The following is a 72,089-nucleotide window of genomic DNA, read 5'->3' on the forward strand; positions in this document are numbered from 1 at the left end:
AACAACAGAAGTCATCCGTCCAATTGTGGTTACAGCAGCAATTGACCTTACCACGTATGAGATTATAGCTACCTGCGTGACATTCGAGTCCAAGAAAATCGACAATGTGAAATGACTAACTTGAATAATTGTTCATTAAACGAAAAAAAAGGGAATATGAACAATCCCTTATACCCAAGTGGTTTTCTTAGACACGTGTGTCAAGCTTTCGTCCCTCTGCAATACGATGAAAAGAGTTAGAATAAGAAACATTGGAGGAAATAACAAACAAGTGAGATCAACAACAGAAGTCATCCGTCCAATTGTGGTCACAGCAGCAATTGACCTTACCACGTGGGAGGAAATCAACAATGTGGAATGGCTTACTTGAACAATTTTTCATTGAACAAATAAAAAGGGAATAAAAACAGTCCCTTATACCAAGGTGGTTCCCTTAGACAAGTGTGTCAAGCTTTCGTCTCTCTGCAATACGATAAAAAGTGTTAGAGTAAGAAACATTGAAGGAAATAACAAACAAATGAAATCAACAACAGAAATCAGCCGTCCAATTGTGGTTACAGCAGCAATTGACCTTACCACGTGGAAGGAAATCAACAATGTGGAATGGCTTACTTGAACAATTTTTCATTAAAACAAAAAAAAAAGGAATAAGAACAGTCCCTTATACCAATGTGGTTCCCTCAGACAAGTGTGTCAAGCTTTCGTCTCTCTGCAATACGATAAAAAGTGTTAGAGTAAGAAAAATTGAAGGAAATAACAAACAAATGAAATCAACAACAGAAGTCACCTTACCACGTGGGAGATTATAGCAACCTGCGTGACATCCGAGTCCAAGAATATCAACAATGTGGAATGGCTTACTTGAATAACTGTTTATCAAACAAAAAAAAGGGAATGCGAACAGTCCCTCATACCAAAGTGGTTTTCTTAGACACGTGTGTCAAGCTTTCGTCGCTCTGCAATACAATGAAAAGAGTTAGAATGAGAAACTTCGGAGGAAATAAAAAACAAATGAAATCGACAACAGAAGTCAGCCGTCCAATTGTAGTTACAGCAGCAATTGACCTTACCACTTGGGAGATTATAGCTACCTGCGTGACATCCGAGTCCAAGAAAATCAACAATGTGGAATGACTTACTTGAATAACTGTTTATCAAACAAAAAAAGGGAATGCGAACAGTCCCTCATACCAAAATGGTTTTCTTAGACACGTGTTTCAAGCTTTCGTCCCTCTGCAATACGATGAAAAGAGTTAGAATAAGAAACTTCGGAGGAAATAAAAAACAAATGAAATCGACAACAGAAGTCAGCCGTCCAATTGTGGTTACAGCAGCAATTGACCTTACCACGTGGGTGATTATAGCAACCTGCTTGACATCCGAGTCCAAGAAAATCAACAATGTGGAATGGCTTAATTGAATAACTGTTTATCAAACAAAAAAAAGGGAATGCGAACAGTCCCTCATACCAAAATGGTTTTCTTAGACACGTGTTTCAAGCTTTCGTCCCTCTGCAATACGATGAAAAGAGTTAGAATAAGAAACTTCGGAGGAAATAAAAAACAAATGAAATCGACAACAGAAGTCAGCCGTCCAATTGTGGTTACAGCAGCAATTGACCTTACCACGTATGAGATTATCGCTACCTGCGTGACATCCGAGTCCAAGAAAATCAACAGTGTGATTTGACTTACTTGAATAATTGTTCATTAAACGAAAAAAAAAGGAATAAGAACAGTCCCTTATACCAGAGTGGTTTTCTTAGACACGTGTGTCAAGCTTTCGTCCCCCTGCAATACGATGAAAAGAGTTAGAATGAGAAACATTGGAGGAAATAAAAAACAAATGAAATCGACAACAGAAGTCAGCCGTCCAATTGTGGTTACAGCAGCAATTGACCTTACCACGTGGGAGATTATAGCTACCTGCGTGACATCCGAATCCAAGAAAATCAACAATGTGGAATGGCTTACTTGAATAACTGTTTATTAAACAAAAAAAAGTGAATGCGAACAGTCTCTTATACCAATGTGGTTTCGTTAGACACTTGTGTCAAGCTGCCGTCCCTGTGCAATACGATGAAAAGTGTTAGAATGAGAAACATTGAAAGAAATAAAAAACAAATGAAATCGATAACAGAAGTCAGCCGTCCAATTGTGGTTACAGCAGCAATTGACCTTACCTCGTGGAAAGTTATAGCTACCTGCGTGACATCTCAGTCCAAGAAAATCAACAATATGAAATGGCTTACTTGAAAATTGTTCATCAAACGAAAAGAAAAGGAATAAGAACAGTTTCTCATACCAAAGTGGTTTTCTCAGACACGTGTGTCAAGCTTTCGTCCCTCTGCAATACGATGACAAGAGTTAGAATAGGAAACATTGGGGAAAATAACGCACATATGAAACCAACAAGTGAAGTCAGCCTTCCATTTGTGGTTACAGCAGCAATTGACCCTACCACGTATGAGATTATAGCTACCTGCGTGACATCCGAGGCCAAGAAAATCAACAATGTGGAATGGCTTAATTGAACAATTGTTCATTAAACAATAAAAAAGGGAATAAGAACAGTCCCTTATACCAAAGTGGTTTCTTTAGACACGTGCGTCAAGCTTTCGTTCCTCTGCAATACGATGAAAAGAGTTAGAATAAGAAACATTGGAGGAAATAACAAACAAATGAAATCAACAACAGAAGTCAGCCGTCCATTTGTGGTAACAGCAGCAATTGACCCTACCAAGTATGAGATTATAGCTACCTGCGTGACATCCGAGTCCAAGAAAATCAACAATGTGGAATGGCTTACTTGAACAATTGTTCATTAAACAATAAAAAAGGGAATAAGAACAGTCCCTTATACCAAAATGGTTTCCTTAGACACGTGTGTCAAGCTTTCGTCCGTCAGCAATACGACAAAAACTGTTAGAGAAAGGAACATTGAAGGAAATAACAAACAAATGAAATCAACAACAGAAGTCAGCCGTCCAATTGTGGTTACAGCAGCAAATGACCTTATCACGTGGGAGGAAATCAACAATATAGAATGGCTTACTTGAACAATTTTTCATTAAACAAAAAAAAAGGGAATAAGAGCAGTCCCTTATACCATAGTGGTTTCCTTAGACACGTGTGTCAAGCTTTCGTCCCTCTGCAATACGATAAAAAATGTTAGAGTAAGAAACATTGAAGGAAATAACAAACAAATGAAATCAACAACAGAATTCAGCCCTCCATTTGTGGTTACAGCAGCAATTGACCTTACCACGTATGAGATTATAGCTACCTGCGTGACATTCGAGTCCAAGAAAATCGACAATGTGAAATGACTTACTTGAATAATTGTTCATTAAACGAAAAAGAAGGGAATATGAACAATCCCTTATACCCAAGTGGTTTTCTTAGACACGTGTGTCAAGCTTTCGTCCCTCTGCAATACGATGAAAAGAGTTAGAATAAGAAACATTGGAGGAAATAACAAACAAGTGAGATCAACAACAGAAGTCATCCGTCCAATTGTGGTTACAGCAGCAATTGACCTTACCACGTATGAGATTATAGCTACCTGCGTGACATTCGAGTCCAAGAAAATCGACAATGTGAAATGACTAACTTGAATAATTGTTCATTAAACGAAAAAAAAGGGAATATGAACAATCCCTTATACCCAAGTGGTTTTCTTAGACACGTGTGTCAAGCTTTCGTCCCTCTGCAATACGATGAAAAGAGTTAGAATAAGAAACATTGGAGGAAATAACAAACAAGTGAGATCAACAACAGAAGTCATCCGTCCAATTGTGGTTACAGCAGCAATTGACCTTACCACGTATGAGATTATAGCTACCTGCGTGACATTCGAGTCCAAGAAAATCGACAATGTGAAATGACTAACTTGAATAATTGTTCATTAAACGAAAAAAAAGGGAATATGAACAATCCCTTATACCCAAGTGGTTTTCTTAGACACGTGTGTCAAGCTTTCGTCCCTCTGCAATACGATGAAAAGAGTTAGAATAAGAAACATTGGAGGAAATAACAAACAAGTGAGATCAACAACAGAAGTCATCCGTCCAATTGTGGTCACAGCAGCAATTGACCTTACCACGTGGGAGATTATAGCTACCTGCGTGACATCCGAGTCCAAGAAAATCAACAATGTGGAATGGCTTACTTGAACAATTGTTCATTAAACAATAAAAAAGAGAATAAGAACAGTCCCTTATACCAGAATGGTTACCTCAGACACGTGTGTCAAGCATTCGTCCGTCAGCAATACGACAAAAAGTGTTAGAGTAAGAAACATTGAAGGAAATAACAAACAAATGGAATCAACAACAGAAGTCAGCCGTCCATTTGTTGTTACAGCAGCAATTGACCTTACCACGTATGAGATTATAGCTACCTGTGTGACATTCGAATCCAAGAAAATCAACAATGTGGAATGTCTTACTTGAATAACTGTTCATTAAACAAAAAAAAAGGGAATGCGAACAGTCCCTTATACCTAAGTGGTTTTCTTAGACACGTGTGTCAAGCTTTCGTCCCTGTGCAATACGATGAAAATAGTTAGAATGTGAAACATTGAAAGAAATAAAAAACAAATGAAATCAACAACAGAAGTCAGCCGTCCATTTGTTGTTACAGCAGCAATTGACCTTACCACGTATGAGATTATAGCTACCTGTGTGACATTCGAGTCCAAGAAAATCAACAATGTGGAATGTCTTACTTGAATAACTGTTCATTAAACAAAAAAAAAAGGGAATGCGAACAGTCCCTTATACCTAAGTGGTTTTCTTAGACACGTGTGTCAAGCTTTCGTCCCTGTGCAATACGATGAAAATAGTTAGAATGAGAAACATTGAAAGAAATAAAAAAAAATGAAATCAACAACAGAAGTCAGCCGTCCATTTGTTGTTACAGCAGCAATTGACCTTACCACGTATGAGATTATAGCTACCTGTGTGACATTCGAGTCCAAGAAAATCAACAATGTGGAATGTCTTACTTGGATAATTGTTCATTAAACAAAAAGAAGAGAATAAGGAGAGTCCCTTATATTAATGTGGTTTCCTTAGACACGTGTGTCAAGCTTTCGTCTCTGTGCAATACGATGAAAAGTGTTAGAATGAGGAAGATTGAAGGAAATAACAAACGAATGAAATCAACAACAGAAGTCAGTCGTGCATTCGTGGTTACAGCAGCAATTGACCTTACCAATTGAGAGATTATAGCTACCTGCGTGACATCCGAGACCAAGGAAAACAACAATGTGAAATGGCTTACTTGGATAATTGTTCGTCTAACAGAAAAAAAGGGAATAAGAACAGTCCCTCTTACCAATGTGGTTTCCTTAGACACGTGTGTCAAGCTTTCGTCCCTGGGCAATACGATGAAAATAGTTACAATGAGAAACATTGAAAGAAATAAAAAACAAATGAAATCGACAACAGAAGTCAGCCGTCCAATTGTGGTTACAGCAGCAATTGACCTTACCACGTGGGAGATTATAGCTACCTGCGTGACATCCGAGTCCAAAAAAATCAACAATGTGGAATGGCTTACTTGAATAACTGTTTATTAAACAAAAAAAAGGGAATGCGAACAGTCCCTTATACCAAAGTGGTTTCCTTAGACACGTGTGTCAAGCTTTCGTCCCTCTGCAATACGATAAAAAATGTTAGAGTAAGAATCTTTGAAGGAAATAACAAACAAATGTCATCTGTCATCAACAGAATTCAGCCGTCCAGTTTTGGTTACAGCAGCAATTGACTTTACCACGTGTGAGAAAATCAACAATGTGGAATGGCTTACTTGAACAATTGTTCATCAAACAATAAAAAAGGGGATAAGAACAGTCCCTTATACCAGAATGGTTTCCTTAGACAGTTGTGTCAAGCTTTCGTCCGTCAGCAATACGACAAAAACTGTTAGAGTAAGAAACATTGAAGGAAATAACAATCAAATGAAATCAACAACAGAAGTCAGCCGTCCAATTGTGGTTACAGCAGCAATTGACCTTACCACGTGGGAGGAAATCAACAATGTGGAATGGCTTACTTGAACAATTTTTCATTAAACAAAAAAAAAAGGGAATAAGAACAGTCCCTTATAACAAAGTGGTTTCCTTAGACAAGTGTGTCAAGCTTTCGTCTCTCTGCAATACGATAAAAAGTGTTAGAGTAAGAAACATTGAAGGAAATAACAAACAAATGAAATCAACAACAGAAGTCAGCCGTCCAATTGTGGTTACAGCAGCAATTGACCTTACCACGTGGGAGATTATAGTAACCTGCGTGAACTCCGAGTTCAAGAAAATCAACAATGTGGAATGGCTTACTTGAACAATTGTTCATTAAACAATAAAAAAGAGAATAAGAACAGTCCCTTATACCAGAATGGTTTCCTTAGACACGTGTGTCAAGCTTTCGTCTGCAATACTATGAAAAGTGTTAGAATGAGGAAGATTGAAGGAAATAACAAACAAATGAAATCAACAACAGAAGTCAGTCGTGCATTTGTGGTTACAGCAGCAATTGACCTTACCAATTGAGAGATTATAGCTACCTGCGTGACACTCGAGACCAAGAAAAACAACAATGTGGAATGGCTTACTTGAATAACTGTTTATTGAACAAAAAGAAGGGAATAAGAACAGTCCATTATATCAATGTGGTTTCCTTAGACACGTTTGTCAAGCTTTCGTTTCTGTGCAATACGATGAAAAGTGTTAGAATGAGAAACATTGAATTAAATAACAAACAAATGAAATCAACAACAGAAGTCAGCCGTCCATTTATTTATTGTTGAAGCAGCAATTGACCTTACCACGTGGGAGATTATAGCTACCTGCGTGACATCCGAGTCCAAGAAAATCAACAATGTGAAATGGCTTATCTGGATAATTGTTCATCTAACAGAAAAAAAGGAATAAGAACAGTCCCTCATACCAATGTGGATTCCTTAGACACGTGTGTCAAGCTTTCGTCCGTGTGCAATACGATGAAAAGTGTTAGAATGAGAAACATTGAAGGAAATATCAAACAAATGAAATCAACAACAGAAGTCAGCCGTTCATTTATAGTTAAAGCAGCAATTGACCTTACCAATTGAGAGATTATAGCTACCTGCGTGACATCCGAGACCAAGAAAAACAACAATGTGAAATGGCTTACTTGGATAATTGTTCATTAAACAAAAAGAAGAATATAGAATAGAATAGAATAAAATAGAGTTTATTCAAATATTACATTGATTGTTTAAACTCTAGGAAAAACTGTGAGTTATTTATAATAGCTGTTTACAGTTGTTTAAAATAAATTTCACTCTAACTAAAACAAATTTATAAAATACTAAAATAAAAATCTTGTTCTGTCCCAGCTTCCTCTCCTCGTCACGCCGTTTTATATATTTCGTCTTCATCGGGTTCACAGTCACGTTCGGGAATATCTGTCACAATCGGGATATTTTCATTTTTCTTAATTCATATTTAATTTTTTTTTTTCATTATCATATTATTATAGTTATTCTTTATGTTGAATTTATTATTCTATGTATCATGGATCTATCTTCTGAAGTCAACCAGTTCTTTATTTCCTTCTTGAATTTCTTTATGTTTCTTAGTTCTCTTATTTCCGTAGGCACGTTTGGGTACAATCTAGAAGCTAGGTATGTGCAACTTCTCTGTCCTATTCTTTTTTCTGCCCTCTGTCTTTTATAGTTATCGTTTCTTGTTCTGGTCAGGTAGTTGTGTTCTTTGATGACTAATTTTATCTTCTTCTGTTTGATATTTACTATAATTTTATTGGCATAGATTTGCCTTATATCCAATGCTTTTGATAATTCGTATATCTGTCTACTAGGGAATGTGAACTTCTTTCCATACATTATTTTTAAAATATGTTTTTGCAAGACATCTATGCTTCTTTTATGACAATCCAAGACACCTCCCCATCCTATGATCCCATATGAGAGTTGTGATTGTACTAGGGCGTCATAAAGTATTTGGAGATGTCTTGTGGATTGGATATCTCTTCGTATTAATCTGAATCTGTATGCAATTCCTCTAAGCTTTCTAGTCAAATAATGCATATGTTGATCCCACTTCAAATGTTGGTCTATATAAACACCAAGATATTTCGTTGCATTTGTATTCACTATTTCCAACCTATCGTCGACTCGAAGGGTGCCCAAATTTGGAAGTCCAACTTTATTAGATGAAAAGGTTAGATATTGGGTCTTCTGTTGGTTTAAGGTGAGTTTACTTTGTTCGAACCATTTCTTTAGCATCCTCAAATCTTTTATTGCTTTCTGTTTCAGATTTTCCCAAGATGTATCTTCGTACATTACAATCATATCGTCGGCAAAACTTATAATTTCTCCAGCAGATTTTTGTTGAAATATATCATTTAGATAAATCAGGAAAAAGAGAGGCCCGAGTACTGTTCCTTGCGGAACCCCATATTTAGGTATCTTTGTTCTACTAAATTTCCCATTTATTTTTGTAATCTGTTTTCTGCCTGAGAATAAGAACAGTCCCTTATATCAATGTGGTTTCCTTAGACACGTGTGTCAAGCTTTCGTCTCTGTGCAATACGATGAAAATTGTTAGAATGAGGAAGATTGAAGGAAATTACAAACAAATGAAATCAACAATAGAAGTCAGTCGTGCATTTGTGGTTACAGCAGCAATTGACCTTACCAATTGAGAGATTATAGCTACCTGCGTGACATCCGAGACCAAGAAAAACAACAATGTGAAATGGCTTTCTTGGATAATTGTTCATTAAACAAAAAGAAGAGAATAAGAAGAGTCCCTTATATTAATGTGGTTTCCTTAGACACGTGTGTCAAGCTTTCGTCTCTGTGCAATACGATGAAAAGTGTTAGAATGAGGAAGATTGAAGGAAACCACATTGATATAAGGGACTGTTCTTATTCTCTTTTTTTTGTTTAATGAACAATTATCCAAGTAAGCCATTTAACATTGTTGTTTTTCTTGGTCTCGGATGTCACGCAGGTAGCTATAATCTCTCAATTGGTAAGGTCAATTGCTGCTGTAAACACAAATGCACGACTGACTTCTGTTGTTGATTTCATTTGTTTGTTATTTCCTTCAATCTTCCTCATTCTAACACTTTCCATCGTATTGCAGAGACAAAAGCTTGACACACGTGTCTAAGGAAACCATTCTGGTATAAGGTACTGTTCTTATTCCCTTTTTTTTTGTTTAATGAAAAATTGTTCAAGTAAGCCATTCCACATTGTTGATTTCCTCCCACGTGGTAAGGTCAATTGCTGCTGTAACCACAATTGGACGGCTGACTTCTGTTGTTGATTTCATTTGTTTGTTATTTCCTTCGATGTTTCTTACTCTAACACTTTTTGTCGTATTGCTGACGGACGAAAGCTTGACACACGTGTCTAAGGAAACCATTCTGGTATAAGGGACTGTTCTTATTTCCTTTTTTATTGTTTAATGAACAATTGTTCAAGTATGCCATTCCGCATTGTTGATTTTCTCACACGTGGTAAAGTCAATTGCTGCTGTAACCAAAACTGGACGGCTGAATTCTGTTGTTGATTTCATTTGTTTGTTATTTCCTTCAAAGTTTCTTACTCTAACATTTATTATCGTATTGCAGAGGGACGAAAGCTTGACACACGTGTCTAAAGAAACCACTTTGGTATGAGGGACTGTTCTTATTCCCTTTTTTCTGTTAGATGAACAATTATCCTGATAAGCCATTTCACATTGTTGATTTTCTTGGACTCGAATGTCAAGCAGGTAGCTATAATCTCCCACGTGGTAAGGTCAATTGCTGCTTTAACAATAAATGGACGGCTGACATCTGTTGTTGATTTCATTTGTTTGTTATTTAATTCAATGTTTCTCATTCTTACACTTTTCATCGTATTGCAGAGGGACGAAAGCTTGACACACGTGTCTAAGGAAACCAGTTTAACTATTGTTTAATGAACAATTGTTCAAGTAAGCCATTCCACATTGTTGATTTTCTCACACGTGGTAAGGTCAATTGCTGCTGTAACCACAATTGGACGGCTGACTTCTGTTGTTGATTTCATTTGTTTGTTATTTCCTTCAATTTTTCTCATTCTAACACTTTTCATTGTATTGGTGAGGGACGCAAGCTTGACACACGTGTCTAAAGAAACCACTTTGGTATAAGGGACTGTTCTTATTCCCTTCTGTATTGTTTAATGAACAATTGTTCAAGTAAGCCATTCCACATTGTTGATTTTCTCACACGTGTTAAGGTCAATTGCTGCTGTAACCAAAACTGGACGGCTGACTTCTGTTGTTGATTTCATTTGTTTGTGATTTAATTCAATGTTTCTCATTCTAACACTTTTCATCGTATTGAACAGGGACGAAAGCTTGACACGTGTCTAAGGAAACCACATTGGTATGAGGGACTGTTCTTATTTCCTTTTTTCTGTTAGATGAACAATTATCCAGATAAGCCATTTCACATTGTTGATTTTCTTGGATTCGGAAGTCACGCAGTTAGCTATAATCTCCCAATTGGTAAGGTCAATTGCTGCTGTAACCACAAATGAACGCCTGACTCCTGTTGTTGATTTCATTCGTTTGTTATTTCCCTCAATGTTTCTCATTCTAACACTTTTCATCGTATTGCACAGGGACGAAAGCTTGACACACGTGTCTAAGGAAACCACATTGGTATGAGGGACTGTTCTTATTTCCTTTTTTCTGTTAGATGAACAATTATCCAGATAAGCCATTTCACATTGTTGATTTTCTTGGATTCGGAAGTCACGCAGGTAGCTATAATCTCTCAATTGGTAAGGTCAATTGCTGCTTCAACAATAAATGGACGGCTGACTTCTGTTGTTGATTTCATATGTTTGTTATTTAATTCAATGTTTCTCATTCTAACACTTTTCATCGTATTGCACAGGGACGGAAGCTTGACACACGTGTCTAGGGAAACCACATTGGTATGAGGGACTGTTCTTATTCCCTTTTTTCTGTTAGATGAACAATTATCCAAGTAAGCCATTTCACATTGTTGTTTTTCTTGGTCTCGGATGTCACGCAGGTAGCTATAATCTCTCAATTGGTAAGGTCAATTGCTGCTTTAACAATAAATGGACGGCTGACATCTGTTGTTGATTTCATGTGTTTGTTATTTAATTCAATGTTTCTCATTCTTACACTTTTCATCGTATTGCAGAGGGACGAAAGCTTGACACACGTGTCTAAGGAAACCACTTTGGTATGAGGGACTGTTCTTATTCCCTTTTTTCTGTTAGATGAACAATTATCCTGATAAGCCATTTCACATTGTTGATTTTCTTGGACTCGAATGTCAAGCAGGTAGCTATAATCTCCCACGTGGTAAGGTCAATTGCTGCTTTAACAATAAATGGACGGCTGACATCTGTTGTTGATTTCATTTGTTTGTTATTTAATTCAATGTTTCTCATTCTTACACTTTTCATCGTATTGCAGAGGGACGAAAGCTTGACACACGTGTCTAAGGAAACCAGTTTAACTATTGTTTAATGAACAATTGTTCAAGTAAGCCATTCCACATTGTTGATTTTCTCACACGTGGTAAGGTCGATTGCTGCTGTAACCACAATTGGACGGCTGACTTCTGTTGTTGATTTCATTTGTTTGTTATTTCCTTCAATTTTTCTCATTCTAACACTTTTCATTGTATTGGTGAGGGACGCAAGCTTGACACACGTGTCTAAAGAAACCACTTTGGTATAAGGGACTGTTCTTATTCCCTTCTGTATTGTTTAATGAACAATTGTTCAAGTAAGCCATTCCACATTGTTGATTTTCTCACACGTGTTAAGGTCAATTGCTGCTGTAACCAAAACTGGACGGCTGACTTCTGTTGTTGATTTCATTTGTTTGTAATTTAATTCAATGTTTCTCATTCTAACACTTTTCATCGTATTGAACAGGGACGAAAGCTTGACACGTGTCTAAGGAAACCACATTGGTATGAGGGACTGTTCTTATTTCCTTTTTTCTGTTAGATGAACAATTATCCAGATAAGCCATTTCACATTGTTGATTTTCTTGGATTCGGAAGTCACGCAGGTAGCTATAATCTCCCAATTGGTAAGGTCAATTGCTGCTGTAACCACAAATGAACGACTGACTTCTATTGTTGATTTCATTTGTTTGTTATTTCCTTCAATCTTCCTCATTCTAACAATTTTCATCGTATTGCACAGAGACGAAAGCTTGACACACGTGTCTAAGAAAACCACATTGATATAAGGGACTGTTCTTATTCTCTTCTCTTTGTTTAATGAACAATTATCCAAGTAAGCCATTTCACATTGTTGTTTTTCTTGGTCTCGGATGTCACGCAGGTAGCTATAATCTCCCACGTGGTAAGGTCAATTGCTGCTGTAACCACAATTGGACGGCTGACTTCTGTTGTTGATTTCATTTGTTTGTTATTTCCTTCATCGTTTCTCATTCTAACACTTTTCATCGTATTGCTGAGGGACGAAAGCTTGACACACGTGTCTAAGGGAACCACAATTGCTGCTGTAACCACAATTGGACGGCTGACTTCTGTTGTTGATTTCATTTGTTTGTTATTTCCATCAATGTTTCTCATTCTAACACTTTTCATCGTATTGGTGAGGGACGCAAGCTTGACACACGTGTCTAAAGAAACCACTTTGGTATAAGGGACTGTTCTTATTCCCTTTTGTTTTGTTTAATGAACAATTGTTCAAGTAAGCCATTCCACATTGTTGATTTTCTCACACGTGGTAAGGTCAATTGCTCCTGTAACCAAAACTTGACGGCTGACTTCTGTTGTTGATTTCATTTGTTTGTAATTTAATTCAATGTTTCTCATTCTAACACTTTTCATCGTATTGAACAGGGACGAAAGCTTGACACACGTGTCTAAGGAAACCACATTGGTATGAGGGACTGTTCTTATTCCCTTTTTTCTGTTAGATGATCAATTATCCAAGTAAGCCATTTCACATTGTTGTTTTTCTTGGTCTCGGATGTCACGCAGGTTGCTATAATCTCCCAATTGGTAAGGTCAATTGCTGCTGTAACCACAAATGAACGACTGACTCCTGTTGTTGATTTCATTCGTTTGTTATTTCCTTCAATGTTTCTCATTCTAACACTTTTCATCGTATTGCACAGGGACGAAAGTTTGACACACGTGTCTAAGGAAACCACATTGGTATGAGGGACTGTTTTCATTTCCTTTTTTCTGTTAGATGAACAATTATCCAGATAAGCCATTTCACATTGTTGATTTTCTTGGACTCGGAAGTCACGCAGGTAGCTATAATCTCCCACGTGCTAAGGTCAATTGCTGCTTCAACAATAAATGGCCGGCTGACTTCTGTTGTTGATTTCATATGTTTGTTATTTAATTCAATGTTTCTCATTCTAACACTTCTCATCGTATTGCACAGGGACGAAAGCTTGACACACGTGTCTAAAGAAACCACATTGGTATGGGGGACTGTTCTTATTCCCTTTTTTCTGCTAGATGAACAATTATCCAAGTAAGCCATTTCACATTGTTGTTTTTCTTGGTCTCGGATGTCACGCAGGTAGCTATAATCTCTCAATTGGTAAGGTCAATTGCTGCTGTAACCACAAATGCACGACTGACTTCTGTTGTTGATTCCATTCGTTTGTTATTTCCTTCAATGTTTCTCACTCTAACACTTTTTGTCGTATTGCTGAGGGACGAAAGCTTGACACACGTGTCTAAGGGAACCACATTGGTAGGAGGGACTGTTCTTATTCTCTTCTTTTTGTTTAATGAACAATTATCCAAGTAAGCCATTTCTCATTGTTGTTTTTATGGGTCTCGGATGTCACTCAGGTAGCTATAATCTCCCACGTGGTAAGGTCAATTGCTGCTTTAACTATAAATGAACGGCTGACTTCTGTTGTTGATTTCATTTGTTTGATATTTCCTTCAATGTTTCTCATTCTAACACTTTTCATCGTATTGCACACGGACGAAAGCTTGACACACGTGTCTAAGGAATCCACATTGGTATGAGGGACTGTTCTTATTCCTTTTTTTCTGTTAGATGAACAATTATCCAGATAAGCCATTTCACATTGTTGATTTTCTTGGACTCGGATGTCACGCAGGTAGCTATAATCTCCCACGTGGTAAGGTCAATTGCTGCTTCAACAATAAATGGACGGCTGACTTCTGTTGTTGATTTCATATGTTTGTTATTTAATTCAATGTTTCTCATTCTAACACTTTTCATCGTATTGCACAGGGACGAAAGCTTGACACACGTGTCTAAGGAAACCACATTTGTATGAGGGACTGTTCTCAATCCCTTTTTTCTGTTAGATGAACAATTATCCAAGTAAGCCATTTCACATTGTTGTTTTTCTTGGTCTCGGATGTCACGCAGGTATCCATAATCTCTCAATTGGTAAGGTCAGTTGCTGCTGTAACCACAAATGCACGACTGTCTTCTGTTGTTGATTTCATTCGTTTGTTATTTCCTTCAATGTTTCTCACTCTAACACTTTTTGTCGTATTGCTGAGGGACGAAAGCTTGACACACGTGTCTAAGGGAACCACAATTGCTGCTGTTACCACAATTGGACGGCTGACTTCTGTTGTTGATTTCATTTGTTTGTTATTTCCATCAATGTTTCTCATTCTAACACTTTTCATCGTATTGGTGAGGGACGCAAGCTTGACACACGTGTCTAAAGAAACCACTTTGGTATAAGGGACTGTTCTTATTCCCTTTTGTTTTGTTTAATGAACAATTGTTCAAGTAAGCCATTCCACATTGTTGATTTTCTCACACGTGGTAAGGTCAATTGCTCCTGTAACCAAAACTTGACGGCTGACTTCTGTTGTTGATTTCATTTGTTTGTAATTTAATTCAATGTTTCTCATTCTAACACTTTTCATCGTATTGAACAGGGACGAAAGTTTGACACACGTGTCTAAGGAAACCACATTGGTATGAGGGACTGTTCTTATTCCCTTTTTCCTGTTAGATGATCAATTATCCAAGTGAGCCATTTCACATTGTTGTTTTTCTTGGTCTCGGATGTCACGCAGGTTGCTATAATCTCCCAATTGGTAAGGTCAATTGCTGCTGTAACCACAAATGAACGACTGAATCCTGTTGTTGATTTCATTCGTTTGTTATTTCCTTAAATGTTTCTCATTCTAACACTTTTCATCGTATTGCACAGGGACGAAAGCTTGACACACGTGTCTAAGGAAACCACATTGGTATGAGGGACTGTTTTCATTTCCTTTTTTCTGTTAGATGAACAATTATCCAGATAAGCCATTTCACATTGTTGATTTTCTTGGACTCGGAAGTCACGCAGGTAGCTATAATCTCCCACGTGCTAAGGTCAATTGCTGCTTCAACAATAAATGGCCGGCTGACTTCTGTTGTTGATTTCATATGTTTGTTATTTAATTCAATGTTTCTCATTCTCACACTTCTCATCGTATTGCACAGGGACGAAAGCTTGACACACGTGTCTAAGGAAACCACATTGGTATGGGGGACTGTTCTTATTCCCTTTTTTCTGCTAGATGAACAATTATCCAAGTAAGCCATTTCACATTGTTGTTTTTCTTGGTCTCGGATGTCACGCAGGTAGCTATAATCTCTCAATTGGTAAGGTCAATTGCTGCTGTAACCACAAATGCACGTCTGACTTCTGTTGTTGATTTCATTCGTTTGTTATTTCCTTCAATCTTCCTCATTCTAACACTTTTCATCGTATTGCACAGAGACGAAAGCTTGACACACGTGTCTAAGGAAACCACATTAATATAAGGGACTCTTCTTATTCACTTCTTTTTGTTTAATGAACAAGTATCCAAGTAAGCCATTTCACATTGTTGTTTTTATTGGTCTCGGATGTCACTCAGGTAGCTATAATCTCCCACGTCGTAAGGTCAATTGCTGCTTTAACAATAAATGGACGGCTGACTTCTGTTGTTGATTTCATTTGTTTGTTATTCAATTCAATGTTTCTCATTCTAACACTTTTCATCGTATTGCACAGGGACGAAAGCTTGACACACGTGTCTAAGGAAACCACATTGATATAATGGACTGTTCTTATTCTCTTCTTTTTGTTAAATAAACAGTTATTCAAGTAAGCCATTCCACATTGTTGATTTTCTTGGACTCGGATGTCACGCAGATAGCTATAATCTCCCACGTGGTAAGGTCAATTGCTGCTGTGACCACAATTGGACGGCTGACTTCTGTTGTTGATCTCATTTGTTTGTTATTTCCTCCAACGTTTCTCATTCTGACACTTTTCATCTTATTGCTGAGGGACGAAAGCTTGACACACGTATCTAAAGAAACCACTTTGGTATAAGGGACTGTTCGCATTCCCTTTTTTTTTGTTTAATGAACACTTATTCAAGTAAGCCATTCCACTTTGTTGATTTTCTTGGACTCGAATGTCACGCAGGTAGCTATAATCTCCCACGTGGTAAGTTCAATTGCTGCTGTAATCACAATTGGACGGCTGACTTCTGTTGCCGATTTCATTTGTTTTTTATTTCTTTCAATGTTTCTCATTCTAACTATTTTCATCGTATTGCACAGGGACGAAAGCTTGACACACGTGTCTAAGAAAACCACTTTGGTATAAGGGACTGTTCGCATTCCCTTTTTTTTGTTTAATGAACAGTTATTCAAGTAAGACATTCCACATTGTTGATTTTCTTGGACTCGAATGTCACGCAGGTAGCTGTAATGTCATATGTGGTGAGGTCAATTGCTGCTGTAACCAAAACTGGACGGTTGACTTCTGTTGTTGATTTCATTCGTTTGTTATTTCCTTCAATGTTTTTTACTCTAACACTTTTTGTCGTATTGCTGAGGGACGAAAGCTTGACACACGTGTCTAAGGAATCCATTTTGGTATAAGGGACTGTTCTTATTCTCTTTTTTATTGTTTAATGAACAATTGTTCAAGTAAGCCATTCCACTTTGTTGATTTTTTTGGACTCGGATGTCACGCAGGTAGCTATAATCTCCCACGTGGTAAGGTCAATTGCTGCTGTGACCACAATTGGACGGCTGACTTCTGTTGTTGATCTCACTTGTTTGTTATTTCCTTCTAACACTTTTCATCTTATTGCTGAGGGACGAAAGCTTGACACACGTGTCTAAGGAAACCACTTTGGTATGAGGTACTGTTCTTATTCCTTTTTTTCTGTTAGATGATCAATTATCCAAGTAAGCCATTTCACATTGTTGTTTTTCTTGGTCTCGGATGTCACGCAGGTAGCTAGGGACTGTTCTTTTTCTCTTTTTCATTGTTTAATGAACAATTGTTCAAGTAAGCCATTCCACATTGTTGATTTCCTCCCACGTGGTAAGGTCAATTGCTGCTGTAACAATAAATGGACAGCTGAATTCTGTTGTTGATTTCATATGTTTGTTATTTAATTCAATGTTTCTCATTCTAACACTCTTCATCGTATTACACAGGGACGAAAGCTTGACACACGTGTCTAAGAAAACCACATTGGTATGAGGGACTGTTCTTATTTCCTTTTTTCTGTTAGATGAACAATTATCCAAGTAAGCCATTTCACATTGTTGTTTTTCTTGGTCTCGGATGTCACGCAGGTAGCTAGGGACTGTTCTTATTCTCTTTTTCATTGTTTAATGAACAATTGTTCAAGTAAGCCATTCCACATTGTTGATTTCCTCCCACGTGGTAAGGTCAATTGCTGCTGTAACCACAATTGGACGGCTGACTTCTGTTGTTGATTTTATTTGTTTGTTATTTCCTTCAATCTTACTCTAACACTTTTTATCGTATTGCAGAGAGATGAAAGCTTGACACACTTGTCTAAGGAAACCACTTTGGTATAAGGGACTGTTCTTATTCCCTTTTTCTTTGTATAATGAAAAATTGTTCAAGTAAGCCATTCCACATTGTTGATTTCCTCCCACGTGGTAAGGTCAATTGCTGCTGTAACCACAATTGGACGGCTGACTTCTGTTGTTGATTTCATTTGTTTGTTATTTCCTTCAATGTTTTTTACTCTCACACTTTTTATCGTAGTGCAGAGGGACGAAAGCTTGACACACGTGTCTAGAAAAACCACTTTGGTATGAGGGACTGTTCTCATTCCCTTTCGTTTGTTTAATGAACAATTATCCAATTGAGCCATTCCACATTGTTGATTTTCTTGGACTCGGATGTCTCGCAGGTAGCTATAATCTCATACGTGGTAAGGTCAATTGCTGCTGTAACCACAATTGGACGGCTGTCTTCTGTTGTCGATTTCATTTGTTTGTTATTTCCTTCATCGTTTCTCATTCTAACACTTTTCATCGTATTGCTGAGGGACGAAAGCTTGACACAAGTGTTTAAGGAAACCACTTTGGTATAAGGGACTGTTCGCATTCCTTTTTTTTTGTTTAATGAACAGTTATTCAAGTAAGCCATTCCACATTGGTGATTTTCTTGGACTCGGATGTCACGCAGGTAGCTATAATCTCCCACGTGGTAAGGTCAATTGCTGCTGTAACCACAATTGGACGGCTGACTTCTGTTGTCGATTATATTTGTTTATTATTTCCTCCAATGTTTCTTATTCTAACTCTCTTCATCGTATTGCAGAGCGACGAAAGCTTGACACACGTGTCTAAGAAAACCACTTTGGTATAAGGGACTGTTCATATTCCCTTTTTTTTCGTTTAATGAACAATTATTCAAGTAAGTCATTTCACATTGTTGATTTTCTTGGACTCGGATTTCACGCAGGTAGCTATAATCTCCCACGTGGTAAAATCAATTGCTGCTGTAACCACAATTGGACGGCTGACTTCTGTTGTTGATTTCATTTGTTTGTTATTTCCTTCATCGTTTCTCATTCTAAGGCGTTGTCCTAATAGAACGCGAATGCGCGATCATCGTAAGTTCGCGCGAATTTTACTCGTACGAACGCGCGATCAAACATATTGAACTCTAATAGGTGTCCTAACTGACAATCGCACGACGTGGTCGCGCGACTCAAATGTTTGAAATCCTATTCGCGCGAACTTAGTTCGTACGAACGCGCGATCAAACATATTGAATTTGAATAGGTGTCCTAATTGAAATTCGTGCGAAAACGTCGGAGTGGTACCGCGCCTGCGCCCCTCTCGCCTTGCCGGCCCAGCCATCCTGCCGGCCGCTATTTTGTAAACTTGACGTCAACGCAACGCACGTGTTTGATTGCGAGAATTGTTTAAAATGTCATTTGAAGATAAATTGATAATTGAGGTGCGTAATCGACCAATTCTTTGGGACAAACGCAAAGATGACTACAAAAACCGTCTAAAGAGTGACAGAGAGTGGAGTTTGGTTGCGAGAAGTCTAAATAAAACAAGTGAGTATATTTTTTATTTATTACTTATTTTCTTTAATACATTATTCACGACGAATTTGAGAAATAATTAGTAAAATTCTGTCTTGCAATAATCGCAGCTCTGGAAGTGTTATTATTACGCCTGGCTCTGTTTAATGTCGTCAATGTGTTGAGCCGTCGACGATATATAAGGTGTTGTCGATCGCTATCGCTATAATATGTTTTGTCTATATCTATTAAAATATTGTGCAAGAGACAGATTGACATTACAATTTTAATAGCGTTTTCAACCGAGGTCTCTATAGGTTTATAAAGTATTCGAAATTTCGAGGCCATCATTCCAAATGTGCATTCTACGCCAACTCTCGTAGCAGATAATCTTTTATTGAATCTTATTTTTGTGACATCTGTCGCTTGCCTTCTTGGATAAGGTCGCATTATAAATGTTTTTAGTGGGAATGCCTCGTCTCCTAAAAACACATAAGGTGCCATAATGTTAGAGTTCGGTAATGGTTCTGCGGGAGGAAGTTGAATATCTCCGTTTTCCAGCTTTTGATAGAAACTTGAATTACTGAGTACACCACCATCACTGTCTTTTCCATATGCACCTACGTCAATAATTATAAACTTATTTTTTGAATCTGTGACAGCTAACAGTACAATGGAGTTGTACATTTTATAATTGTAGTACATGCTGCCACACTTCGCCGGCTTGTTGACACGAATGTGTTTGCCGTCCAAATTGCCACAACAATGTGGGAATTTATTTTTCATTGAAAAAGATTCTGCTATAGTTTTAAATTCTTCAGTACTGGGAAATTTCATGTGTTTGTTATGCATATTTTTCCAAATAGCAGTACAAACTTCCAACACAATGCTTGCTATGGCTGTTTTTGAAATACGGAAAGGTACTGATAATTTCCGGAATGATGTTCCTGTTGTTAGGTACCTGTAAAAAGAGAAATATTTTTATTTTATTATAATGTAATATTTTAAAATTTATTTTGTATTCAACCTAGGTTGCTTATACTGGATGACTTTTTTTACCGTCTCGATAAAAAATGGGTATAATAGGTGAACGGAGTAGAAGCAAATGGCATACTTAGTTTTTTTTCTTTTTTTTCGAAAAAAAAAAAACTTCCAAATTAAAATCATTCGCGACTTGTGTATGATTTGAAATTTGATATGTTTTATCAATTGATATTTTTTTTTCAAAATTTCTCTTTCTTTGTTCTAATATGAACAGGTTTACTTTAAATTTATAGCGTTTTTTGATGATAGATCAATTTTTTTCTAAGCTTTGGAAAAAAGAAAAAAAAAATTAGGTATGGCATAAGCTTCTACTCCGTTCACATAATATACCCATTTTTTTTCGAGACGGTAAAAAAAGTCATCCGGTATAGAGAAAAATTATTTGTATATTCTTATCACATTAATATTTTTATGATTGTTATAGAAGCCGACGTCAAAAACAAGTGGAAAAATTTGAGAGACGTCTTCATGAAGGAAGCCAAGAAAGTACGTCGTCCTCGATCGGGTGACCCAGGCAGTCCTAATAGCGATGAGACTTATAAAGGCAAATGGTGTTTTTTTAAGGAACTATCTTTTTTAAAAGATATAGTGAAACCTAGGCACACCCAAAGCAACTTTCAGGATTTAAATGCGGGATCTGATAACAATGAAACTCAAAATTCAGACACGGTTGAGATTCCAGAAATAGATCAAGTTGAAACTTCAGCAATGGATCAAGTTGAGACTCCAGAAATGGATCAAATTGAAGAAGTGGTGGAAAATCAAGAACCTGTTTCGGAATCTGTTAACGCAAATTCTCTAGCTAGTGGTAATTTGATCCCCCGAAATAGATTCCCTACGACGACAGACGACAGCGAGTCTGGTTCATCTAGAGCAAGCGGGTTCAGGCAAAGGCAAAGACAGGCAAAAAAACCAGAACTGACGCTTTTTCAACAAAAAATGATTGAAGTGGAAAAACAAAAAATACAAGCTTTTAATGAGAAAAACAAAGAAAAAGACGATGAAGACATGTTGTTCTTAAAATCATTGGCGCCATATTTCAAGTATTTAACGCCAGTACAAAAACTAAGACTGAAAAGTAAAATTCAAACTTTTATTGCTGATGAAATTAGTCTCACTACCTCTTCAACATCATCTACGCCAATATCGCAATCTATATTACCCTCTCCGGTAAACGCGTCACATCATTCAATGTCTTCGGTGCGGAACTACTACGAAAAGGATCCCCTAGGTCTACACGAGTACGATACTGAGCTATCCGTAAATGATTACTAACTTTGCAGTTTGTTTGTTTTTTTTTACTTTGAACTTAAATAAACCTTCATTTTAATTTATACCTACGTAATTTGTTTTCCTTTCCTTCAATAAATTAAATTAGTCAGCGAAATTCAAATCCAAAAGACTTGAAATCTCAAATATAATTTATACAAAGTGCGTAGTTCCCAAATGTCCTGCAGAAATTGGCTGACTGATTTAATTAAAAAAAAAACAATAAAATCGAAAAGGTACATAGTCAACAGCACATCAAGCGTAACACATTGTGTGACTTTTATACGCATGATGTAGTGTTAACTGTTCAAGTTTTATCAACTTCATCAAATAAAGAGGATTGATTCACATACAATCACTCGATTTTTTTTTGTTTTGATTTAATTTTTTTTTCTTGGCTTTCTTTTTCCTTGATTCCTTTATCGATACTGAGTCTACCCCTAAGCTATTGCACGCAATTACTTTAACACCCTGTATATTTGAACAAGTACCTAGTAAATTATTATAGAAATTACACTCACCTAATCGTCAGCACCAATCTTTCCTCCACACTTATAGGTTTTCTGTAGTTGGTAACAACATGATTGCAATCGTCTCTGATCATATTACATAGGTAGTCAAATGCTTCTGGTGACATAGACATATAATCATAAAATGCAGACTCATTTTCTCGTAAGTCAAAATATTGATTGTGAAATTCACCACGATTTGGTCTCATTTTTAACAAAGCACTTTGCGTCCCACGTTGTTTTTTTTCATTTCCATCTGAATCCGCACAAAACGTCATCCAAATATTTCCCGACAGCAAATATTTTGCGTGTCTGACGTCCATGGTTGTTGGTATCGACCGTGCCACTGCCCGGTCACGCTCGCTCCCGTCGTCAAATCGCGCGAGCAAGATTCGCGTAATCGCTTATTCGCGTTCTATTACCCTATGTCCTACGTGAGCGACTAATGTTACGACGCGAGCGACGCCAATTTTATGTACTACGCGAGCGATGTGAGCAGCGCGACTTTTTTTGTCCTACGTTGAAATCTACAAACGCGACACGACGCGACATAAATATGGTTGGGTTGGGATTGTGCATTGCGGAAGATCAGTCCGTTGTCATACGCTTGTAGAGAAACAGTTATAATGAGGTGGTCAAGAAAACGTAAATTATTCATATGTAAAAATGTGGCTTTAAAAATGCTAATTGTAAGACGCAGAAAAATGGGAAGAAAGAGAAATCCAACAAATAAATTTTTTTTGGAACGAATGAATTTTGGAGAGTTTCACCACTTATATAAACAATTAAGGACTTCTTCAAATTTATTCCACAGTTATTATAGATTGCTTCCTACAACATTTGACTATATAGTGAACATTTGACTATATAGAAACAACAACAAAAAAAAAATCTAAGAAATACGTTAACCTTTACTGAATTGAAATATTGCATGGATACATATTACATATAAATAAGGTTTATTTATTATTACTCAATGATATATTAACCTCAACTATATTTATTTCCTTCAAATGGATATTTCTTCAGCATTCTCAATATAAGTTATGCGTAAATAAATGAAGTGTAATAATAAATGATGATTATTGGTGGGATTTCAAATAAATTATTTATTTCCATGAAACTAATATTTGTTTGACCATAGATCCAATAAATGATTCATTAACTATAATGCATTTTCGATAATATCAAATAAACACTTCTCCCAGTGTATATAATACTATAGTTAATTCGTCAATCTTACTTGTTTCCCCTAGTTCCTCGGCAATTCTACTCCATTCTCTATCCACCAACAGTCGATTATGATATATTTTATCAGTCTTGTCCCAGAGTATACTGGAATTTCTAATAGCCAGTATTAAAACTTCGTTTAAATCATTCATTGTAGAGCGGTCGAAGTAAACGTGCCTGCATCAACAAGAACTACTGAAGTTCGCGCGATTTCCGCTTGGAAATATCAAATAATTTGATCGCCGACAGAGCGCGAAATTCGGCTGAAACAGTTTTACGACCGATACGACTGCACGTAGGACATCGCTATTATATTCCAAGGTTTGATATATCGCGTTTGGTCGCGTCGCTCTAATCGCTCGCAATAATTCGCTCACGTAGGACACAGCGTTAGGACACCCAGTTTTTGACGTCGCGCGAACACGCGATGGTCGCATCGCCCGCATCGCGCATTCGCGTTCTATTAGGACAATGCCTAACACTTTTCATCTATTGCTGAGGGACGAAAGCTTGACACACGTGTCTAAGGAAACCACTTTGGTATGAGGGACTGTTCGCATTCCCTTTTTTTCGTTTAATAAACAGTTATTCAAGTAAACCATTCCACATTGTTGATTTTCTTGGACTCGGATGTCACGCAGGTAGCTATAATCTCCCACGTGGTAAGGTCAATTGCTGCTGTAACCACAATTGGACGGCTGACTTCTGTTGTCGATTTCATTTGTTTTTTATTTCCTCCAATGTTTCTCATTCTTACTCTTTTCATCGTATTGCAGAGGGACGAAAGCTTGACACACGTGTCTAAGAAAACCACTTTGGTATAAGGGACTGTTCTTATTCCCTTTTTTTCGTTTAATGAACAATTATTCAAGTAAGTCATTTCACATTGTTGATTTTCTTGGACTCGGATGTCACGCAGGTAGCTATAATCTCATACGTAGTAAGGTCAATTGCTGCTGTAACCACAAATGGAGGGCTGAATTCTGTTGTTGATTTCATTTGTTTGTTATTTCCTTCAATGTTTCTTACTCTAACATTTTTTATCGTATTGCAGAGGGACGAAAGCTTGACACACGTGTATAAGGAAACCACTTTGGTATAAGGGACTGCTCTTATTCCCTTTTTTTTTGTTTAATGAAAAATTGTTCAAGTGAGCCATTCTACATTGTTGATTTCCTCCCACGTGGTAAGGTCAATTGCTGCTGTAACCACAATTGGACGGCTGACTTCTGTTGTTGATTTCATTTGTTTGTTATTTCCTTCAATGTTTCTTTCTCTAACAGTTTTTGTCGTATTGCTGACGGACGAAAGCTTGACACACGTGTCTGAGGAAACCATTTTGGTATAAGGGACTGTTCTTATTCCCTTTTCAATTGTTTAATGAACAATTGTTCAAGTAAGCTATTCCACATTGTTGATTTTCTTGGACTCGGATGTCACGCAGGTAGCTATAATCTCCCACGTGGTAAGGTCAATTGCTGCTGTAACCACAATTGGACGGCTGACTTCTGTTGTTGATTTCATTTGTTTCATATTTCTTTCAATGTTTCTCATTCTAACAATTTTCATCGTATTGCACAGGTACGAAAGCTTGACACACATGTCTAAGGAATCCACATTGGTATGAGGGACTGTTCTTATTCCCTTCTGTTTGTTCAATGAACAATTATCAAAGTAAGCCATTCCACATTGTTGATTTTTTATTGTTTAATGAACAATTGTTCAAGTAAGCCATTCCACATTGTTGATTTTCTCACACGTGGTAAAGTCAATTGCTGCTGTAACCACAATTGGACGGCTGAATTCTGTTGTTGATTTCATTTGTTTGTTATTTCCTTCAATGTTTCTCATTCTAACAATTTTCATCGTATTGCACAGGGACGAAAGCTTGACACACGTGTCTAAGGAATCCACATTGGTATGAGGGACTGTTCTTATTCCCTTTTTTCTGTTAGATGAACAATTATCCAGATAAGCCATTTCACATTGTTGATTTTCTTGGACTCGGATGTCATGTCGGTAGCTATAATCTCCCACGTGGTAAGGTCAATTGCTGCTTTAACAATAAATGGACGGCTGACTTCTGTTGTTGATTTCATTTGTTTGTTATTTAATTCAATGTTTTTCATTCTAACAATTTTCATCGTATTGCACAGGGACGAAAGCTTGACACACGTGTCTAAGGAATCCACATTGGTATGAGGGACTGTTCTTATTCCCTTCTTTCTGTTAGATGAACAATTATCCAGATAAGCCATTTCACATTGTTGATTTTCTTGGACTCGGATGTCATGTCGGTAGCTATAATCTCCCACGTGGTAAGGTCAATTGCTGCTTTAACAATAAATGGACGGCTGACTTCTGTTGTTGATTTCATTTGTTTGTTATTTAATTCAATGTTTCTCATTCTAACACTTTTCATCGTATTGCACAGGGACGAAAGCTTGACACACGTGTCTAAAGAAACCACATTGATATAATGGACTGTTCTTATTCTCTTCTTTTTGTTTAATGAACAATTATCCAAGTAAGCCATTTCACATTGTTGTTTTTCTTGGTCTCGGATGTCACGCAGGTAGCTATAATCTCTCAATTGGTAAGGTCAGTTGCTGCTGTAACCACAAATGCACGACTGACTTCTGTTGTTGATTTCATTTGTTTGTTATTTCCTTCCATCTTCCTCATTCTAACACTTTTCATCGTATTGCACAGAGACGAAAGCTTGACACACGTGTCTAAGGAAACCATTCTGGTATAAGAGACTGTCCTTTTTCTCTTTTTTATTGTTTAATGAACAGTTATTTAAGTAAGACATTCCACATTGTTGATTTTTTTGGACTCGAATGTCGTAGCTATAATCTCATACGTGGTAAGGTCAATTGCTGCTGTAACCACAAATGGACGGCTGACTTCTGTTGTTGATTTCATTTGTTTGTTATTTCCTTCAATGTTTCTTACTCTAACACTTTTTGTCGTATTGCTGACGAACGAAATCTTGACACACGTGTCTAAGGTAACCATTCTGGTATAAGGGACTGTTCTTATTCCCTTTCTTATTGTTTAATGAACAATTGTTCAAGTAAGCCATTCCACATTGTTGATTTTCTCACACGTGGTAAGGTCAATTGCTGCTGTAACCAAAACTGGACGGTTGACTTCTGTTGTTGATTTCATTCGTTTGTTATTTCCTTCAATGTTTCTTACTCTAACACTTTTTGTCGTATTGCTGACGAACGAAATCTTGACACACGTGTCTAAGGAAACCACTCTGGTATAAGGGACTGTTCGCATTCCCTTTTTTTTGTTTAATGAACAGTTATTCAAGTAAGCCATACCACATTGTTGATTTTCTTGGACTCGAATGTCACGCAGGTAGCTATAATCTCATACGTGGTAAGGTCAATTGCTGCTGTAACCACAAATGCACGACTGACTTCTATTGTCGATTATAGATATATTTGCTTTTAGCAAATTCTTTTTGGAAGGAAATATGTAACGCACCTAAACTAACCAATGAGTCAGTGGATGGTCTGAGAAATTTATTAGCAATATTTTCGGAGAATTTAACAGCTCTGAAAAATCTTAATTTGCCTATTGAAGATTGGGATTTTATTCTATTTCATTCGCTCATACAGAAATTAGATATAGCAACAATTAAGAGATTTGAGCTGCAAGAATGTTCCACAGAAATTCCTTCATATCGTGCTCTTTATAAATTTCTCAAAAATCAATGTATTTCTTTAGTCACTTAAGTTCTCGGTTTCACAACGCGTGAATGCATCATCAAGTGATAAGCCTTATAAAAAAAGTTCAACATTTCTTACTCAGTCAAATTCGCCGAACAAATTTTCATGCAGCTATTGTAATGCTAACCATTCAATTTATAAATGCTCTTCTTTTCTCAATGAACCTCCATCAGCAAGATTGCAAATCGTTAAAGACAAAAATTGGTGTATTAACTGCCTTCATTCGGGACATAGAGTATCGGGGTGTTCGTCGAAATCTACTTGCCGTCATTGTCATAAGAGTCATCACACATTGTTGCATTTAGGGACAATTGATCCATCTCCTGAAACAATTGATCCTTGTAATGAAATTCCATCTACTTCCATGGTATGCCGCTCTCAAGTGTTAACAAACATATCTGCATCGCCAGCTACTGTGTTGCTAGCTACTGCGCGGGTTGAAGTCTTAGATGCTCGAGGTCAATATCAAAATATTCGCATTCTTTTAGATCCAGGCTCCCAAACGAATATAATCACACAAAAATGCGTAAAAAGGTTAGGACTTGAATGTTTTAAAACCCCTCTTGCTATCTTTGGCCTTGGTGAAATATCAGCATCTGTTTCTGATTCCATAACATGTACAATTCGTCCGATAGGGTCCATAAATCCATCTTACACTATTGATGCAGTCGTATTGCCGAAGATTTGTTCTAATATGCCTAACAACTTTCTACCCTACCATGAGTGGTATTCTCTTTCTAATATCAAACTGGCTGACCCAACCTTTCATTCTCCTGGTCCAGTTGATATGCTAGTAGGAGCAGCTATCTTTCCTCTCATTCTGAGAACAGGTCGTTTGCCAGGTAATCTGAAACAACCTTCTGCGTTACAAACTGTATTCGGTTGGATATTGATGGGAAACACCTCTAGTCCATCAGCTAGCATCAGCTCTTTTCACTTAACAGCTAATTCTGTAATTGACTCAACGCTTAGACAATTTTGGGAAATTGAAGAAATTCCTAAATCTGAAATTTCTTCACCAGATGATGCCCTGTGTGAGAAGATATTTGACGATAATTACTCTCGTGATTCAACAGGTCGTTACACGGTTATGTTACCCTTCAAAGAAGGGATAAACAAATCCTTTGGAGATACATATACCATGGCCTTGCGACGTCTGTTTTCACTGGAACGAAGATTCAAAGCCTCTCCTGATTTCTATAACGAGTACAAGATGTTCATGAAAGATTACCTCGATTGTGGTCACATGACTTTACTCCCAAATGCCAGTCCATCTGTTGACGAATATTATATACCACATCATGCTGTTATCAACCGAAATAGTCCTTCTGCAGAACTTAGAGTAGTGTTTGACTCCTCAGCGAAGGTTTCAGCAATGTGTCCCTGAATGAGATTCTTTTGACCGGTCCAAAGCTCCAGAAAGATGTGATGGCTCTTCTGCTCAATTTTCGGTTTTATAAGGTTGTTTTCACTGCTGACATCAAACAAATGTACAGGCAGATTCTCGTTCACCCATCACATAGACGATTTCAGCGAATTCTTTTCAGATTCTCTCTCTCAGATCCAGTTCGAGTATACGAGTTGAACACTGTTACGTATGGTGTTGCTTCATCTCCCTATATAGCTCTTCGGACGTTGAAACAATTATCTTCTGATGAGGCGATGGCTTTTCCTTCAGCGGTGAGCGTTCTACGGTCCGAAACATATGTAGATGACATCTTATCAGGTGGAGATAGCTTGGAGGAGGCTCGAGGTTTGCAGGACGAGTTGATTTCTTTATTGAGGCGTGGTGGATTTGAACTCAGAAAATGGTCCAGTAACAGAACTGAGCTAATAGATCATTTTCCTCCAGATCATCGACATCAAGAATCGTTGAATTTCGATGATTCTGTATTGAAAATTCTGGGACTCAGGTGGTTTCCAGCCGGAGATCATTTCTCCTATGTTATAGATTCTACCGAAAGACCAGTTAGAAAACGAACAATTCTTTCAGACTTGGCACGAATCTTTGACCCAATTGGTTTTCTGACACCATTCACTTTCCTGGCCAAACATCTCATCCAACACCTTTGGACTCTAGGTCTGCAGTGGGACGATGTTCCTCCATCGGAACTAACGGATCGTTGGAATCAATGTAAATCCGAGTTGCAGGTTCTTTCCACTCTGCGAATACCACGCAGAATCTTCACTCAATCATTTACTAAATGTGAAGTCCACGGATTTGGGGACAGCAGCGAGAAGGGGTATGCCGCTGTTGTTTACTTCCGATTTATTAATCCAGATGGTTCAATAAATATTTCTTTGATTGGCGCAAAGTCTCGGGTTTCACCAATCAAACGCATTTCTTTACCTAAGTTGGAGTTATGTGCCGCTCTTCTCCTTTCAAAATTACTTTCCTTCATAATAAAATCATATGGACCCTCATTGAAAGTGGATGAAATATTCGCATGGTCAGACTCCACCGTGGTTCTTCATTGGATCAAGTCATCGCCCTATCGCTGGAAGAGTTTCGTGAGCAATCGTACCTCCCAAATTCAGGAATTAGTTCCTCCTGATCGATGGTATTATGTGAAGTCTCAAGATAATCCGGCAGATTATATTCGAGATATTCGAGATGTCGAACGGTGCGGAAGTGTGTAGGAGTTGCTCCGATAACTTTATTGTAAATTCTAAATCAGTTAAATGTGACTTATGTAATGATAATTATCATGCAGCTTGTGTGTCGATTAAGGACACGTGTGTAAAAATAATTTTGGAAAACCCAAATTTAAGGTGGTTTTGTGATACCTGTAATAATAAATTAAACACGGTATTAAGTAATGCACCGGTGTTTTCCACCACGAAGGCCGATGTAACTATTCAAAAAACTGAAATAGAATGCCTTAATCGGGAGATTTCTTTGATGAAAAAATCAGTAGTAGATCTTGATTATACTGTAAGTTTGCAGAAATCATTGATTAAAAATTACGAGACTCAGCTCTCTTCAATTAATAAATATGTACCAGATGTTAATACTGCTATCAACCATCCTGATACAAAAAGTGCAAAACATAAAGATGCAAACAATCTGAATTTGAATGAAGAAGATGCTGGGTTGCCGGCTTGTGCCAACTTTCCTGCTCCTGAGCCTACTAAGGGTTTTCAACAACATAATCCCTCTAATGTGACTTTGAAGTACAGTGTTGCAAAAATACCATCTAATATACATCAAACTAATATTTCTCTCTATGATAAAAACACTTCGAAGACTCATTTAAGTAAAGGTAGCTCTAAAAATGGAAAAATTATTGATAAAAAATGGTGAATTCTGCAATAGAGTTTGCTCAACAAGCAACAATTAAACAGCTTCAAACTATTGATGTGGATAGTCAAAACAATGCGCCATCTGAGTTCAAATGGCAGCATGTCAAGAAACGAAGCAGACAAAGAAATAAAAATGTTGTCATGGGTAATGCTTCATTCAGTTCAGGAGTAAAAACTGTTCCTAAGCTCAGTTATCTACATGTGTCTAGGCTTCATCCAACAACTAAGCCAGATGATCTGAAGAACTTGCTTTTCAAGTCATTTCCTGAGGTTGAAGTTGAGCCCCTTCAATCTAAACATCCTCAAATCTACTCTTCTATGAAAGTTGCTATATATCAGGAACATTTCAAGGATGCCTGGCGTAAAGAAATCTGGCCCCAAGGGTCTCTAGTGTCTAAATATTTTTTATTCAAGAAGAAGGCACCCCCAGTAGAAGTAGGTGCTCCTCAAGAAAGAAGGGACTAAACCTATCAAGTTCTTTATCGCTTGTTTTGCAGAATGTGCAGTGTCTTCGCACCGCATTTAATAAATTGAATTTATTAGCTTCTGAACATGAAGTCGATATCCTAATGATTGTTGAACACTGGAAATCCTTAGATGAAATAAAATTATATCAGATTGAGGGCTATAAATTGGTTTCCCAATTTTGTCGTCAACATGGAAGGCATGGAGGTAGCGCCATTTATTGTCGTAAGTCCTTGAATGCTTTTGAAAGAACAGACTATGTGAAACTGAGTGTAGTTAACGTGATCGAGTGCTCAGCTATCCAAATAAACCTCAGTAAAAGTAGGTTAGTAATTGTTTGTATTTATAGACCAAATTCAAAACCATTAGCTGATATGGATATTTTTCTTGAAAAATTTAACAGTATACTTGTAAAATGTCGATCTGAAAATTGTAAGTTTATAATTGCTGGTGACTTCAATATTGACGTTCTGTCATACTCCCGCGACTCTAGAGAATTTTTTTCTTTAATTGAAATGTTTAATGTTAGCTTAAGTTTTGCATGTGTTACTCGTCCTGTATCAGGCTCATGCTTGGATAATATGTTATCCGATGTTAGCGGTATCTGTGAAACATTGCAGTACCATATCTCGGATCATGTTGCCTTGAAATTGACAATTCCTGATATCTTAGTTGATAAGTGTCAGGTGCAAAAGTTTTCTATAAGACAAATGAATGAAGAAGTTGTAAATGACTTTCTTGAAGCATTGTCAACTGTTTCATGGGATAACATCTATGATTTATCAAAAGATGTCAATACGAAGTGGTCCTCTTTCATCTCTACTTTTCAGTTCATTTTTAATACTTATTGTCCCCTGAGGGAAGTCAAATACAGATCACGGAGTGATATTTGCAAATTAAGTCCGCATATTGTCGGGAAAAAGAAAATACTGGATAACCTTCTTGTTATTTCTGAATCACGACCAGAGTTCAGAAATCTGTACCGATCTTTTAAGAGACAATATGACAGCTCAATTATCCAAGCAATCAAATCTTATAACAGCAACTTCATAGCAAACTCTCAGAACAAATCAAAGGCGGCATGGAAGGTGATTCATTCACTATCAGGTAAAAGCACTGAAAAAAACTTGCCTTTTCAGTCAGGAAATCCTGTTGATCTTTGCAACAGTTTCAATGATATGTTCGTGGGAGATGTTGCCAACCAGACCAATATTAAGATTTCTGGAGCAATCTCATCCTTAAAAACTTCTCACATTATGAGCAAGTCTTTTTATTTCTTTGATGTCACAGAGAGAGATGTAAGTGATGCCGTTAAGATGCTGAAAACCTCTAACTCTTCAGGTCATGATGGAATTCCGATTTCTATAATAAAAAAATCCATCCATATAATAGGAGGCCCTCTTGCTCATCTTATTAATTGCGCTTTCCGAGAGGGTTGTTTTCCTGACGAGCTGAAGGTTGCTCTGGTCAAACCACTCTTCAAGAAGGGAAATACCTGTGAGCTCAGTAGCTATCGACCTATAAGTATTTTATCTAGTTTTTCTAAGATATTTGAGAAGGTTTTTGCCGTCAGACTCATCAGTTTTTTTCGAAAATTCAATGTTCTTGCTGATAGTCAGCATGGTTTCATGAAAGATAAAGGTACCGAGACTGCTATATTTGAGTTGCTAAATTCTGTTCTTTTGGCGCTTGAGAATGATGAAGTTCCATTGGCTTTGATGTTCGATTTGACCAAGGCTTTTGATTCCATCGAGCATAAAACCTTATTGGCTAGACTGGAGTTATGTGGGATTAGGGATATCTCTTTGAAATTTATTGAGAGCTACCTAAGTAATCGACGTCAGAGGGTTGCCCTCACTCTAGATGGTGCAGTCCACTTCTCTGGGGAACGATCTCTTACTAGGGGCGTTCCTCAGGGAAGTGTACTGGGCCCTTTGCTTTTTATTGTTTTTGTGAATTCCCTTTGTTATATTAAGACCTCTGCTAATTGTAAGTCGATTCTTTATGCTGATGACAGCAATTTTTTGATTATATCAGGTGATGTCGAGTCCTGTAGAAGGGCTGGAATGGATACGGTTTTGTCTGTTGATAGATGGTGTAATGAAAGTGGTCTCATTCTAAATCATGGCAAGACTCAGGGTATTTTCTTTTATGACAGCCAGTCGGTGAAGAACTATCCACCTTTTTTGTGTCATGGTAACGGTCAAATTAAATTGGAGGATTCTGTTAATTTTCTGGGAGTTGCTCTAGATAAACACCTGCGGTGGGATCATCAGGTGTCTAAGTTGGGAAAGTCTCTCAACTCTTCGGCTTACTTGATTTTCATGATCAGGGACAAATTGGAGAGTGCTGTGTTGAGAGCTCTCTACTTTGCTAGTTTCCAGTCTGTGCTGGCATATGGAATTATTTTTTGGGGCAGTTCGTCTGGTGCTGATGAAATTTTTCTCATTCAGAAAAGAGTGATGAGAATAATGAGTAGGTTGGGCTTTCGTGAGTCCTGTCGCGGAGTTTTCAGATCCAATGGAATTCAAACCGTCTTTGGTCTTTATATTTATCGCCTATTTATCTTTCTCAAGTTACGGAAAAGCTATTTTTTGCCATATGTCAATAAAAATAATACTCGGCAAGTTCATCCTTTCCTTCTTCCTATTCACAGTACTGCTAGGTTTGAAAGGGGACCACTTTATATGGCCATGCGTTTATTTAATTTGCTTCCTAAGCAATTACAGGTTGTTGAAGATATATCCTTGTTTAGAAGGCGCATTTACAATTTTATTTTGGATTGTGAACCTTATTCAGTTGATGAGTTTATTTCATTTTGTAGAAAATAAGCTCTTTTATGACTTGTCTCTATTTTATTCGTTTGCATTGATTTTGATGTTGTGAATAATTTTTGAGATCAATAAATATTATTGTTATTGTTATTGTTATTGTTATTGATTGTGCCTCTAGAGGCATGTCTCCGTCTGGTTTACTCGACCATTCCTTATGGTGGGCGGGACCTCCTTGGCTTCAGTCCAAGGATCCAATAGGAAAACCTGGTGATCCAAAAATTGAAGAAATGCTAACTGGAGAAGAACGGCAGGTTGTTTTATCAACCTTCGCCTCATCCGACGTATTTGACGATCTTATAATGGGATATTCCTCTTTCTTTAAACTTCAACAGGTTGTAATTTATCTATTTCGTTTTTCCTTCAATCTCAGAAGTCCTCACTCCAAACGAATCGGTAGTATCTTATCCGTGGTAAGAAAACAAGCTCTCAATTTTCTCATCAAATGTGTTCAGCAAAGAGTTTTTGGTGAGGAAATTCAAAATCTTCGATTAAACCGTCCTATTACCGTGAAATATCTTCAAAAACTCAATCTCTTCATTGGAGATGATGACATTTTGAGAGTGGGTGGTCGATTAACGTTTTCTGGCCTTCAGTATGACCATAAATTTCCAGCATTATTGCCTAATAAACATTTGTTCACGGATATATTCATTCAACATTTTCATCGGTTGTACCTTCATCCCGGTTCACAAACGTTACAGTTTCTTCTATCCCAGCAAGTTTGGATTTTGTCTGCAAGAAAGGCTATTCGTAGAGTTACTTCCAAATGTCTCGTTTGCTTCCGCTCCAATCCCAAACCTCTACAGCCCTTGATGGGCAATCTTCCATCGTACCGCGTCAATCAATTAAAGCCCTTTCAATGTGTAGGAGTCGATTTTGGCGGTCCTTTTCTTGTTACGATGTCAAAAGGTCGGGGCATCAAATCAACTAGAGCGTATATTTGCCTCTATGTGTGCTTTTCGACAAAAGCTCTGCATTTAGAACTAGTGTCAGATTTGACTAGTGAGGCATTTCTGGCTGCTTTAAAACGGTTCATTGCGCGCAGAGGTAGGTGCACTAGAATTTTCAGTGACGGTGGCAGTAATTTCAAGGGTGCTCAGAGAGAACTCATTTCTTACATGAAGTGCGCTGTGGAAGCAGAGAAAATAGACTGGGATTTCAATCCTCCTTCAGCTCCTCATTTTGGAGGGTTGTGGGAAATCGGTATTAAATCTGTTAAATCACATCTATACAAACTGATTGGTGATCAAATTCTTTCTTATGAGGAGATGTATACCGTGCTGGTTCAAATCGAGGCGGTCTTGAACTCCCGACCACTTTGTCCTCTCAGTACAGATCCAAATGACTTATCGGTACTCACTCCGGGGCATTTTCTCACACTGGCACCTATTTCCGATATTCCTGAGCCTGACTTATCCAATGTGTCCCTCAATAGATTATCTAGGTGGCAGTTGATCACTCGGTTGCATCAAGATTTCTGGAAAAGGTGGCATGTCAAATATTTGAATACGTTGCAACAACGGACCAAATGGTTCACACCACGAGATTCCCAATTATCTGTGGGACAACTTGTGTTGATCAGGGATGAGCAACTGCCTCCTCGACGTTGGCGCATGGCTCGCGTGATTGATGTCCATTTGGGCAAAGACGGTATAGCACGAGTGGCTACCGTTCGCACTGTTAGCGGTATTCTGCAAAGACCGGTAGTGAAATTGTGCCCTCTTCCGGGGCAAGCATGAGCATATAAAATAATGCTATTTTAGGTGGGCGGAATGTTCAGGTTCCAAGTACCTAAAAAACTTTCATTTTTCTTTCTTTAATTTCAAACTTAAATTTATTTTAGTTAATTTTGGTTTGTGGAATGAGAATGTTTTGTTGGAAGAAATTCAAGTTTTATTTCAATTTTTCGCGCGCATGTGTTGGTCAAATTTAATACCATACCTGCAGCGAACACATGTGGAGGAAGCAGAAGGAGAAGTTTTCAGTTTTGGGTTTTCGATGTGCTGCAGAGAGAAAATATAAAATTTCTACAATTACCAGTGATTTCGACATTGTTAATGATCAGGATTGTGCCTTAAAATAGCAGGATAATTGAGGTTTACAAACAATCAGTGAAGGTAGGTCGATTTGACCAGTACTCGATTTATTTTCATTATTTTTTATATAGTCCATTAAATTCATAAATACGCCTCAGTCGGCGATAGAAATAACAGACAAATGAAATCAACAACAGAAGTCAGCCGTCCAGTTTTGGTTACAGCAGCAATTGACCTTACCACGTGTGAGAAAATCAACAATGTGGAATGGCTTACTTGAACAATTGTTCATTCAACAATAAAAAAGAGAATAAGAACAGTCCCTTATACCAATGTGGTTTCCTTAGACACGTGTGTCAAGCTTTCGTCCCTGTGCAATACGATGAAAAGTGTAAGAATGAGAAACATTGAAATAAATAACAAACAAATGAAATCAACATCAGAAGTCAGCCGTCCATTTATTGTTGAAGGAGCAATTGGCCTTACCACGTGGGAGATTATAGCTACCTGCGTGACATTCGAGTCCAAGAAAATCAACAATGTGAAATGACTTATCAGGATAATTGTTCATCTAACAGAAAAAAGGGAATAAGAACAGTCCCTCATACCAAGGTTGTTTCCTAAGACACGTGTGTCAAGCTTTCGTCCCTCAGCAATGAGATGAAAAGTGTTAGAATGAAAAACGATGGAGGAAATAACAAACAAGTGAGATCAACAACAGAAGTCAGCCGTCCAATTGTGGTCACAGCAGCAATTGACCCTACCACGTGGGAGATTATAGCTACCTGCGTTACATCCGAGTCCAAGAAAATCAACAATGTGGAATGGCTTACTTGAACAATTGTTCATTAAACAATAAAAAAGAGAATGAGAACAGTCCCTTATACCAGAATGGTTACCTTAGACACGTGTGTCAAGCTTTCGTCCGTCAGCAATACGACAAAAAGTGTTAGAGTAAGAAACATTGAAGGAAATAACAAACAAATGAAATCAACAACAGAAGTCAGCCGTCCATTTGTTGTTACAGCAGCAATTGACCTTACCACGTGTGAGAAAATCAACAATGTGGAATGGCTTACTTCAACAATTGTTCATCAAACAATAAAAAAGGGAATAAGAACAGTCCCTTATACCAGAATGGTTACCTTAGACACGTGTGTCAAGCTTTCGTCCGTCAGCAATACGACAAAAAGTGTTAGAGTAAGAAACATTGAAGGAAATAACAAACAAATGAAATCAACAACAGAAGTCAGCCGTCCATTTGTTGTTACAGCAGCAATTGACCTTACCACGTGGGAGGAAATCAACAATGTGGAATGGCTTACTTGAACAATTTTTCATTAAACAAAAAAAAAAGGGAATAAGAACAGTCCCTTATACCAAAGTGGTTTCCTTAGACAAGTGTGTCAAGCTTTCGTCTCTCTGCAATACGATAAAAAGTGTTGGAGTAAGAAACATTCAAGGAAATAACAAACAAATGAAATCAACAACAGAAGTCAGCTGTCCAATTGTGGTTACAGCAGCAATTGACCTTACCACGTGGAAGATTATAGTAACCTGCGTGAACTCCGAGTCCAAGGAAATCAACAATGTGGAATGGCTTACTTGAACAATTGTTCATTAAACAATAAAAAAGAGAATAAGAACAGTCCCTTATACCAGAATGGTTTCCTTAGACACGTGTGTCAAGCTTTCGTCTCTGCAATACGATGAAAAGTGTTAGAATGAGGAAGATTGAAGGAAATAACAAACAAATGAAATCAACAACAGAAGTCAGTCGTGCATTTGTGGTTACAGCAGCAATTGACCTTACCAATTGAGAGATTATAGCTACCTGCGTGACATCCGAGACCAAGAAAAACAACAATGTGAAATGGCTTACTTGGATAATTGTTCATTAAACGAAAAAAAGAGAATAAGAACAGTCCCTTATATCAATGTGGTTTCCTTAGACACGTGTGTCAAGCTTTCGTCTCTGTGCAATACGATGAAAAGTGTTAGAATGAGGAAGATTGAAGGAAATAACAAACAATTGAAATCAACAACAGAAGTCAGTCGTGCATTTGTGGTTACAGCAGCAATTGACCTTACCAATTGAGAGATTATAGCTACCTGCGTGACATATGAGACCAAGAAAAACAACAATGTGGAATGGCTTACTTGAATAACTGTTTATTAAACAAAAAGAAGAGAATAAGAACAGTCCATTATATCAATGTGGTTTCCTTAGAAACGTGTGTCAAGCTTTCGTCCCTGTGCAATACGATGAAAAGTGTTAGAATGAGAAACATTGAATTAAATAACAAACAAATGAAATCAACAACAGAAGTCAGTCGTGCATTTGTGGTTACAGCAGCAATTGACCTTACCAATTGAGAGATTATAGCTACCTGCGTGACATCCGAGACCAAGAAAAACAACAATGTGAAATGGCTTACTTGGAGGGACGAAAGCTTGACACACGTGTCTAAGGAAACCACTTTGGTATAAGGGACTGTTCGCATTCCCTTTTTTTTGTTTAATAAACAGTTATTCAAGTAAGCCATTCCACATTGTTGATTTTCTTGGACTCGGATGTCACGCAGGTAGCTCTAATCTCCCACGTGGTAAGGTCAATTGCTGCTGTAACCACAATTGGACGGCTGACTTCTGTTGTCGATTTCATTTGTTTTTTATTTCTTTCAATGTTTCTCATTCTAACTATTTTCATCGTATTGCACAGGGCGAAGCTTGAACAACGTGTCTAAGGAAACCACTTAGGTATAAGGGACTGTTCGCATTCCCTTTTTTTTTGTTTAATGAACAGTTATTCAAGTAAGACATTCCACATTGTTGATTTTCTTGGACTCGAATGTCACACAGGTAGCTATAATCTCATACGTGGTAAGGTCAATTGCTGCTGTAACAACAAATGGACGGCTGACTTCTGTTGTTGATTTCATTTGTTTGTTATTTCTTTCAATGTTTCTTACTCTAACACTTTTTGTCGTATTGCTGACGGACGAAAGCTTGACACACGTGTCTAAGGTAACCATTCTGGTATAAAGGACTATTCTTATTCCCTTTTTTATTGTTTAATGAACAATTGTTGAAGTAAGCCATTCCACATTGTTGATTTTCTCACACGTGGTAAGGTCAATTGCTGCTGTTACCAAAACTAGACGGTTGACTTCTGTTGTTGATTTCATTCGTTTGTTATTTCCTTTAATGTTTTTTACCCTAACACTTTTTGTCGTATTGCTGACGAACGAAAGCTTGACACACGTTTCTAAGGATTCCACTTTGGTATAAGGGACTGTTCTTATTCTCTTTTTTATTGTTTAATGAACAATTGTTCAAGTAAGCCATTCCACATTGTTGATTTTCTTGGACTCGGATGTCACGCAGGTAGCTATAATCTCCCACGTGGTAAGGTCAATTGCTGCTGTGACCACAATTGGACGGCTGACTTCTGTTGTTGATCTCACTTGTATGTTATTTCCTCCAACGTTTTTCATTTTAACACTTTTAATCTTATTGCTGAGGGACGAAAGCTTGACACACGTGTCTAAGGAAACCACTTTGGTATGAGGGACTGTTCTTATTACCTTTTTTCTGTTAGATGAACAATTATCCTGATAATCCATTTCACATTGTTGATTTTCTGGGACTCGAATGTCACGCAGGTAGCTATAATCTCCCACGTGGTAAGGTCAATTGCTGCTTTAACAATAAATGGACGGCTGACTTCTGTTGTTGATTTCATTTGTTTGTTATTTAATTCAATGTTTCTCATTCTCACACTTTTCATCGTATTGCACAGGGACGAAAGCTTGACACACGTGTCTATGGAAGCCAGTTTAACTATTGTTTAATGAACAATTGTTCAAGTAAGCCATTCCACATTGTTGATTTTCTCACACGTGGTAAGGTCAATTGCTGCTGTAACCACAATTGGACGGCTGACTTCTGTTGTTGATTTAATTTGTTTGTTATTTCCTTCAATGTTTCTCATTCTAACACTTTTCATCGTATTGGTGAGGGACGCAAGCTTGACACACGTGTCTAAAGAAACCACTTTGGCATAAGGGACTGTTCTTATTCCCTTTTGTATTGTTTAATGAACAATTGTTCGAGTAAGCCATTCCACATTGTTTATTTTCTCACACGTGGTAAGGTCAATTGCTGCTGTAACCAAAACTGGACGGCTGACTTCTGTTGTTGATTTCATTTGTTTGTAATTTAATTCAATGTTTCTCATTCTAACGCTTTTCATCGTATTGAACAGGGACGAGAGCTTGACACACGTGTCTAAGAAAACCACATTGGTATGAGGGACTGTTCTTATTCCCTTTTTTCTGTTAGATGATCAATTATCCTAGTAAGCCATTTCACATTGTTGTTTTTCTTGGTCTCGGATGTCACGCAGGTTGCTATAATCTCCCAATTGGTAAGATCGATTGCTGCTGTAACCACAAATGAACGACTGACTCCTGTTGTTGATTTCATTCGTTTGTTATTTCCTTCAATGTTTCTCATTCTAACACTTTTCATCGTATTGCACAGGGACGAAAGCTTGACACACGTGTCTAAGGAAACCACATTGGTATGAGGGACTGTTCTTATTTCCTTTTTTCTGTTAGATGAACAATTATCCAGATAAGCCATTTCACATTGTTGATTTTCTTGGACTCGGAAGTCACGCAGGTAGCTATAATCTCCCACGTGGTAAGGTCAATTTCTGCTTCAACAATAAATGGACGGCTGACTTCTGTTGTTGATTTCATATGTTTGTTATTTAATTCAATGTTTCTCATTCTAACACTTTTCATCGTATTGCACAGGGACGAAAGCTTGACACACGTGTCTAAGGAAACCACATTGGTATGAGGGACTGTTCTTATTCCCTTTTTTCTGTTAGATGAACAATTATCCAAGTAAGCCATTTCACATTGTTGTTTTTCTTGGTCTCGGATGTCACGCAGGTAGCTATAATCTCTCAATTGGTAAGGTCAATTGCTGCTGTAACCACAAATGCACGACTGACTTGTGTTGTTGATTTCATTCGTTTGTTATTTCCTTCAATCTTCCTCATTCTAACACTTTTCATCGTATTGCACGGAGACGAAAGCTTGACACACGTGTCTAAGGAAACCACATTAATATAAGGGACTCTTCTCATTCTCTTCTTTTTGTTTAATGAACAATTATCCAAGTAAGCCATTTCACATTGTTGTTTTTCTTGGTCTCGGATGTCACGCAGGTAGCTATAATCTCTCAATTGGTAAGGTCAATTGCTGCTGTAACCACAAATGCACGACTGACTTCTATTGTTGATTTCATTTGTTTGTTATTTCCTTCAATCTTCCTCATTCTAACAATTTTCATCGTATTGCACAGAGACGAAAGCTTGACACACGTGTCTAAGAAAACCACATTGATATAAGGGACTGTTCTTATTCTCTTCTTTTTGTTTAATGAACAATTATCCAAGTAAGCCATTTCACATTGTTGTTTTTCTTGGTCTCGGATGTCACACAGGTAGCTATAATCTCTCAATTGGTAAGGTCAATTGCTGCTGTAACCACAAATGCACGACTGACTTCTGTTGTTGATTTCATTCGTTTATCATTTCCTTCAATGTTTCTCACTCTTACACTTTTTGTCGTATTGCTGAGGGACGAACGCTTGACACATGTGTCTAAGGAAACCACATTGGTAGGAGGGACTGTTCTTATTCTCTTCTTTTTGTTTAATGATCAATTATCCAAGTAAGCCATTTCACATTGTTGTTTTTATTGGTCTCGGATGTCACTCAGGTAGCTATAATCTCCCACGTGGTAAGGTCAATTGCTGCTTTAACTATAAATGAACGGCTGACCTCTGTTGTTGATTTCATTTGTTTGATATTTCCTTCAATGTTTCTCATTCTAACACTTTTCATCGTATTGCACACGGACGAAAGCTTGACACACGTGTCTAAGGAATCCACATTGGTATGAGGGACTGTTCTTATTCCTTTTTTTCTGTTAGATGAACAATTATCCAGATGAGCCATTTCACATTGTTGATTTTCTTGGACTCGGATGTCACGCAGGTAGCTATAATCTCTCAATTGGTAAGGTCAATTGCTGCTGTAACCACAAATGCACGACTGACTTCTGTTGTTGATTTCATTCGTTTGTTATTTCCTTCAATGTTTCTCACTCTTAAACTTTTTGTCGTATTGCTGAGGGACGAAAGCTTGACACACGTGTCTAAGAAAACCACATTGGTAGAAGCGACTGTTCTTATTCTCTTCTTTTTGTTTAATGAACAATTATCCAAGTAAGCCATTTCACATTGTTGTTTTTATTGGTCTCGGATGTCACTCAGGTAGCTATAATCTCCCACGTGGTAAGGTCAATTGCTGCTTTAACAATAAATGGACGGCTGACTTCTGTTGTTGATTTCATTTGTTTGTTATTTAATTCAATGCTTCTCATTCTAACACTTTTCATCGTATTGCACAGGGACGAAAGCTTGACACACGTGTCTAAGGAAACCAGTTTAACTATTGTTTAATGAACAATTGTTCAAGTAAGCCATTCCACATTGTTGATTTTCTCACACGTGCTAAGGTCAATTTCTGCTGTCACCACAATTGGACGGCTGACTTCTGTTGTTGATTTAATTTGTTTGTTATTTCCTTCAATGTTTCTCATTCTAACACTTTTCATCGTATTGCACAGGGACGAAAGCTTGACACACGTGTCTAAGGAAACCACATTGGGATGAGGAACTGTTCTTATTCCCTTTTTTCTGTTAGATGAACAATTATCCAAGTAAGCCATTTCACATTGTTGTTTTTCTTGGTCTCGGATGTCACGCAGGTAGCTATAATCTCTCAATTGGTAAGGTCAATTGCTGCTGTAACCACAAATGCACGACTGACTTCTGTTGTTGATTTCATTCGTTTGTTATTTCCTTCAATCTTCCTCATTCTAACACTTTTCATCGTATTGCACAGAGACGAAAGCTTGACACACGTGTCTAAGGAAACCACATTAATATAAGGGACTCTTCTCATGCTCTTCTTTTTGTTTAATGAACAATTATCCAAGTAAGCCATTTCACATTGTTGTTTTTCTTGGTCTCGGATGTCACGCAGGTAGCTATGATCTCTCAATTGGTAAGGTCAATTGCTGCTGTAACCACAAATGCACGACTGACTTCTATTGTTGATTTCATTTGTTTGTTATTTCCTTCAATCTTCCTCATTCTAACAATTTTCATCGTATTGCACAGAGACGAAAGCTTGACACACGTGTCTAAGAAAACCACATTGATATAAGGGACTGTTCTTATTCTCTTCGTTTTGTTCAATGAACAATTATCCAAGTAAGCCATTTCACATTGTTGTTTTTCTTGGTCTCGGATGTCACGCAGGTAGCTATAATCTCCCAATTGGTATGGTCAATTGCTGCTGTAACCACCAATGAACGACTGACTCCTGTTGTTGATTTCATTCGTTTGTTATTTCCTTCAATGTTTCTCATTCTAACACTTTTCATCGTATTGCACAGGGACGAAAGCTTGACACACGTGTCTAAGGAAACCACATTGGTATGAGGGACTGTTCTTATTCCCTTTTTTCTGTTAGATGAACAATTATCCAAGTAAGCCATTTCACATTGTTGTTTTTCTTGGTCTCGGATGTCACGCAGGTAGCTATAATCACCAATTGGTAAGGTCAATTGCTGGTGTAACCACCAATGAACGACTGACTCCTGTTGTTGATTTCATTCGTTTGTTATTTCCTTCAATGTTTCTCATTCTAACACTTTTCATCGTATTGCACAGGGACGAAAGCTTGACACACGTGTCTAAAGAAACCACATTGGTATGGGGGACTGTTCTTATTCCCTTTTTTCTGCTAGATGAACAATTATCCAAGTAAGCCATTTCACATTGTTGTTTTTCTTGGTCTCGGATGTCAAGCAGGTAGCTATAATCTCTCAATTGGTAAGGTCAATTGCTGCTGTAACCACAAATGCACGACTGACTCCTGTTGTTGATTTCATTCGTTTGTTATTTCCTTCAATCTTCCTCATTCTAACACTTTTCATCGTATAGCACAGAGACGAAAGCTTGACACACGTGTCTAAGGAAACCACATTAATATAAGGGACTCTTCTCATTCTCTTCTTTTTGTTTAATGAACAATTATTCAAGTAAGCCATTTCACATTGTCGTTTTTCTTGGTCTCGGATGTCACGCAGGTAGCTATAATCTCTCAATTGGTAAGGTCAATTGCTGCTGTAACCACAAATGCACGACTGACTTCTATTGTTGATTTCATTTGTTTGTTATTTCCTTCAATCTTCCTCATTCAAACAATTTTCATCGTATTGCACAGAGACGAAAGCTTGACACACGTGTCTAAAAAAACCACATTGATATAAGGGACTGTTCTTATTCTCTTCTTTTTGTTTAATGAACAATTATCCAAGTAAGCCATTTCACATTGTTGTTTTTATTGGTCTCGGATGTCACTCAGGTAGCTATAATCTCCCACGTGGTAAGGTCAATTGCTGTTTTAACTATAAATGAACGGCTGACTTCTGTTGTTGATTTCATTTGTTTGATATTTCCTTCAATGTTTCTCATTCTAACACTTTACATCGTATTGCACACGCACGAAAGCTTGACACACGTGTCTAAGGAATCCACATTGGTATGAGGGACTGTTCTTATTCCTTTTTTTCTGTTAGATGAACAATTATCCAGATAAGCCATTTCACTTTGTTGATTTTTTTGGACTCGGATGTCACGCAGGTAGCTATAATCTCCCACGTGGTAAGGTCAATTGCTGCTTCAATAATAAATGGACGGCTGACTTCTGTTGTTGATTTCATATGTTTGTTATTTAATTCAATGTTTCTCATTCTAACACTTTTCATCGTATGGCACAGGGACGAAAGCTTGACGCACGTGTCTAAGGAAACCACATTGGTATGAGGAACTGCTCTTATTCCCTTTTTTCTGTTAGATGAACAATTATCCAAGTAAGCCATTTCACATTGTTGTTTTTCTTGGTCTCGGATGTCACGCAGGTAGCTATAATCTCTCAATTGGTAAGGTCTATTGCTGCTGTAACCACAAATGCACGACTGACTTCTGTTGTTGATTTCATTCGTTTGTTATTTCCTTCAATGTTTCTCTCTCTAACACTTTTTGTCGTATTGCTGAGGGACGAAAGCTTGACACACGTGTCTTAGGGAACCACATTGGTAGAAGAGACTGTTCTTATTCTCTTCTTTTTGTTTAATGAACAATTATCCAAGTACGCCATTTCACATTGTTGTTTTTATTGGTCTCGGATGTCACTCAGGTAGCTATAATCTCCCACGTGGTAAGGTCAATTGCTGCTTTAACCATAAATGGACGGCTGACTTCTGTTGTTGATTTCATTTGTTTGTTATTTAATTCAATGTTTCTCATTCTAACACTTTTCATCGTATTGCACATGGACGAAAGCTTGACACACGTGTCTAACGAAACCACATTGGTATAAGGGACTGTTCGCATTTCCTTTTTTTTGTTTAATAAACAGTTATTCAAGTAAGCCATTCCACATTGTTGATTTTCTTGGACTCGGATGACACGCAGGTAGCTATAATCTCCCACGTGGTAGTTAGAATGAGAAACATTGAATTAAATAACAAACAAATGAAATCAACAACAGAAGTCAGCCGTCCATTTATTGTTAAAGCAGCAATTGACCTTACCACGTGGGAGATTTGCAACGATTTTGCACGCTTCATTCCATGTTACGCTACTGGAATTTTTGAAGACGCGGGAATTTGTCAATTAATCGTTTCATATCGTGTACTTTCGGTCGGAATGCAGATGCGCGTTCCTGGAGAGAATTTTCTGAAAGATTTTCAATGATGATTGAGACTCCAGCAAGAATAAGTAGATTTAGTAGTAGATTTAGATTTCAGTCATTATTAATTTAATTTGAGACTCGGAATCTTATTTATCGGCGAGAATTGTGTCGGGATTCTCGGTAAGTGTTAACATGAATATTAGTATTCAACAAGTAATAATCTCACCAGAATGAATCAATTTAATTTGAAACAGTAGTTTTTTTTTAGAGTCATCCATCTTGTCGAAACGTATTTCAGGTTTGGTAGAATTCTTTTTGTGTCAAATAATGTCAGCAAAACTCCTTCTCAGGTTTATTTGATAATAAATGTAATGATTTCTTTGTAATTTCTTGGTTAGAAATCCGAGAAGGAGTTGTAAATTCAGTTAACATATTCTGATATCATTTTTGTTCATTTTCTCAAAGCACCTCCCGTGGGATTAGAACGAAGAAACCTCCCGTGGGATTAGAACGAAGAAAACCTCCCGTGGGATTAGAACGAAGAAAACCTCCCGTGGGATTAGAACAGGAACCTTTCTTGGGATTGAAAAATATCAAGAACTACTTCCTTGAAATACAGGATTTGGGATAGTACGTATGTTAGACCACTTTACTCTCTGAATCTGAAAGAATTCCTGCGAAATACCTGGCATTATCACACCAACTTCGTTGAATGAGGACTGGAGTACTATAGCTTCCTGATAAGAATTGGTGTTCAGAAGGCTGAAGATAATATACAGAAGAGGTTCCATCCTAGTGGCAGAGTGGCTCATTTAAAATCGTTTTAAGTTAAGTTTCTATTTTATTATTTGTTTGGAGTGAAAAGGATCGATCATTGTATATTTTAATTTTATTAAATTTGTAAAAACCTGGGTAGGAGTTTTGTTGCCAAATAAGCCAAACCACCCCTAGAAATTAGTCTTAGAGTCTCATGGGCAATTGTAACGTTACACATTTTGGCGCAACAACGTGAGGCCCGAAAATTTTGGCAACTGCTCCTGTCATTTCGACCTTTTCAGTTCTAAAGTAATAGTTTATCTTTGTTTAACTTTTTCTCTTTCTTTTGTCTCGTCTTTGATATTTTTCGTTGGTATCAGATTGACCACACGTGTCGTGATATATTTTTTTGTAGCTGTATATTTACATATAATTGTTTTTATTGTTTATTTTGTCTGATAAAATGAATAATCCAGATTTCTTGAACGGGACTGACCTTGGCAATTCCCATGTCAAATACATAAAACTAGATCTGACCCGTGGTTATGTTTCTACCGATTTTGACAAAACTGATGACGATGATGAATAATTCCTTTTTGCCTTTAACCTTTACTTCCTAAATTTGCTCCAGATGCACAGATTATATGTTTTTCTTTTTAGATTTATTATTTATTTATTTCATTTATTTTTTTTGACAATTATTATCGTTTATCGTTGTAGCATGGCTACTATTATCGTATCTTTGTAGCGTGGCTACTATTATCGTATTTTTGTAGCGTGGCTACTATTATCGTATCTTTGTAGCATAGCTACTATTATCGCTTATCGTTGTACCACTATTAGTTTATGGTGGCTACTATTTATCTTATCGTTGTAGTATGGATACTACTTATATTTACCTTTAAAGTTGTTGTTAATCTGACTGAAGTGTCTTTTAGATATGCAGAGCAAATTGATTTTGGCGTAACTGAGAGTATACTTTGGAAAAATTTATTATTTTGGGTCTGAACAGATTCAGTTTTTTTTCTTATTTTCTGTGTACTGTTGCAATTTCCCGTTTCCTCATTTTTCCTTCAATTTCCATTTTATCTTATCGTTATCGTTGCAAGTTATATACTTGCTGGCGCCCAACTTAACGTTGCTGTGAACTTTCAGTTATATCACTTCAATGGAGAGGGAGGTAGGGAAGTGAATCCTTGAGCTCAGTTGATTCATATACACGTCAGTTCAGAACATCTTTGTACACATTATTTGACTATTTTGAGCCATTTATGGCTGATTTTTCACAGACGGCGTTAATTATCTTTTACCTACTTTGTCGAATGTTATCGCATTTTTTCGTGGTCGATAAATATCGATTTTACCTTACCTTTTCATTACCGGATTTGACGTTATATTTGCTAATTTTGGATTTACCTCAATTTAGTTTCATTATCGGATTTGACATCGTTCTATGCAAGAAACATAGAATGATGGAGTCATTTTTGAAAATTTTGGACTCAAACTAAAAATCTTCCATGCCCCCCTTTCTGGTCCACCTTCGTCTCGGGTGCCAGAAAGATTTTTCTTGTTGTGCGACGGCACCTTTTAAATTCATTCACTTTTGTTTAGTTGAGACGGTTTTTTTAATTTTCATTTATATAACTGCAGCACTGTTTACTTCCTAGTAGCAGTGGCTGAAATTAATATTGAGATTTTTGACGATAGGTCGTTTGGGCATGACTTTCCAGAATCGGTAGGATGATGGTATTTCACATCAGTGTGAAGTATCCTCATCCCTCTTTCGTTCTTTAGAGAGAGGCCTTCAGCAACCGACTTCTGTTTCACCTTTTCACTCAACTCTGAGTAATTTAAATATTTAGGGTGTAAAGAAGTTCTCATTGAGCTCCTTTACACTCATCTCTCTTTCGTTTTTTAGAGAGAAGCCTTAGGCATCTGAAGTCTGTTTCACTTTTTCCCTCATTTCCTTTTTCCTTAGTGCTCAGGTCGTTTCTAAATTTGGTTGACTATTTGTTCGATATATATTTTTTTTTTTTTCAACTTGCCTTCAGCAATTGGTCATAATATTTGGCATTTCATATTTCAAATTAGTTACATTCGATAGGTTTTGGGTAGGACATGGTACGTTTGCGGAATTCTCCCTTGTAATATATTACACTGATTATAACTTTTATCATTTGCTCCAGTTGACAAGTCGGAGTATGTTTTCTTTTGACGTGCTGTGCTTGATCTGATGCCATCGAGTATTTTTGTTTTTGAGATATTCATACATAAAGAAAAAAAAAAATTTTTTTTTTCTTTTTCCTGGTGAGAGGTGTGTGCAACGATTTTGCACGCTTCATTCCATGTTACGCTACTGGAATTTTTGAAGACGCGGGAATTTGTCAATTAATCGTTTCATATCGTGTACTTTCGGTCGGAATGCAGATGCGCGTTCCTGGAGAGAATTTTCTGAAAGATTTTCAATGATGATTGAGACTCCAGCAAGAATAAGTAGATTTAGTAGTAGATTTAGATTTCAGTCATTATTAATTCAATTTGAGACTCGGAATCTTATTTATCGGCGAGAATTGTGTCGGGATTCTCGGTAAGTGTTAACATGAATATTAGTATTCAACAAGTAATAATCTCACCAGAATGAATCAATTTAATTTGAAACAGTAGTTTTTTTTTAGAGTCATCCATCTTGTCGAAACGTATTTCAGGTTTGGTAGAATTCTTTTTGTGTCAAATAATGTCAGCAAAACTCCTTCTCAGGTTTATTTGATAATAAATGTAATGATTTCTTTGTAATTTCTTGGTTAGAAATCCGAGAAGGAGTTGTAAATTCAGTTAACATATTCTGATATCATTTTTGTTCATTTTCTCAAAGCACCTCCCGTGGGATTAGAACGAAGAAACCTCCCGTGGGATTAGAACGAAGAAAACCTCCCGTGGGATTAGAACGAAGAAAACCTCCCGTGGGATTAGAACAGGAACCTTTCTTGGGATTGAAAAATATCAAGAACTACTTCCTTGAAATACAGGATTTGGGATAGTACGTATGTTAGACCACTTTACTCTCTGAATCTGAAAGAATTCCTGCGAAATACCTGGCATTATCACACCAACTTCGTTGAATGAGGACTGGAGTACTATAGCTTCCTGATAAGAATTGGTGTTCAGAAGGCTGAAGATAATATACAGAAGAGGTTCCATCCTAGTGGCAGAGTGGCTCATTTAAAATCGTTTTAAGTTAAGTTTCTATTTTATTATTTGTTTGGAGTGAAAAGGATCGATCATTGTATATTTTAATTTTATTAAATTTGTAAAAACCTGGGTAGGAGTTTTGTTGCCAAATAAGCCAAACCACCCCTAGAAATTAGTCCTTAGAGTCTCATGGGCAATTGTAACGTTACAGATTATAGCTACCGGCGTGACTTCCGAGTCCAAGAAAATCAACAATGTGAAATGGCTTATCTGGATAATTGTTCATCTAACAGAAAAAAGGGAATAAGAACAGTCCCTCATACCAATGTGGATTCCTTAGACACGTGTGTCAAGCTTTCGTCCCTGTGCAATACGATGAAAATTGTTAGAATGAGAAACATTGAAAGAAATAAAAAACAAATGAAATCAACAACAGGAGTCAGCCGTCCAATTGTGGTTACAGCAGCAATTGACCTTACCACTTGAGAGATTATAGCTACCTGCGTGACATCCGAGTCCAAGAAAATCAACAATGTTGAATGGCTTACTTGAACAATTGTTCATTAAAAAATTAAAAAGGGAATAATAACAGTCCCTTATACCAAAATGGTTTCCTTAGACACGTGTGTCAAGCCTTCGTCCGTCAGCAATACGACAAAAACTGTTAGAGAAAGAAGCATTGAAGGATATAACAAACAAATGGAATCAACAACAGAAGTCAGCCGTCCAATTGTGGTTACAGCAGCAATTGACCTTACCACGTGGAAGGAAATCAACAATGTGGAATGGCTTACTTGAACAATTGTTCATTAAACAATAAGAAAGGGAATAAGAACGGTCCCTTATACCAGAATGGTTACCTTAGACAGGTGTGTCAAGATTTCGTTCGTCAGCAATACGACAAAAAGTTTTAGAGTAGGAAACATTGAAGGAAATAACAAACAAATGGAATCAACAACAGAAGTCAGCCGTCCATTTGTGGTTACAGCAGCAATTGACCTTACCACGTATGAGATTATAGCTACGACATTCGAGTCCAAGAAAATCAACAATGTGGAATGTCTTACTTGAATAACTGTTCATTAAACAATAAAAAAGAGAATAAGGACAGTCCCTTATACCAGAATGGTTTCCTTAGACACGTGTGTCAAGCTTTCGTCTCTGTGCAATACGATGAAAAGTGTTAGAATGAGGAAGATTGAAGTAACCAAAACTGGACGGTTGACTTCTGTTGTTGATTTCATTCGTTTGTTATTTCCTTCAATGTTTCTTACTCTAACACTTTTTGTCGTATTGCTGAGGGACGAGAGCTTGACACACGTGTCTAAGGAATCCACTTTGGTATAAGGGACTGTTCTTATTCTCTTTTTTATTGTTTAATGAACAATTGTTCAAGTAAGCCATTCCACATTGTTGATTTTCTTGGACTCGGATGTCACGCAGGTAGCTATAATCTCCCACGTGGTAAGGTCAATTGCTGCTGTGACCACAATTGGACGGCTGAGTTCTGTTGTTGATCTCACTTGTTTGTTATTTCCTCCAACGTTTTTCATTCTAACACTTTTCATCTTATTGCTGAGGGACGAAAGCTTGACACACGTGTCTAAGGAAACCACTTTGGTATAAGGGACTGTTCGCATTCCCTTTTTTTTGTTCAATGGACAGTTATTCAAGTAAGCCATACCAAATTGTTGATTTTCTTGGACTGGAATGTCACGCAGGTAGCTATAATCTCATACGTGGTAAGGTCAATTGCTGCTGTAACCACAAATGGACGGCTGACTTCTGTTGTTGATTTCATTTGTTAGTTATTTCCTCCAATGTTTCTTATTAAGCCATTCCACATTGTTGATTTCCTCCCACGTGGTAAGGTCAATTGCTGCTGTAACCAAAACTGGACGGTTGACTTCTGTTGTTGATTTCATTCGTTTGTTATTTCTTTCAATGTTTCTTACTCTAACACTTTTTGTCGTATTGCTGAGGGATGGAACCTTGACACACGTGTCTGAGGAAACCACTTTGGTATAAGGGACTGTTCGCATTTCCTTTTTTTTGTTTAATGAACAGTTATTCAAGTAAGCCATTCCACATTGTTGATTTTCTTGGACTCGGATGTCACGCAGGTAGCTATAATCTCCCACGTGGTAAGGATAGCTAGAAGTAGTGAAAGCCAACTAATTCTAGAAAAAGAAAGTGCATTGCTGTAAGTTTTTGCTGCATACTCATAAAAAACTTTCATCGTTCGACGCTTACAGAAAATATTGAAAAATATTTGAAAATTTTAAGACCAATAGACTGCACAGATATTGACACCATATCGGCGGAAGTGAAAGCAGTATTTTTGAAGTATCTCTTCTAATTAAAGAAAAACTCGCCTCACTCACTTACTTCAAAGTAAGTATTTGTGTTATCCGCGCTGACAGCGAAAATATTTTATAGGGAAATATTGAGATCCCATTAGGATTTAATACAAAATGCGATTGTACATGTCTGTGTCTCTTTTTATTTTCAATCTTTCAGTTTCTGAAAAATTATGTTTGAGCAACAGTAACAGCTTCTCAGCTTTATGATACTGGAATCCGTTCAGATTCCATAAAAAGAAATTTTTTCTCACCTACTCAATGTAAGAAAATCTGAATTTCATAACGGTCAAATTATTGACCGGAACAATTTAATAACTGACCGGGACATGGGGACACAATTGCCCAAACCGGGACATGTCCTGGCGTACCGGGACGTATGGCAGCCCTACCCTTGAAGCCTATACACTTAAGTTTTTCCAACCATAAGAAAAATTTCCTCAAGCTATAATAACTATGTACCGGGTTTTTCGCCATAATTTGACCTCCCCATTAATTTTGTTACTAGAAGAGGTACAAAAAAATGTTTTCTACAAAAGTTTCACGAAATCGACTAGTATTTTTTCAAATATTTCACAAAACGAAATATATACAGAGTGGGCAACATATTGATAGCAACTTAATTTTTTCAAATGAAACACCCTGTATATTTTTCTATATTTGACTAGTTTTTTTTCCCCTGATTTCGAATATATAACATATGTTATATCTCTCTTATTCTGGGTACCACAGAGTTTCAAATTCTAAGAACCACCTGGCAAGCTAAGTAATTGTTTTCAATTGGAAGGCTGCGATATTCAGAATGCCCTTTTTTGAGTTATCTCGTTGACTACGATATATAACATACGTTTGTCATTGAATGAAACTATTCATCGAATATGAACTACACAGAAGCGGAAAAATTTGAAATATTTTCGCTTTATGTGGAGAACAATAAAAATAAGAAAGCTACAAGGAGGGAATATATGGAGTTGCATCCAAATGATCTAATTCCAATTTATACTGAAAAACGTATGTCATATCGTTTCCAATGAGATATTTCAAAAAAGGGCATTTTGAAATATCGCAGCCTTCCACTTGAAAATTGATTAATTTTGCCAGGTGGTTCTTAGAATTTAAAACTCTGTGGTACTCAGAATAAAAGAGCTAGGCCAAACATATGTTATATATACTGATACAGCAGATTTATATTCGATATATTCATTAATAGTTAAATTATGCATTCAAAAATGTTTATTAATACAGAATGAAATATTTGTTTACTAGGTATTTAATATATTTCGGTGATGAATAATTTATATCAACTTACTTTATCTTCACAAATAACAAATTCTTTATCAAAAAATTTTCAACTGGTAGTTAACGAACATTTGCTATTTATGAATGAACTCTTACAAAAGACTTCTATAATGTACCTATAAATATGGGATTAATTAATAATTAACAAACTAACATAATTCTAGCGATCCAATCTGTGGAAAAGTTTAAGGGTATATCCCTCAAAGAGAAGCGCATCTCCTTGAAGGAAATGGCCTTGAACTTTTCCTTCAAAGCACCGGGACGAGGACAATAAAAATTAACGGAATGCGCCTCAATTAACATAACGTTCAAAAATGCTGACCGTTTCAAAGATATTGAGTTTTTCGAAATTTTTTGAAAGGACACCTTATAAATGAATATTTTTCAGTTACTTCAAAATATAATTTATTTTGTGTCTATTTTATAATTGTAATCTAATCATATATAGGGTGTCCCATTCAAAAATCCTCAACTTTTTCTCTATATCTCTTGAAAGAAAATTAATTTCTAATTGAATGGGACCACCCTATATATGACTGGATTACAATTATACCATTAACACAAAATGAATCAAATGTCGAAATATATGAAAAATAGGCAATATTTAGCTTATTCGACAAGATAATAAAAAAAAATGCTCTGAATAACATCAAAGTACCTTCCGAATGATGTATAAAAAAGGTTTCTACATTTGACAGCCTTGTGGTAGCTACCCCTCACTTTTTATTTTCTCACATGACACCCCCTTTATATTGTTAGTGAAAATTGCGTGTCTATTTGGAATACAACATTACAACGACAGCACATACTTTGTATTTTTTTAGTGATAACAACAAAAACAATAATATTTTGTGACATCTTTTACGTTATAAAAATGAAATGCTTCCACACATGTTTGTAAAAACTTCAAATATGGGAAGTAGATAAATTTTTTGTTTCAAGGAACCGAATAATAATATGAATATCAAAAAATTAACAAATTCGTGTCTGTTCCCACACAATAGTCAATATATATGATATTGGTTAATTTCTGTCTTGGAATGAAATTTCAATTCTAAAAAAGGAAAAACTAATAACCAATCTAAAGAATATTCAAAATGACTAAAACTGTACCTATTGAGTAAACGGTTAACAAATTGAGTAACTAAATTAAAATTAAATTAGACTCAATGAACTTTGATGAGATAATAAATAATTTGGAACAATTGCTTTAAATAATAACCAATAATCCATAACATTGTTTTCAAAATTATGAAGAATGACATAAGCAATAGAGGAAAAATAATCATTAGCAGTTGTTAATATACAAAAATTTATTTCAATTCATTCCAAATATTGTATAAAGAATTGAATAGACTTGACCAATCCTTATTCAGAAGCAAATTCTAGAGGTTTTAGGCATGTACATTAGTAAATGGTGGAACATCCAAAATGTTACCAAATCGAGGCCTATGCCATTGAATAGTTGGTATCCCAGACAATCGAAACTATTAGCGTACACCAGATGTAAATTATAAGCACAGACCTTTAACTGTAGTAAGAGAGAAATCCAATATATTCTGAGTTCTCATGTCTAATATCCAGGATAATAAAATTTAAAGGAATCCAATCTGACCTTGGACAGAACTTTTTTTGAGTAATTGAAAGCATTATTCAACTAAGTTTTGATTTTCAAGTGAATTAGAGGACCAATAGAAAAAAGAAATTTTATAGTAATCAGAGACGAGAATTCTCCAAAAGAATTGTTCTGACCCAGGAAAAGGAATAATAGGTTATAAAACGGAAATTAATGGGTGTTTTGTTTTGGGTCATTATAGATATAGGTTAATTCAGAGTTCATGACTGGTATATTTGTGATTTTTGTGAAACAAAAAAAAATTACATGATTCGAGTGCATGAGGTACGATCTTCCAAAATATCCTCATTTATCTAGGTTACAGAAGTAGGAGAACGTAGCGCCTCTGAACACAGGGGAAAATTATAAAGTTTGGTCAAGTTTTTTTTTATTACATTGAGCGAAATTCACCGGATTTCAAGAGCAAAGAAGAAGGAATAAAGAGTCCAAAGTCCTGAAATAGCTAATACTGTTTATGGTTTATTAGAATTTTTACGAAGACGATCTTTTTTTTTTTCTGAGATCGTAGTTCTTGCAAAAATTGAATTCAATTTAAGTTTTAGGAAAAGAAATTTCTTCAAAAAAAAACAAACAAAATTTACATTTATACAAAGTCCGTTTATTAAAATATAATATTTATTTTTTATATACAAATATATATATATATATATATATATAACATTGTATAGTCAATTTATCATATTCTCCCGAAATACAATACATGGCATCACTTATGAAACAACAGAAAAATATTACAATGTTCAGCACTCCTTAAATCTAATCTGTACAAATTAACAACTATATCAATGAATTTTTACACTTCACACCGTATCACTCCTTCGATAAAATAATAAATAAGGAACTCTATCTCCTTGACGTTTAAGAACATCTTCTTCCGTAACTCTGTTTATTTTAGTCATCAAACCTCAACCATGTATTATACCCCGAATGGAAAGTATCTGCTATATAATGCCCATAGCTGGCCTCCTTTCCTTCATGGTATACTACAGATATTAATTTATATTGTCTCTCCGCTGAAGTATTCGTCCTTCCAGATAATATTTTAGAATCAATCTGCAGATTGATGGGAAATTCTATAGTCTTCATTATTTTAGTGCAGCCATTCATTCTGTATTCGAAGCATTTCAAATGTAATACTAAAACTACAGGCAACTTCTCTATCATCACTTGCTGCCATGCTTCAACCGTTTCTTTCGTTTTCGATGATGTCAGACCCTCTAGTTTGTTCTTGGTTGTAAGGCCTTCTAATGCTTCAGCTATGTTATTTGCTTTCTTAATATTTAATGGCAATGTTAGGAATGGTTCAATATTTTCTGAAGTTTCGTCTCCGGTTTTATGGATTCTTGAACAGAGAAGTCCTCCGTATATATCACTAATCGGTGTCTTGTCCATTTGTATTTCTCTTGTTACATTCCCTTCGTTCTTAGGACCCATAACTTTCCAATCATCCACATCTATTTTCACTTCTTTTTTAGCTGCTTGAATATTTTCGTCATGGCTAAGCAATTTCAATATTCCCATCATTTCATTATTGAGTCCATTCAACAGAAGGCTCAAGAATTCTTCGGCGTCTTCTTGTCGGCCTTCAACAAGGAAAGAATCGCTACGTGTTCCGTTTAGCATCGTATAAAACGATGAGGCCTCAAACGAATTGCCATTGTCTATATTGACGAAAGTTTGCTTCTTGTTCTTCTATTTTGAACGTGACTTGCGTCTTACATTGGGCAGATTATCGAAGTTATTCATAAATTTACACCTGGAATAGTTGAATAATTAAAATACATATATAAAATTGTTATTCAATCAAAGTTGCAAATTATATTAATTTATACTTACATATTTTCACACATTTTTATTGATTTCAGTGCGTTATTGTGAGTGAAGTTCTCTGATAGCCGTTTGAGGAGATTACAAAGTGGTGGGCAAGCAAGTAAGGCTTGTAATATTGAGTTTATATAAAAAAATTCACTTTTGTTTCGTAAACCCCTGGGTTTAAAACTGATTTGGGTCCCATCAATTTCATAGTTTTTGAGAAAATCTGAAAATTACAAAATATTACTAACCATGATAAAAACTTGAATTTTCACTGATATTTATAGGTGAAAACCAGAGCATTCCACTTTTCATCAAGTAAAATGGGTTCAACAGTGTAAAATAATTACCTACTGTAGATGTAAGCAAATTGTTAGTTGAAAGTAAGATAAATATATAAAAAAAGATATGGTTTTAACTCACCTCCTAACCTATGAGTAGCTGAATCTATTTTTTTGACTACTTTTGTATGTTTTGAAGATGTTACATGTGAATCATTAATTTTATTGTCTATTTTCCCATTCGATATTGTTTTAACATCTTTATCAAATAGACTAGCCCATGATTTTTTCGATACATTCACTGTGGGCTCCTCAATTTTAGATTCATTTTTATTCGAGATGCTACTTTCAATTTTTTCAATTGTCCCATTTGAATCATTTTTAATTATCTGTGTATTATCTCTTGCAATAATTTCAATTGTTTTTACAGCTGAACTAGGGGGAGTTGAAGGTTTCGAATATTTTCCGGTCATCTCATTCTGGATAATAGGTTTTGTAATTGATAATCCATTGTAATTGATCACAGATTTTTTACACTGATTTTCTGAAAAAGTTGATTCATTATTATATTACATATTCATATTGACCATAAATAATTCTATTAAGATCTCTATACTTACTTGAAGAAAATTTTTGTTTAACTCTCCATGGTAATTTGAATTCACTAGAATTGGTAAATAATATGGTATTTATTCTACGGGCCTCTTCTTCTTCTAACGCAGATAACTCTAAGAATTGTAGATTCTGAAAAAAAAATTACAATATAATAGTGGAAATCATTTCGGAAATTATAATATTTCTGTACATAGTATATCCAAAGTCACTTGAATTAGTCTATAAAAACGCTTTTGCTGTTACATCCAAAATTAAACTATCTTATTCTACGGTGTTATAATTTGATTATTCTTTATTCTCGACCTGTAATATGCTATCAAGGAACGATATCAACGATGATGAACTGATCGTTGCATAAAATTATAAGAGCACGAAAATGTTTGAGATGAATTCGGAAATGTTCTGTCTGAAGATAAGACAAACTAGGGTAGAACAGGTGCATGACCTTGAGATCCTTGAATGACATCCAATTTTCTATGTCAAATTAGCAGCTACGTTGCCGAAGTGAATTTTATTTCTTCGTTATTGTAAGGCGACATTTATACCCCTCAGTGGAAGCAGAAGGCTTAATGATAATGATGTACAGGGTGATTCACCGCGATGGCCTATTGTTTATGGAAAACTAATAATAATTTTGTGCTGAAAATTAAAACAATTTCATTTTATACCGGAACCAGATTACTACTTACTTATTTCAAACGGCACACCCAGTATATTATTGCATTATCAGATAGCTCAGTTGATGATAATCTCAGCAATATGGCAATACTTGAGTATAAGCTCAACGGTTCATAAGTAAATTTTACGTAGATATAAAAAGAGAGGGGTCTCAATCAAATCCTATACTTGAAGAGTTTTCGAGGAAAAACTTGAACTAAAGAAAACTGCAATTTCTCATTGGATGGAGTAGTCTATGAATTTCCAGAAAACATGAAAAGAAACTAAAATTTCGAAATTTCATGAATTGTAATAAATTTTTCGTTAAGATCCATAAACCAATAAAATTTTCAATTACGAATAATTAATTACATTTCAGGTAATGTCAAATTTAGTTATCCAAATTTCGATTTTAGTTTTCTGGAAGTCATAGACTACTCCACTCAGAAGTTATAGTATTTCCTCAGTTCAAGTTTTTCCTCGATAAATTTTAAATTTTTCGTATTCAGAATCGAAATAAATATTCAAAGATATAATAATATAATGTTTATATATAACCTAATATTAAAACTGTTCATCCAATAAAATCAATTAAATCGGGACATTCCTGTTTCCAAGACGATTAGCTAAATACCGGAAGTTATTTGAGAGTATTGATAGCAATATTTTCATAAATTCCGAAAAAATTTCTGAAAACTTGGACAACCCCTGTATAATTGAAATATTCAGGCTTCCTCCAAGTGACTTTGGATATACTATACCAGTATTTATTATAGGATATAAAAACAAAAGTAAAGTATTTTAAAAATTTAGAACACTATGAAACTAACTACATAAAATATAATTGATATTTGAAAATATTCGAATAAATGAAAATAACCCTAAGCTAGTATTGAAAAAATTACCTCCATATTCAAACAATTTTCTATTTAAACATGAAACTTTCCACTAGAAATATCACTTCAACAACTGTTTATCAAGGAACTCTTGGAAGAATGTTCGCTAAACTGAGGTTACTTACAATTTGTCAACCCGGCATAGTTGACGAACATAGAATATTTTTCTTCTTCTTAACTATGTATAGGTCGAGCCATATACCTAATATTAGGGGCCAGTTGCACCATTTACCTAAACATTGATTAAAATTTAAACATTGATTAATTTCTGATTTCTCTTGAGAAATCATAGAGTAATCAACGTTTAAATTTTTAATTAATGTTTAGGCAAATGGTGCAACTGGCCCTTAGTCTATTAGGTAGAATATAGAAGTGCGCGTGCGCCGCATATTAAATTTCAATAATAATATATATAATAATAATAATAATGATTTTCAAACAGATAGTTTCTAAACTGTGCTCGAAATAAAAAATTCCAATCCCACAAAATTATCTGTATTTCGTTTCTTCATTTCCAGCTTAATTTTATTGTAATCTATGGTCCACAGTTCGCATTGAAAAAGTGTCCAGCGGACAGGATAAATAGAAGGCGCTAGTGTAGGTAGAGGGTATATTTGTATTTTGTGGTTTCTGTAATCTGCATTCCGTGGTTTCATTTTAAGCGTGGTTATATTCATAGATAAATACAAACGTACCCCTTATATATGGTTATAATTGATTCCTATAGATGTGGCAAGCTGAAAAATAAATATTAAATTCTGTTGATAATTATAACATAGGTAATGAGAAAACCATTTTCTGTTGATATTTCGACATTTCGATCTTTAGCGGAATATAACAATTATGTTATATTATTATATTTACTTTAATATTATTTTTGTGCCTCTCGACCAAAGTACAAATTTCCGAAATTATTTTTTGTTCCCGATAATAGGGACATTCGATCTGCCAACCCAAGAAAGCGAACATACTCTTGTTGGATAGCACATATGCCTACTTATGCGTTTCGTCCCTGGCACACACACCGGATTCATCAGTGTGACTTTGGTATAATTGTGTGTGCCGTGTCACAGACGCTTGGGGAATTTATTATTATCGGGAGCCGCCGGGACTCGAACCCGGCACCTTGTCGCATCTCGGTGAGTGAGTCTACCTCTTAACGTCTAGGGTTCCGAATGTTGTGTTTATTGTTGCTATGTGGAGCTTTATGAGAAGCCGCCACACTTTCTTCCTTTTTGAAGTTTTCTATGAAATTTACCTTAGAACATAGAATATACTCTAAGAAATTAACCTTCTAGCTATTCAGTGAATAGTTTTCTATTCAGTGAGTAGTTGATATTTATGAATATTCGTTACTATTCATTGATGATGATTAGATAGTTGAGTAATTAATTATTTGTGAAGTTACGAATGAAAGTTTGAATGATCACTTTTCAGGAATAATTGAAAAAAGATATTGAAATTGCAGATCACATATGTTGAAATTGATAGATACAATTGAATTGTAATTATTCATTTCATAGTAGAAACTGGTATTCATCCAAAGAAACATGAATAGAATTGGGATTTTATAAATAAAAAAATATAAAAATTGAATATAAGATTCTAACATATGAATTTAGCAATAAAGAGTTCTAATAATAACAATATAAGATTCTACATTCGAAATTTAATGCCGTCTTTTTAATCGATTGCAGAGTTTATTCATTTGAAACCTTGCTTTCATATTTCATATGCATTGTCATTTCTAGACATTACTCTATTTCATTGGTCAATTATTGTTTGATTCTGAATTGCGAAACGACGAATTATTCTATTCTTTTAAATCTGAGGTCTAAAAATGTAAACACATCAACTGTGACTAGCATCACCCCCTAACAAAACTAAATCAGAAAACAAAGATTTTTGAAAATTCCATATAATTGAACACGAAGTGTATTCTTGAAGGATTTAATGTTCTTAGAGTCCGCTTAGTCATTCTTTTTGTACCTGCAGAACTGTAATGGGTCTATGTAGATTGTATTGTTCTAACGAAGGTTTTACTACGTCCATTTAAGGATCTATTGTATTTTGGACGTTGTCATGTAATAAAAATAATTCCTGCATTTACCAAACGACAATTTGAATATAAAAATATGACAATTTTTCAGTAAAACCAGAGTACTCCCTACTGTCCAAGAATAATGAACGTTCATTCAAATATCCAACAGTTTCTTGTACTTCATTTCATTAAGGAAAATCATTCGAAACCGTTCATGAAAATATATCGAATTTTGTCATTGCCCACTATATTCGAGACATCGGATGTTGTGAAAAATCGCTGACAATCATTGTCAAATTTAACTTATTGCATTGTATTCATCGTACCATCATTCTTTAGTTTGTTATAGACTTGACTTGTTCGGTTCCCAAAATATTTATTTAATAATCTTTCATTGAACTCTTTCCTAGTATATTTTCAATAAATTTCTAGTTTGATAAGAGTAATTAATGATTTTTCAATCCTTTCAAATGGTTTGTCAATGAGAAATGCTTGACTGTGTAGAAATGGAGTACAAAGTTCTATTGAAGAGTCATAAAAAAGTCGATTATAGCTTTTGAGGCCCTTTTTTGAGCTACGAATTTCTTTTTCAATGGCACCCATAGCTTCAGCAAGCGTTCGATAGCTAGAAGTAGTGAAAGCCAACTAATTCTAGAGAAAGAAAGTGCATTGCTGTAAATTTTTGCTGCATACTCATGAAAAACTTTCATCGTTCGACGCTTACAGAAAATATTGAAAAATATTTGAAAATTTTAAGACCAATAGACTGCACAGATATTGACACCATATCGGCGGAAGTGAAAGCAGTATTTTGAAGTATCTCTTCTAATTAAAGAAAAACTCGCCTTACTTACTTACTTCAAAGTAAGTATTTGTGTTATCCGCGCTGACAGCGAAAATATTTTATAGGGTAATATTTAGATCCCATTAGGATTTAATACAAAATGCGATTGTACATGTCTGTGTCTCTTTTTATTTTCAATCTTTCAGTTTCTGAAAAATTATGTTTGAGCAACAGTAAAAGCTTCTCAGCTTTATGATACTGGAATCCGTTCAGATTCCATAAAAAGAAATTTTTTCCCACCTACTCAATGTAAGAAAATCTGAATTTCATAACGGTCAAATTATTGACCGGGACAATTTAATAACTGACCGGGACATGGGGACACAATGGTCCAAACCGGGACATGTCCTGGCGTACCGGGACGTATGGCAGCCCTACCCTTGAAGCCTATACACTTAAGTTTTTCCAACCATAAGAAAAATTGCCTCAAGCTAACTATGTACCGGGTTTTTCGCCATAATTTGACCTCCCCATTAACTTTGTTACTAGAAGAGGTACAAAAAAATGTTTCCCACAAAAGTTTCACGAAATCGACTAGTATTTTTTCAAATATTTCACAAAACGAAATATATACAGAGTGGGCAACATATTGATAGCAACTTAATTTTTTCAAATGAAACACCCTGTATATTTTTCTATATTTGACTAGCTCTTTTTCCCCTGATTTCGAATATATAACATATGTTATATCTCTCTTATTCTGGGTACCACAGTGTTTCAAATTCTAAGAACCACCTGGCAAGCTAAGTAATTGTTTTCAATTGGAAGGCTGCGATATTCAGAATGCCTTTTTTGGAGTTATCTCGTTGACTACGATATATAACATACGTTTGTCATTGAATGAAACTATTCATCGAATATGAACTACACAGAAGCGGAAAAATTTGAAATATTTTCGCTTTATGTGGAGAACAATAAAAATAAGAAAGCTACAAGGAGAGTATATATGGAGTTGCATCCAAATGATCTAATTCCAATTTATAGTGAAAAACGTATGTCATATCGTTGCCAATGAGATATCTCAAAAAAAGGCATTTTGAAATATCGCAGCCTTCCACTTGAAAATTGATTAATTTTGCCAGGTGGTTCTTAGAATTTGAAACTCTGTGGTACTCAGAATAAAAGAGCTAGGCCAAACATATGTTATATTTACTGATACAGCAGATTTATATTTGATATATTCATTAATAGTTAAATTATGCATTCAAAAATGTTTATTAATACAGAATGAAATATTTGTTTACTAGGTATTTAATATATTTCGGTGATAAATAATTTATATCAACTTACTTTATCTTCACAAATAACAAATTCTTTATCAAAAAATTTTCAACTGGTAGTTAACGAACATTTGCTATTTATGAATGAACTCTTACAAAAGACTTCTATAATGTACCTATAAATATGGGATTAATTAATAATTAACAAACTTACATAATTCTAGCGATCCAATCTGTGGAAAAGTTTAAGGGTATATCCCTCAAAGAGAAGCGCATCTCCTTGAAGGAAATGGCCTTGAACTTTTCCTTCAAAGCACCGGGACGAGGACAATAAAAATTAACGGAATGCGCCTCAATTAACATAACGTTCAAAAATGCTGACCGTTTCAAAGATATTGAGTTTTTCGAAATTTTTTGAAAAGACACCTTATAAATGAATATTTTTCAGTTACTTCAAAATATAATTTATTTTGTGTCTATTTTATAATTGTAATCTAATCATATATAGGGTGTCCCATTTAAAAAACCTCAACTTTTTCTCTATATCTCTTGAAAGAAAATTAATTTCTAATTGAATGGGACCACCCTATATATGACTGGATTACAATTATACCATTAACACAAAATGAATCAAATGTCGAAATATATGAAAAATAGGCAATATTTAGCTTATTCGACAAGATAATAAAAAAAATGCTCTGAATAACATCAAAGTACCTTCCGAATGATGTATAAAAAAGGTTTCTACATTTGACAGCCTTGTGGTAGCTACCCCTCACTTTTTATTTTCTCACATGACACCCCCTTTATATTGTTAGTGAAAATTGCGTGTCTATTTGGAATACAACATTACAACGACAGCACATACTTTGTATTTTTTTAGTGATAACAACAAAAACAATAATATTTTGTGACGTCTTTTACGTTATAAAAATGAAATGCTTCCACCCATGTTTGTAAAAACTTCAAATATGGGAAGTAGATAAATTTTTTGTTTCAAGGTACCGAATATTAATATGAATATCAAAAATTTGACAATTCGTGTCTGTTCCCACACAATAATCAATATATATGATATTGGTTAATTTCTGTCTTGGAATGAAATTTCAATTCTAAAAAAGGAAAAACTAATAACCAATCAAAAGAATATTCAAAATGACTAAAACTGTACTTATTGAGTAAACGGTTAACAAATTGAGTAACTAAATTAACATTAAATTAGACTCAATGAACTTTGATGAGATAATAAATAATTTGGAACAATTGCTTTAAATAATAACCAATAATCCATAACATTGTTTTCAAAATTATGAAGAATGACATAAGCAATAGAGGAAAAATAATCATTAGCAGTTGTTAATATACAAAAATTTATTTCAATTTATTCCAAATATTGTATAAAGAATTGAATAGACTTGACCAATCCTTATTCAGAAGCAAATTCTAGAGGTTTTAGGCATGTACATTAGTAAATGGTGGAACATCCAAAATGTTACCAAATCGAGGCCTATGCCATTGAATAGTTGGTATCCCAGACAATCGAAACTATTAGCGTACACCTAGAGATGAGCGATATTTCACGAACTGTGATTTAATCACTGATATCAGACTGTCACAGGTAGTCACGGTTCCGAAAAACGAATACAGAGCGTGACGGGATCACTGTTTGAACATTTCACAGATATTTTCAGGGTTTATCAACGTCCGTGCAATCGTTAATTATGAAGCCAGCCTGCCAGCCTGATGTTTTTATTGCTTCGGAACCTTTGTCGGCAGTTACTACTGATGCACTCTAGCCACATACGTTCCGTGCGGACGATTGTTTTCGAAAGCCGGACAATTAACAGAACGTCCAAGCAGGCTAACTAATAAAAAAACTCAAATGATTCTCTTCCTCAATTGTAATTGTCGTTGGTGGAGAATGAATAGGAATAATTGTATTTTTCTCTCGAAAAATTCATCAAATATAGTTGGGAAATTCGATTATTTAGGGACTGTTTTAACTACCCATTTCTGAGTTTTTTGTTGTGAAATTTTTAATTTTTCTCTCATTTTTTGTTACAGTATTAGCCCCTTAACTATTTCGATATATACAATTATAAAATGAGTATTTTGTTTGGAGGTTGATTACTCATCATTATTATTGAATAAATAAACGTCTGAATATATGCATATGGCTAATTATTTATTATTCGATGTCCTAAAAATCATACCTTTTCATTTAGAGATTTCACAATTCTTTGATTAGCTCAGAAATCAATAAAAAATATCAGAAATTTAATTATTCAATAACTGGTTTTACTATATTTTGTACATTTCTGATTGTTACTTTTTCTGTTTTTCTCTTATTTTATTTGATGCAGTATCAGCCATTCAATATTATCAATATATATTCACATGTGAATTATTGTATTTGTAGGTATTATTTATTTTTCGATGTCCAAAATTATTCATATCCATATTCCGCAAATCTGTTACTTCTAAAGAATTAAGAGAAAGACAAAAGAGCTGAGGTTTGGGTGATTCATACAAATAATAATAACAAGCACGGTCCGTGCTCAGCGTTGTGAAACGTGAACGTTCCTGTTCCTTGTGATATCAGTGAAATTAAAGCGTGATCACCGTTTAGGTATCGGATTCGGTTAGCGAACGTTCCGTACAGCACTGGTAGTGGGGTGACCCCACTCCCAGTGCTGCGGAACGGGGAACGGACTCTAACCGAATACGATACCTAAACGGTGATCACCGTCACGCTTTAATTTCACTGATATCATAAAGGAACAGGAACGTTTCACAACGTGATCTAGAAATCACGGTATCGCTCATCTCTACGTACACCGGATGTAAATTATAAGCACAGACCTTTAACTGCAGTAAGAGAGAAATTCAATATATTCTGAGTTCTCATGTCTAATATCAAGGATAATAAAATTTAAAGAAATCCAATCTGACCTTGGACAGAACTTTTTTTTGAATAATTGAAAGCATTATTCAACTAAGTTTTGATTTTCTAGTGAATTAGAGGACCAATAGAAAAAAGAAATTTTATAGTAATCAGAGACGAGAATTCTCCAAAAATATTGTTCTGACCCAGGAAAAGGAATAATAGGTTATAAAACGGAAATTAATGAGTGTTTTGTTTTGGGTCATTATAGATATAGGTTAATTCAGAGTTCATGACTGGTATATTTGTGATTTTTGTGAAACAAAAAAAAATTACATGATTCGAGTGCATGAGGTACGATCTTCCAAAATATCCTCATTTATCTAGATTACAGAAGTAGGAGAACGTAGCGCCGCTGAACACAGGGGAAAATTATAAAGTTTGGTCAAGTTTTTTTTTATTACATTGAGCGAAATTCACCTGATTTCAAGAGCAAAGAAAAAGGAATAAAGAGTCCAAAGTCCTGAAATAGCTAATACTGTTTATGGTTTATTAGAATTTTTACGAAGACGATCTTTTTTTCCTTCTGAGATCGTAGTTCTTGCAAAAATTGAATTTAATTTAAGTTTTAGGAAAAGAAATTTCTTCAAAAAAAACAAACAAAATTTTACATTTATACAAAGTCCGTTTATTAAAATATAATATTTATTTTTTATATACATATATATATATATATATATATATATATATATATATATATATATATATATATATATATATATATATATATATATATATAACATTGTATAGTCAATTTATCATAGTCTCCCGAAATACAATACATGGCATTACTTATGAAACAACAGAAAAATATTACAATGTTCAGCACTCCTTAAATCTAATCTGTACAAATTAACAACTATATCAATGAATTTTTACACTTCACACCGTATCACTCCTTCGATAAAATAATAAATAAGGAACTCTATCTCCTTGACGTTTAAGAACATCTTCTTCCGTAACTCTGTTTATTTTAGAGTCATCAAACCTCAACCATGTATTATACCCCGAATGGAAAGTATCTGCTATATAATGCCCATAGCTGGCCTCCTTTCCTACATTGTATACTACAGATATTAATTTATATTGTCTCCCCGCTGAAGTATTCGTCCTTCCAGATTATATTTTAGAATCAATCTGCAGATTGATGGGAAATTCTATAGTCTTCATTATTTTAGTGCAGCCATTCATTCTGTATTCGAAGCATTTCAAATGTAATACTAAAACTACAGGCAACTTCTCTATCATCACTTGCTGCCATGATTCAACCGTTTCTTTCGTTTTCGATGATGTCAGACCCTCTAGTTTGTTCTTGGTTGTAAGGCCTTCTAATGCTTCAGCTATGTCATTTGCTTTCTTAATATTTAATGGCAATGTTAGGAATGGTTCAATATTTTCTGAAGTTTCGTCTCCGGTTTTATGGATTCTTGAACAGAGAAGTCCTCCGAATATATCACTAATCGGTGTCTTGTCCATTTGTATTTCTCTTGTTACATTCCCTTCGTTCTTAGGACCCATAACTTTCCAATCATCCACATCTATTTTCACTTCTTTTTTAGCTGCTTGAATATTTTCGTCATGACTAAGCAATTTCATTATTCCCATCATTTAATCATTGAGTCCATTCAACAGAAGGCTCAAGATTTGTTCGACGTCTTCTTGTCGGCCTTCAACAAGGAAAGAATCGCTACGTGTTCCGTTTAGCATCGTATAAAACGATGAGGCCTCAAACGAATTGCCATTGTCTATATTGACGAAAGTTTGCTTCTTGTTCTTCTTTTTTGAACGTGACTTGCGTCTTACATTGGGCAGATTATCGAAGTTATTCATAAATTTACACCTGGAATAGTTGAATAATTAAAATACATATATAAAATTGTTATTCAATCAAAGTTGCAAATTATATTAATTTATACTTACATATTTCCACTCATTGTTATTGATTTCAGTGCATTATTGTGAGTGAAGTTCTCTGATAGCCGTTTGAGGAGATTACAAAGTGGTGGGCAAGCAAGTAAGGCTTGTAATATTGAGTTTATATAAAAAAAGTCACTTTTGTTTCGTTAACCCCTGGGTTTAAAACTGATTTGGGTCCCATCAATTTCATAGTTTTTGAGAAAATCTGAAAATTACAAAATATTACTAACCATGATAAAAACTTGAATTTTCACTGATATTTATAGGTGAAAACCAGAGCATTCCACTTTTCATCAAGTAAAATGGGTTCAACAGTGTAAAATAATTACCTACTGTACATGTAAGCAAATTGTTAGTTGAAAGTAAGATAAATATATAAAAAAAGATATGGTTTTAACTCACCTCCTAACCTATGAGTAGCTGAATCTATTTTTTTGACTACTTTTGTATGTTTTGAAGATGTTACATGTGAATCATAAATTTTATTGTCTATTTTCCCATTCGATATTGTTTTAACATCTTTATCAAATAGACTAGCCCATGATTTTTTCGATACATTCACTGTGGGCTCCTCAATTTTAGATTCATTTTTATTCGAGATGCTACTTTCAATTTTTTCAATTGTCCCATTTGAATCATTTTTAATTATCTGTGTATTATCTCTTGCAATAATTTCAATTGTTTTTACAGCTGAACTAGGGGGAGTTGAAGGTTTCGAATATTTTCCGGTCATCTCATTCTGGATAATAGGTTTTGTAATTGATAATCCATTGTAATTGATCACAGATTTTCTACACTGATTTTCTGAAAAAGTTGATATTAGTTGATTCACTATTATATTACATATTCATATTGACCATAAATAATTCTATTAAGATCTCTATACTTACTTGAAGAAAATTTTTGTTTAACTCTCCATGGCAATTTGAATTCACTAGAATTGGTAAATAATATGGTATTTATTCTACGGGCCTCTTCTTCTTCTAACGCAGATAACTGTAAAAATTGTAGATTCTGAAAAAAAATTACAATATAATAGTGGAAATCATTTTGGAAATTATAATATTTCTGTATATAGTATATCCAAAGTCACTTGAATTAGTCTATAAAAACGCTTTTGCTGTTACATCCAAAATTAAACTATCTTATTCTACGGTGTTATAATTTGATTATTCTTTATTCTCGACCTGTAATATGCTATCAAGGAACGATATCAACGATGATGAACTGATCGTTGCATAAAATTATATGAGCACGAAAATGTTTGAGATGAATTCGGAAATGTCTGAAGATAAGACAAACTAGGGTAGAACAGGTGCATGACCTTGAGATCCTTGAATGACATCCAATTTTCTATGTCAAATTAGCAGCTACGTTGCCGAATTGAATTGTATTTCTTCGTTATTGTAAGGCGACAGTTATACCCCTCAGTGGAAGCAGAAGGCTAAATGATAATGATGTACAGGGTGATTCACCGCGATGGCCTATTGTTTATGGAAAACTTATAATAATTTTGTGCTGAAAATTCAAACAATTTCCTTTTATACCGGAACCAGATTACTACTTACTTATTTCAAACGGCACACCCAGTATATTATTGCATTATCAGATAGCTCAGTTGATGATAATTTCAGCAATATGGCAATACTTGAGTATAAGCTCAACGGTTCATAAGTAAATTTTACGTAGATATAAAAAGAGAGGAGTCTCAAGCAAATCCTATACTTGAAGAGTTTTCGAGGAAAAACTTGAACTAATGAAAACTGCAATTTCTCATTGGATGGAGTAGTCTATGACTTCCAGAAAACATGAAAAGAAACTAAAATTTCGAAAGTTCATGAATTGTAATAAATTTTTCGTTAAGATCCATAAACCAATAAAATTTTCAATTACGAATAATTAATGACATTTCATGAAATGTCAAATTTAGTTATCCAAATTTCGATTTTAGTTTTCTGGAAGTCAAAGACTACTCCACTCAGAAGTTGTAGTATTTCCTCAGTTCAAGTTTTTCCTCGATAAATTTTAAATTTTTCGTATTCAGAATCAAAATAAATATTCAAAGATATAATAATATAATGTTTATATATAACCTAATATTAAAACTGTTCATCCAATAAAATCAATTAAATCGGGACATTCCTGTTTCCAAGACGATTAGCTAAATACCGGAAGTTATTTGAGAGTATTGATAGCAATATTTTCATAAATTCCGAAAAAATTCCTGAAAACTTGGACAACCCCTGTATAATTGAAATATTCAGGCTTCCTCCAAGTTACCTTGGATATACTATACCAGTATTTATTATAGGATAACGTTACAATTGCCCATGAGAATCTAAGGACTAATTTCTAGGGGTGGTTTGGCTTATTTGGCAACAAAACTCCTACCCAGGTTTTTACAAATTTAATAAAATTAAAATATACAATGATCGATCCTTTTCACTCCAAACAAATAATAAAATAGAAACTTAACTTAAAACGATTTTAAATGAGCCACTCTGCTACTAGGATGGAACCTCTTCTGTATATTATCTTCAGCCTTCTGAACACCAATTCTTATCAGGAAGCTATAGTACTCCAGTCCTCATTCAACGAAGTTGGTGTGATAATGCCAGGTATTTCGCAGGAATTCTTTCAGATTCAGAGAGTAAAGTGGTCTAACATACGTACTATCCCAAATTCTGTATCTCAAGGAAGTAGTTCTTGATATTTTTCAATCCCAAGAAAGGTTCCTGTTCTAATCCCACGGGAGGTTTCTTCGTTCTAATCCCACGGGAGGTTTTCTTCGTTCTACTCCCACGGGAGGTGCTTTGAGAAAATGAACAAAAATGATATCAGAATATGTTAACTGAATTTACAACTCCTTCTCGGATTTCTAACCAAGAAATTACAAAGAAATCATTACATTTATTATCAAATAAACCTGAGAAGGAGTTTTGCTGACATTATTTGACACAAAAAGAATTCTACCAAACCTGAAATACGTTTCGACAAGATGGATGACTCTAAAAAAAAACTACTGTTTCAAATTAAATTGATTCATTCTGGTGAGATTATAACTTGTTGAATACTAATATTCATGTTAACACTTACCGAGAATCCCGACACAATTCTCGCCGATAAATAAGATTCCGAGTCTCAAATTAAATTAATAATGACTGAAATCTAAATCGAGGTAATTATTCTTGCTGGAGTCTCAATCATCATTGAAAATCTTTCAGAAAATTCTCTCCAGAAACGCGCATCTGCATTCCGACCGAAAGTACACGATATGAAACGATTAATTGACAAATTACCGCGTCTTCAAAAATTCCAGTAGCGTAACATGGAATGAAGCGTGCAAAATCGTTGCACACACCTCTCACCAGGAAAAAGAAAAAAAAAATTTTTTTTTTCTTTATGTATGAATATCTCAAAAACAAAAATACTCGATGGCATCAGATCAAGCACAGCACGTCAAAAGAAAACATACTCCGACTTGTCAACTGGAGCAAATGATAAAAGTTATAATTAGTGTGATATATTACAAGGGAGAATTCCGCAAACGTACCATGTCTTACCCAAAACCTATCGAATGTAACTAATTTGAAATATGAAATGCCAAATATTATGACCAATTGCTGAAGGCAAGTTGAAAAAAAAATATATATCGAACAAATAGTCAACCAAATTTAGAAACGACCTGAGCACTAAGGAAAAAGGAAATGAGGGAAAATGTGAAACAGACTTCAGTTGCCTAAGGCTTCTCTCTAAAAAACGAAAGAGAGATGAGCGTAAAGGAGCTCAAGAGAACTTCTTTACACCCTAAATATTCAAATTACTCAGAGTTGAGTGAAAAGGTGAAACAGAAGTCGGTTGCTGAAGGCCTCTCTCTAAAAAACGAAAAAGGGATGAGGATACTTCACACTGATGTGAAATACCATCATCCTACCGATTCTGGAAAGTC

General features: G+C 35.6%; 4 protein-coding genes across 4 annotated transcripts; 3 read left to right on the forward strand and 1 right to left on the reverse strand.

The window, feature by feature from the left end:
* Positions 1 to 19,209: 19,209 nt before the first annotated feature.
* On the forward strand, positions 19,210 to 22,600 carry LOC123683167. The gene is made up of 2 exons (XM_045622066.1): positions 19,210 to 19,420; positions 20,856 to 22,600. The coding sequence occupies exons 1-2, from the start codon at positions 19,285 to 19,287 to the stop codon at positions 21,704 to 21,706; spliced, it is 987 nt and encodes a 328-aa protein (XP_045478022.1). The 5' UTR covers positions 19,210 to 19,284; the 3' UTR covers positions 21,707 to 22,600.
* Positions 19,415 to 20,819, reverse strand: LOC123683168 (protein ALP1-like). The gene has a single exon (XM_045622067.1). It carries the CDS (start codon positions 20,237 to 20,239, stop codon positions 19,466 to 19,468), a length of 774 nt encoding a protein of 257 aa, XP_045478023.1. The 5' UTR covers positions 20,240 to 20,819; the 3' UTR covers positions 19,415 to 19,465.
* Positions 22,601 to 27,879: 5,279 nt separating the features above from the next.
* LOC123683070 lies at positions 27,880 to 28,572 on the forward strand. The gene has a single exon (XM_045621967.1). The coding sequence runs from the start codon at positions 27,880 to 27,882 to the stop codon at positions 28,570 to 28,572; it is 693 nt and encodes a 230-aa protein (XP_045477923.1).
* Positions 28,573 to 28,613: 41 nt separating this feature from the next.
* On the forward strand, positions 28,614 to 29,825 carry LOC123683071. Its single transcript, XM_045621968.1, has one exon. It carries the CDS (start codon positions 28,614 to 28,616, stop codon positions 29,823 to 29,825), a length of 1,212 nt encoding a protein of 403 aa, XP_045477924.1.
* Positions 29,826 to 72,089: the final 42,264 nt, after the last annotated feature.

The sequence above is a fragment of the Harmonia axyridis genome, chromosome 6 (genome assembly GCF_914767665.1).
Source record: "Harmonia axyridis chromosome 6, icHarAxyr1.1, whole genome shotgun sequence".
Taxonomy (NCBI): Eukaryota; Metazoa; Arthropoda; class Insecta; order Coleoptera; family Coccinellidae; genus Harmonia; species Harmonia axyridis.

What these genes read in the sequence shown, in the direction of transcription:
- LOC123683167 (XM_045622066.1), top strand. Translation starts at nt 19,285, where the DNA reads ATGTCATTTGAAGATAAATTGATAATTGAGGTGCGTAATCGACCAATT. An exon ending in GAGAAGTCTAAATAAAACAA is followed by an intron (nt 19,421 to 20,855) that starts GTGAGTATATTT and finishes TGATTGTTATAG; the next exon opens with AAGCCGACGTCAAAAACAAG.
- LOC123683168 (XM_045622067.1), bottom strand. Translation starts at nt 20,239, where the DNA reads ATGCATAACAAACACATGAAATTTCCCAGTACTGAAGAATTTAAAACT.
- LOC123683070 (XM_045621967.1), top strand. Translation starts at nt 27,880, where the DNA reads ATGCCTAACAACTTTCTACCCTACCATGAGTGGTATTCTCTTTCTAAT.
- LOC123683071 (XM_045621968.1), top strand. Translation starts at nt 28,614, where the DNA reads ATGGCTCTTCTGCTCAATTTTCGGTTTTATAAGGTTGTTTTCACTGCT.